The following is a 72,089-nucleotide window of genomic DNA, read 5'->3' as shown; positions in this document are numbered from 1 at the left end:
GAGAAGTGGGAGTAGTGTTAATGGTGGGAGCGGGAAGCAATCATTCGATTGCAATTATAAGAGTATTTGGTAGGTGACTAGAGTGAGAAAGAAAGATGAAGAGAGAATCACAAATATATAGAAGAGATGAAGGTTCGTGACTTGCCATGAGGGAGAAGGAAAGTTTTATTGGAAAAAGGACTAATGATGAGAAGAGAGAGAAATGGATTCTGAATAGTTCTGAAAACGGTGGTAGGTTTGTGAGAAAACGTTACTGTGCAGAGGGGAAGAAGGGATTCCAAAGACAAGACATGACATGAAGATTTTGAAAAGTCGGATGATGTGGCAGTTGAGTTAATTTTGTTAACATTTTTGAGAAGGCATGCAGAACAAGCACATTACTGCTAAACTGTGGTACAGGAACCTGATACCGAACAATTTTTTGAGAATGATTTTAACAGCGTTTCTTTCACAGTTCATAATTGTACCTTTAGCTTCTACGATCATCATGCGTGTTTACTTGCAATGGTATTGATGTGAGTTAGGCTTCGCCAGAAAACACTTTAGCTAATTTTACCTGAAGGTGTTTTCCATAGCCAACTGATGGAGAATCAAGTTCTCTATTAGATTTTAATAACCCCAGCGTCACCTTGTTTCTTCCAAAATATTCCCTACTCAATGCTTTGGTGAAAATATCTTGAATTTGGTCTTCTATGCTGTAGGACTTTTCACAGATCAACCTTTTCTCCATATTGACCCTTATAAGATAATGCTACACCTCAATGTGCTTGGTCCTCTTGTTTTGAACTGGATAGAGAAGGTATACCATCAGAAAATACCCCAAAATCTTCTAGTTGCTGCTTAATTCATAGAGTTTGAGCATAGCAGGATGCTGCCGCTACACATTCTGCTATAGTTGTTGACGAAGCCATTGAGTTTTGCTTCCTTGTGCCCCAAGAGATGAGACATGATCATGGCAAGTGAACCATTCCAGAAGTGCTTTTCCTATTGACAATATAACCTGCATATTTAACATCAGTGTACCCAGTAAGATTAAAATTGTCACCTGAGGGGTAATACAGGACCAGGTCCTGAGTTCCCTTAAGGTATCTCACCTTCTTTTGGCAGCCTTCAAGTAGGATTGGTACTTGACTTTGGATTCTATTATGGAGTGGAAATACAGAAGGGACTAGGGAATTTTTTGAATTTTCGATTATTGTGTAAAACCAGAATGAAGGGGAGTGATAATGTTATCAAGTAGATGGGAGCTTTTGTGTTTCCAGTTTAGGACTGAGGTTTGGTTGGTAGAGGAACTTGGTAGGTTAATTGGATTTCCTTGCACTCCTTGTTTTGTTACTTGTGGAGTGCCTTGCACTGCATCTCCACTCTTTCTTCAGCTTCAGTGGTAGTAATTGAAGTACCAGGTTCCTTGTGAAAAGTGGAAGAGGATGTTGCATTATCTTTTACCTGTCACCTTCATCTTACTCATCATATCAGCCTTCCCATTTGAAACCTCAGATATTTCCCAGGGACCGTAGATGGTTCATTATATTGATCATCAATGTTTCCTCTTTTGTTAGAAGAAGGTGTCTCGTTGAATAGCACATGAACACTTCCTTTCACCCAGTGTGTCCTTTTGTTGTAAACTTTGTGGACTTTGCTTTGTGGGGAGTATCCCAGAAGGATTCCTTCATCCCCTTTTGCATTAAACTTCCCAAGCTGGTCCTTCCTGTTATTGCAAACATGGCATTTTCATTCAAAATGATTCTCAGATGAGTTGTCTTTGGTTTTCTTCCATTTGGCAGGTCATAGTGGGTTTTGTTTAGGAGGGACCTGATCATACAGCTGTTCACTAAGTAGCAAGTAGTGTTTATTTCTTTTGCCCAGAATATTTGGCGATTCCACTATCGATGAACATTGTCTATGCCATATCTTCCAAAGTTTTGTTCTTTCTTTCAGCAACACCATTTGCTGTGGAGTCCTTGGTGTTGAGAAGTTGTGCGTGATTCCATTTTTGTTACAAGATCATCAAATTTGGCGTTGTCAAATTCTGTCCCATGGTCAGATCTGATGCATACTACTTCAATTTTATCTTCACTTGGATCTTCTTTGCAAAGGCCATAAATACCTTGAAATTCTCATCCTTTGTTCTAAGAACCAGTGTCTAGGTGAATCTTGAATTTGGCAAACCACGAACCAAGTCCTTCTTAATTTATTTATTCAAAAGTGAGAAGCTTGCATGCCCCAATCTTCCATGCCAAAGTTCTGTGTCATCATCAACTTACTTCAAGCATCTCATATCAGCAGCTTGTAGAGATTCAAAGTCATCAACGTAGATGTTCTTGTTTCTTTTGGCCACTAAGACCACTTTGCCAGTTACCAGATTGGCAACTGTGCACAGTTTTGATAAGAACTCTACTTTGTTCCCTTTATCACAGATTTGAGTGACACTCAGGAGACTGCACTTCAGGCTATCCATATAGTACACGTTCTCAATTAATTGTCAAAAAGATTTTCCAATTTTTCCAACACTGAGAATGTACCCCTTCCTTTTTCAAGGGATACATTTCCTTCTTGCAGGGATTTCATTGAGAAGAAATCCATGTTGCTTTTGGTCACATTCTTTGGGCATCCACTGTCCATGGTTCTTTTCATTCCGTTTCCTCTCACTCTTCCCTGCACATGCAAATTATGGGTTAGATTTAGAAACCCAAACTTGTTTGGGTCCCTTATTATGATAAAATGGATGGATAAGGGATTTTCTAGTCCATGCAGGTAATATTCGTTTCTTGCGAGCGGTACCTGGTCCCTTGTTAGTAGTCACTTTGTTAGTAAACACTTTGTTTTTCTGAACAGATTGAACCCTGGCCTAGCAGTTTTCTTTGAAGTGCCCATTGTTCCCACAGTGGGTACACAACCAGTTATCAGGAACAGTGACATACTTGCTGTGAGGGTTGTAAGGAATTTTCTCCATTTGGAACCTGATTCCTTGCCTATTTCTGCTATTGTTCAAATACATGGCAGTGACAGCATCTGAGGACCAGGTCCACTTTAGAGATTTCTCAAGATCAATTTTTACTTTCTCCAATTCAGCTTGAGGTTGCCAATTTTTCTCAAGTTCACCACAAAGACTAGTTTTCACATTATCTAATTCCTTTTCAAGCTTGATGTGAGTCTCACTATCTACTTCCTTCCCTTTCCCAAACACACAGTCCTATGTTCTCTATTGAGTCCCTCAATAGTTTCCTCTAGGTCAGTGATTATCACTAAAAAAATCATCCCTCTCTTGATCAGTAGCTGTAATTTTTTCTTCTAGAGTGTGTTTCTCATTGCTAAGACCTTCTATTGTTTCCTTCAAGTCAACAACCACTACCATCAGGTCATCTCTCTCATTTTATACACTAGTTATTTTTTCATTCAGAGCTTCCTTTTCTTTTTCAAGATTAGTTATGGCCTCATTTAGGTCCACTACACAGACCACAAGATCATCTCTAGATTGTTCAACTTCTCCTAGTTCTATGATCAGGATCTCCTTATCATTATTAAGGCTATAATAAGCATCAATTAGAAAATCTACTAATGACCTTAACTTCTTAGAAGATTAGGATTTTAGATTTCTCTGAACATCCCTGCAATTTACCTTATCATCTTCATCTTCTTCATCATCATCATCAGATTGAGCCATTAGTGCGAATAGTGCATCATACTTCGTTGCTTCAGTTTCCACTGCCATTCTGGAGCTATTTTCTGCATCTGGTTCCCTTTCTGATTCACTGGAGGATTCTCCCCAAGTAGCAAGAACCTGCTTCACAATATTGTCAGCTGCACGTTTTTTATTGAATCATTTGTCTAGAACCAGGTTCCTTTTGCTGCTTTGTCAGGGTTTTGTTTGTATTACTTCTGTTTCATGAGTGGACAGTCTTTGATGAAATGCCCTATCTTTCTGCACCTGTGACAGAGATCATTATTCCTTGCCTTACTTGAACTGGCCCTCTTTGGTATACCACCATTTCTTCGAACCATCTTTTGAAATCTTTTAGTAAGATGGCCATATCACTATCTTCTTCACTTGAGTCACTGCTTTCAGCCTTGAGTACCATATTATTTTCCTTCTTTGGCTCTCTCCTTTCATTATCTTTCTTTCTTTTCATCTCGTATGTCTTCATATTACCAATCAGCTCATCCATGGTTAGAGTTTGTAGATCTTTAGCTTCAGTGATAGCATTAACCTTACTTTCCCAAGAACCAGGTAGAACACTGAGGATTTTCCTTACAAGCTTGTTTCTGGGAATAACATCTCCAGGTGAATAAAGCTCATTTATGATGGATGTGAATCTGGTATGCATATACAGAGACTCATCATCCTTCATCCTAAAGAGCTCATACTCTGTGGTGAGCATGTCAATCTTGGAATGCTTAACCTTAGTAGTTCCTTCGTGTGCGGTTTGCAACACTTTCCATATTTCTTTGGTAGTATCACAAGCTGAGACTCTATTGTACTCATCGGGTCCTTTACCACATACTAAGATTTTCTTGGCACGATAGTTCTTTTCTACAGCTTTTATGTCAATATCACTGTACTCTTTTTTGTCTTTCGGCACCATTGGTCTAGTTTCTTCAAGCTTCTTCATAGGAACATGTGGACCATCATAGATGATGTCCCACAGCTCTGAATCTTCGGCCATTATAAAATCATGCATGCAAGTCTTCCACCAGCCGTAGTACTGACCATTGAATCTAGGAGGTCTGTATGATGATTGTCCTTCCTCAAAGTTGGGTGGAGCAGCCATTGAGATCCTTTCTAGGTGTTAATCTTTTAAAAAGAACCTACTCTGATACCAATTGTTAGCTTATATGAGTCCACCAAACTATAGAGCACTTGATCCTTTATGAGCTTCTACTGAGAATACTTAAGAAGCAGTAAGTAAAAGAGACAAGGGATTTTTACGTGGAAAAATACCACACAAGGGGACAAAAATAACGACCTACACTTGTAGGCTTTCAACTTCACTAACTTGTATTACCAGCCACTTTGTAATGACTTTATTACAAAGACTTCAACTTAACTAACTTGTGATACTCTTACCACAAGCCACTTTGTGACTCTCTAGTTACAAAAACTTTAAACTTATGACTAAACCTAGTCACATCATAAACTCATAAAGTTTACGGATTTTGGGTTTACTAAAACATAGCTTTTAAGAAAGCAGGATTGGAGTTACAATGACGAACAAATAACAAGATTTCAACTCAACTATGGATACATATAAACTCATTGTGAAACTGATCCTTTAGTGGAGTTGTCTTCTTGTTCTTGACACACCAATGACTTCAATTCCGGATGAACACTTTGATGCTTGAGAGAATATCACTAAATGTGCAAGTGAATATGTTGTGCCTTGCACCAGGTTGTGATACTACACAAGACATCACAATGGTGATGTCAAATCTTGGTACACGCTTCTTTCCAATGAGAAGTGATTGATGCACTGTCGCGTGTATAGTTGCAGACAGTCACTTTCTACAGTTGCGTTCCAGCTGTATAGTTGACTTGTACTTCTATCAGAGAACCCTACAGAACCAGGTCCCTATTGTGTTCCTCTTTGTAACAGTTGCAGACAGTCACTTTCTGCAGTTGCATTCCAGCTGTATAGTTGACTTGTAATTCTGTAAGAAAACCCTAAGGGACCAGGTCCCCGTTGTGTTCCTCTTTGTAACAGTTGCGGACAGTCACTTTCGAACCCCAAGGGACCAGGTCCCTGTTGTGTTCTTCATTGTGGTTGTTCACTCATTTGCTGGAGATCAGACTGGACATTGTTCATTTGAAGTGTATACCAAGTGTGTTAGGTTCTCTATTTTGTTCTTGACAATAAGTTTGTTAGATCATCAAAACATAAGAAGCATAAGGCAAAGACATTGAAAACCCATCAGACTTTTTGATCAAAAGCGGAATTCGAAAGTTTTAGAGTTTATAGGCTAGAATCTGTGGTTAATTTGATGTTTTGATGTTATTTTAGCTGTTTCAAGATTGGTATAACTTTTGAAGGTGGTATATGACTTGCTCGCACCTTTGGTTGAGGTCCCGGGGGCCTTGGGTTGATTTCGGATGGTTGACGGGAGGTGTTTAGTTGGAATTAGTAGCTGAAGTGCTGAAGTTCCTGTCATAACCGCACCTTCGGCATGGGGACCGCAGGTGCGGGCCCGAAGAAGTGAAAGGGAGATCGCAGATATGGCCAAGTGGATAAATGGATGGAGCTACAGATGTGGAATATTTGGCGCACCTGCGATGGCGCAAGTGCGAGATTTTGATCGCAGGTGCAGTCTTAGTGCGTTAAGTGGTTTTCGCAGATGTGCACTTGGGACAACAGGTGTGAGAATTATGACCGCAAATGCAGGTTTGCTGGATCAGAACATATATATTTTGACCTTCGTGAATTTGGGTTATTTTCCATCACTTTTCAAACGGGAAGAAGCTTGGGAGAGCAAATTTAAGGGAGAATTCAAGAGGGTTTCATAGAGGTAAGTGTTTTGATCCCTAAACTTGTTTTTATGATGATTTTTAATGTTGTAAGCATGAAATCCACGGGAAAATCATTAACAAAAATTAGGTTTTAGAGATTGGAAATTGGAGACCTAAATTTAGGGATTTGAGAGGTCATATGTGGTTAGATTTTGTTACTTTTTGTATGTATGAACTCATGGAGGAATAAGGATTCTATAGACGTAAAGTTTATCGGATTCCGAGACATGGCACTGGGGGTCCGGTTTTGGAAATTTTGGGATTTGTGATGTAACTTGATTAATTTCATATGGGTTTCACTCCTTTAGCGTATATTGATGGTTATAAACTGATTTTGGTTAGATTTGAGGCATTTAGAGGCCGAATCGAGGGGAAAAGGTATCGCGGGCTAGAGTTTGCTTGGCTTGAGGTAAGTAACGCTTCCAAACTTGATTCTGAGGGTTCGAAACCCCAAACTATGTATTTTATGATTACTATTGAGGTGACGCAAATGCCAAGTGACAGGCATATGGGTGTACAGCATGAGAGATGCTACCTGGATCAGTCCAGTGTGTCATTTAGTGACTCTTTCATGCTGAATCTATGTTGTACTTATGTGATTGAATTAATGAGCTGCAAATCATGCTAATTATCCTGTTAAGGCTTCATGCCAATACTGTTGAGACCTGAGAGGTCGTTTCTTGCTATCATATCATTAGCTTTATTGATATTCTGTACTTAGTCCTATTCATGCATATTATATTATGCCTCAGTCTCAATTATTTCTATTTGACATATCATATCATTGTTTAGTCTAGTATCATGACATTTGAGCCTGTGTGTGTGAGAGGTTGGAAAGTAATGACTGAGTGAGGCCGAGAGTCTAATATTGAGTGACAGTATGGGATCGGGCTGCATGCCGCAATGAGATATTGAACATGCCTTCATTGGCTTGTTATAACGCTTAGGCTCATAGAAGCCCCTCCGGAGTCTTTACACCCCCAGTGAGCGCAGATGATGATATTGAGGGATGGATCTTCCCTGGACATGGATCCTATTCGTAAGTATTGGTATGAAGATGGATCTTCTCCAAGAAGCTGGATTGGCCTGTTTCCTCGGTACTGGTTTACGTATAGTCAATGATGTATATGTTCTGGGATGGATCTTCCATGGGCCTAATGGCCATATATAGTACCGAGTGGTTGAGCACTGTGAGTGGAAGTATTATACGTAACATTGATCATGCTATTTGTGCATTGGTACTTAAAGGTTCCTGAATCTTATACTATGTCTTGTTCGTACTGTGTTTACACACTACTGAGGATTTACTTGAACTGTAAGCATGTCTACATTTCTGTATAATTAAATGTTGCTGCCTATTGAGGTTTGGTTCGTCACTACTGTCAGTCTATAGTTTGGAATTGTTACTTACAGAGTTGGTGTACTTATGTTACCCCCTACACCCCTGTGTGCAAATTTAGGTATCTCGCGATACGGTAGAGGTTGCTGATCTTGCCAGTTGGAGACTTTCTGTGGAGATTGCGAGGTAGCTGCTTGGCAACCGCAATTCCGCCTTCTCCTTCCTTATCTTTCTTATAGTACTATTATTGAGACATTCTCAGACTATGTAGTCTTATATATTTCAAACAATTGTAGTATTTTGCTCATGGATTAGTGACACCCGAGGTCGGGCATGTATTTCTTTTCGCTGGATTTGAGCTCTATTTTTATCTTATTAGATTTTGGTTTTAAAATGTGATTTTTTTTAAGTCTTTAATTGGAAAATGGGTAATAATTGGCTGGCCTAGTATTAGGATAGGCTCTATAACGACCGGGTTAGTTTTTGGATCGTGAAATATGGTATACACATGCTACGCTTTCTGCACATTTTTGTGCAGATCCATGTACTTTGGAGTTGGTTGATCACCAGTTAGTTGTCTGCGCTTTGCTGTGGACACTCCAGGTATACCTATTGTTGCGTTCGTAGGGCTTGGAGTCACCTTCTGATCTTGTGCTTGTACTGTTTATTTATATTTCGGAACAATTGTACTTATGGATTTTCCTAGTAAACTCAATAGAGCTTATGACATGTAGTACCGGTTTTGGGATGTTGTATTACACTGAGGATTATTGGTTTACTATAGAAATTTTAGTTTCATCTTAATAGTTGTTTCTGGTTAAATTCTGTCATTTAATTCAGTAAGTGTTAGCCTTACCTAGACTTAGTGACTAGGTGTCATCACTACATCCTACATAGGGAAAATTGGGGTCGTGATCAGTTGGTATCAGATCTCTAGGTTCATAGGTTCTATTAGTCATAAGCGCGTTTAGCAGTGTCTTGTGGATCGGTACGGAGATGTTTGTACTTATTTTCGAGAGGCTATGGAACTATTAGGACAATTTCATTTCTATCATTCCTATCATGCAAATTTGTCGATTTCTAAGTTTGAAACTTTACATCTTTATTCTCTTACATATAGTGAGGACATGCACTGTCGGATCAGCTGAATAGACACCCGCACCCCTTACTAGAGCCGCGAGAGGATAGAGGCTGAGGAAGGGCACGCACCACAGCTAGAGCACCTTTCAAAGCAGTAGTTGAGGATCTACTAGTAGCTATGGTTGGGGGATACGCACTAGAGGGGCTTGTTGTTACCCGTAGACTTTAGGAGACTTTAGCACAGTTCTTAAGCATATTTGTTACATTGTCTCAAGAGGGGTCGATTCTGGTTGCACCAGCTACTTCACAGACAGAGGGAGGAGCTCAGACTCTTTCTACCTATACTCTAGAGTCGTGCGTTTACAATGGTCAGGTTCCAAGTGTCATGCCAGCATACCCTGCTACCCCAGTTCAGTCTACAGTTTGGGCAGCAGCGTTTTTGGAGAAGCAACTCAGGCTTGAGATGTACAAGAAGTAGCACCCTCCTACTTTCAACGGCTTAGCTTCAAAGGATGCACATGGTTTTCTTGAGGAGTGCCACCGTATCCTCCACACTATGGGTATTGGGGAGACGAATGGGGTTATTTTTACTATATTCCAGCTTAAGGGAGCAGCATATCAGTGGTGGCGAGCGTACAAGTTGGGTAGCGCAGCCAATGCAGCTTCACTTTCATGGACTCGGTTTTTAGAGATGATCTTGAGAGAGTTTGTTCCCACAGATCCTTCGGGATGCATGGCCTACGGAGTTTGAGTAGCGATGCCAGATCAGTGTCAGAGTATGTCGTTAGATTCAATGATTTGTCTAGACATGCACCCGCTTTGGTTTCTACAATCAGAGAGAGAGTCTGCAGGATCATTGAAGGGCCAATTATGATATCCGGTTCAGCAAAGCTTGGGAGTTGGAGATGAATGTTTCTTTTTAGTAGGTGATAGAGATCACTCACCGATTAGAGGACATGTAGGACTAAGAGAGAGAGGATATACGGGGTTAGGAGAGATAGGACATGGAGGCTAAGAGGTATCGTAGACCGGGAGGATCTACTGGTCCCTATTTTGGAGGCAAGGTCGACATGGTAGAGGTTTTGTGGACAGCCAATTCATCTTGCACTTCACGCTTCGCGCGGTGTTTTAGATACCATACGGGTCTCAGAGTACCCGCACCAGACAACTTCCACAGCTACGTAAGCGAAAGGGTTGCTTTGAGTGTGGAGATAATAGCCACATGATGAGATATTGTATCAGACTTCGGACAAATGTGTCATAGTGGGGTATTTAGGCTATGAGTTCTGCTATAATTACTACTATTACTGCACCGCCAGCTAGGGGTGTAGGTCAAGTTGGTAGAGGGTGTCCTAGAGGGGGAGGCCCGACCCGTTGATATGCTTTCTATGGTGGGGGTGAGGTTAATGCACCAGATGATGTCCTTACAGGTATGGTTTCAATTTGTTATAGAGGAGCACCATTATTATTTTGATTTGATATTGCTAATCAGGCTAACTCCTCCTATCTTGCTCACATATGGGTGAGTTTCATGATTTTATACTTTGCTTATGTTTTTGCCCTGTTGGGAGATTCTATAGTGGTAGCCCGTGTCTATCATTTTGTTTTGTTCACTCTTGAGAGCTATGAGACTAGAAGTGACTTTTTGTTACTCATTATGGTAGGTTTTGATGTGATTTTTAGGTGGTTGGGTCACGATTTGTTATTTAGATGCTCTACCAGTATGAAAGATCCATTACATGTTGTGATTGTGTTTTGTGGAACTGAGTTAGAGGAAGTTTTCAATTGGTGTGACGTGTATTCTACTTGTGATTTAGAGTTGTGGATGGGATCTTCGCATTTCGTGTAATTTGATATATTTGGACCAGGCCACGTACCACGTTGGGGTTGTATTAGGATGAGGTCCTTCTGATTAACTCATATGTTTAGATTCTCCATTGTGGAATTGATTCCTAGTATGATATTGATAGGGAGTGGTGCCTTTCGGGCTTATTTGATAGTTCAATCATGTGTTTCTCTTTGAATATCCAGTCATATTCGTGTTGTGCTTGTTGGGTTTTAGCTTGCGAGGTGTGTGCTCAAGTGGCATTAGATGTGACTAGCTGATTTGAGTGAATGGATATGGGATCTTTATGTTTCTTGCATCATTATTAGTGTTGTGACTATTTGTAACAGGGTTCTAGCTGAATGAGGTTAATTGTCGGTGCTGGATTTGAGTATGGAAGCTATGGTGGTTATAGTTGTTGTTATGGGCATATGTGTGAGGAGTTACGTCGTGTGGCTATACGTTGTGGGTGTAGGCATTAGTTGTTGCAGCTAGTTGAGACGGATACCGTGTGTTGATGTGGGAATTGGATCTTTGGGGAATGATCAAGTGGTGAAAATTTTGGTTCTAAGGTTTATCAGTGTGGGTGGAAGGAATTACCTTCTGTTGAGATGGTGGTGTCGGGCTTATGTGGGTTGGGGTGACGTGGGATCACCCTCGAGTATATGTATGGTGATTTTATTCAGTGACTTAATGACTTCGGAATGGTTCTAGGCACGTTCGAGGACAAACGTTTGATTAAGAGGGGGAGAATGTAACAACTCAACAAGTAATTTAGAGAATTAGCATCCCATTTTGTGGCTTAAGGTCTCGATTAGCTTCATTTTATGTATTATGACTTGCGTGTGTGGTCAAGCTTGGTTCTTAAATGATTCAGAATTGATTTGGAAGGATGATCCATATTTTAGAAGCTTAAGCGGTAAGAGTTTACTGCAATTTGACTTTTTGTGTAGAAGACTCTAGAATGGTGTTTTGATAAATTCAATAGCTCCGTACGGTGATTTTCAACTTAGGTGTATGCCTGGATTTGGATTTGGAGGCCCGTAGGTTGATTTGATGCATTTTGCTGAAAATTAGAAAAGTAGAAGTTTTGGAAGATTGAGAGGTTTGACCGGGAGTTGACTTTATTTATATCTTGTTCGGATTTCGATTTCGAGAGTTGGAATAGCTCTATTATGTGATTTGGGACTTGTATTCAAAATTTGACATCATTCCGGGTTCATTTGATATGATTCGGCACGAGTTGTTTTACGATTCGTAGTTTTGACATTTTTTGATGTGATTTGAGGCCTCGAGTAGGTTCGTGTTATGTTATGGAACTTGTTGATATGTTCGAACGGGGTTCCGGGGGGCCCGGGTGTGTTTCGGATGGGTTTCAGATCATTTGGATCATGTTGAGAGAATTTGGTTTGGGCAAGGGTCTGGTGTGGTCGCACTTGTGGATCCCTAGACGCAAGTGCGTTGATCGCAAGTGCGGAGGAGAAGGGGCACAGAAGTGGAACAAGACTAGATGGGGTAGACCGCAGAAGCAGATGTCTAGGCGCACATGTGCGTTCGCAGGTGTGGAAGGCTGAGCGCAAAAGCGCATTTCCTTTCATAGAAGCGACTTTGGCCGAGGCGAGGCATTTTCGTAGAAAAGGATAATTTTCCGCAGAAGGGGTCGTCGCAGAAGCGATATTCTTACTGCAAAAGCGGGCTCTCTAGTAATATTGCATTTATGTCGAGGGTTTGGCGATTTTCTTTAAATTTTGAGTTGTAGACCTCAGGGTTGGGCTATTTTGGAGGGGTTCTTCACAGTTTGGATTGGGGTAAGTGTTATTTACCCGAATTTTATTGTATTCCACGAATCTATTGTTATTTTCATCATTTAACTAATGATTTAAGTTGGAAATTTGGGGGGAAATTTTAAAAACTTCTTAGACTAAATTTTGGAGATTTGAAAGGTAGTTTTAATTAGGATTTGATTAATTCTTGTCTGATTGGACTCGTTATCGAATGGGTATTCGAATTTTTGTAGTTTTGGTCGGGTTCCGAGATGCAAGCTTGGGATTGACCTTTTAAGTTGACTTTTAATTTCTCTTTCAAGATCAAAGCTTTATTATCCGAAATTGTTTCCTATAGTTTTTATTTATGATATTAAGTTGTTTTGGCTAGATTTGAGCTGTTCAGAGGTTGTTTCACACTAGAAGGTCATTTTGGAGTAACGGTTTAGCTTTTTTGAGGTAAGTATTTTGCCTAACATTGTGTGGGAGAATTATCCCTAGGATTTGAATTGTTTTTGCTATTTGTGTCATATAAAGGTGGTGTATGCTAGGTAACGAGTAAGTACTCGGGCTTATTTGTGGATATTTGACCATGTTAGACGCTTAGGTTCTTATGTTCGTTAAAAATGAAGTTGTCTTATCATGTTAAATCCTCCATTTGATAAATTCACCCTTATGTGTCTTATTTGGAGTTGACTGATTCACGCTTTACCCTAGTTGCCAAATAAACTCTTATGTGCCTTAATTGAAGTTGTTGCCTCTTTTATTTTCATGCTGTCTCTTTCCGTAATTGATTAACCTTATTTTAAGTTTTTGTTATTCCTTCCATTGTTGACTTATCCTTATTTGGAATCATTGTTACCTATTATCTCTCTTATCGTCGAGTCGTGCTTATTTGGAATCATTGTTACATACTACCTGTCTTCGTCGAGTTGTGGTTATTCGGAAACATTGTTATATGTCATCCCTTCAATTGTTGAGTTATTCTTGTTTGAAACCATTATATTTGTTGTGTCATTCATTGTGAGCTTGTTCTTCCGTTTCTTTGTGTTCTGTAATTCTGGTGGTAATTTACTAGTAATACTCTTGTGTTATTGTTGTTGTTGTTGATATCCATTTTTTCTCATATTTTTAAATTGTATATATATACTTTCAAAATAGTATATTTGCATCATTATTTAATTTACAAATTTTGTGTAAGCATTTTCCATAATTTTTAGAGCTCTAAATCAATTTTCTTGCATTTTAATATCTAGTAATTATCTTTTAAATTATCCTGTGATGACTTGGTTACCTAAAATACTTATTTTGCACCTATAATTCATGTTTCAAAAATTTTATTTCATCACATGTAATTACATTATCATTTTAAGTTATTTTGTGTAATTTTGCAATAATGGCCTATATTCACACAATCGCCCCCTATTTTATATTATTTTGTACCAAAATAGCATATTTATATTTTTATAATTAAAGTTATTATTTTAAACATTTCAAGGTGTAAATAATATTTTATTTTATTTATTAATTATTTTTATAAATCATATTTTGATGAATTTTAGGGTATTTAAATAACAAACCAAATTTTGCTTATTTTCGGACCCAAACTACCCAAATCTCTGGCCCAACCCCCCTAAGCCCAATCCAAATGACCCTAATTCCTAACCCGGTCCAAAAAACCGACCCAACTTCTCTCAAATCTCGGACGTTGATCAAAAGTGATCAACGGCTCATAACATTTCCCCTGTTTCTTCTTATAACCCAACCCCAACCCCTAGAGACATATTGTCTCTGCTCCGCCGCCCTCACACGCTCTCATCTTCTAAAAATCCTAGCTTTATCACCCCCAAATACCCTCTCCTAATCCGGTTGATGATGGGATTTTACCATTATTTGCTTACCATATTTGGGTTCCTTTGGTACTAGTTACTCGATTTTGGTATTACTTAGGTATTTGCCTAATTTTGGAAAATACCACTTCTATATCAGGCAAGAATCGACTCAATATTGAAGATTTGTGTGATATTCCATCCATACATGCGAGATAAACTGGATCCTTCATACCAGTTGTCCGATTTCGAGTTTAAAACTCTAACTAGGGTTTGGAGTTTGATACTTTTCCTTTTCTGTTTGTTTTACTGACTTGCATGCGAGATTCCCCCTTTTCTTCGTTTGTGTTTACTTGTTTTCTTTCCGTACTTGTGTTTAATAAATTGTTTTCCTTGTTTGTGCATATGATTTTACTGCTATATAAATTCATTCCCCTACACATTTTTGAATAGACCTTAATCGATAATCTTACTAAAACCATTGAGGCTTTGCTATGTGAATTCCTTATTATCTTGCTCTTTATTTTGTGGTGGCCGGCTGAAAGCCAGGGCCATAGAGAATCTACTGTTCGAACTCTTCTGGACTCGTGTGGATCTTTTGCTCTTGTTTGTTGTTCGTTTAAATGGTGAGCTACTTGACTCTTGCAGTTTCATCCATATGTTAATTTGCGTACGTTCTCACCTCTAAAAATCTTGGCTTAATATGTTTTCTGGATTAATTTTGTGTATGAGTTTTTTAATTCTACTTTGTTCTAAGTCCGTAAGCATGACTCTCCTGCTAATGCTACAAGTTCTGTGTTTGCTAAGCCTAACTTGGGTAATTTGAGTGCAGGGGTCTAGATGTCTTTAGCCTCTATAGTGAATGCTAGAATGTCTGTATGACATGTTCACTTGCTATTTTGTTACTCAGCGTGCTCACTTGATCCCCATATCCCATTAATTAGTAACTGATTGAGATCTTAACAGTTACCTCAACCTGTTTTTTCATGCCATGCTTGTACTACTTTGTGACATGATTTAGATCCTCTCTAGTTATTTAGTCTATTATGACAATCCTAGAATACCCATATGTGATATCTGGTATGAGTTTGCTATCTTGCACTATTCTAAGTCCTTGCAATGTTTGTTCTGCATATACAATGTGTTGCAATTTGTATTAAAACTATTTTCTATAGACTATGATCTTGTTTCTATGGAAATATGTTTTGTAGTCTGTCCCTTGTTCTTTTGATACCCTATTTTCTCCAGTGTTTATCACAAAATCTGTTTCCCATCATATATAAATCTTGATTAGCATGACCCTAGGATGCATGTTTAGCTTAATTTGAATCTTCTAAGCCTCAATTGGTTTAGTGTCATGACTGATAACCTATGCAAACCTGTTTCTTTCCCCAACTTCCCCCAATATATGGTTGTCTATGTGTTGAAATTCTGCTAAACGTGCTGGCCTGCTTGATTAGTTGCTCTCTATGTCTATGTCTACTTTAGGTTTTAAGTGTGTTCCCCCACTTCTATCCCTCGGCTATTGTCCATTCTCCCTCATTGTCACTTATGTTATTCTGAACTCCTTATTCTTAGACAAAAGAAAGCCAATGTTATCAAGGCTCTTGCTACTGACCTCCGTAGTGTGAGCACTGCTCAGGGTCCATTTGAGGCCCTTGTGAACTTTGACACACTAGGATTTGGCACCTTGATCATTCCCCCTAATACTAAAACCTGCACTATCCCTAACACTCCACTCTTTCTGCGTATGGTTTACTGAATATGTAAATTGGTTGGTCAATCTATGGTTGTGTGATCTAGCCTAAGTTATTCCATGGATTCTAGGTTGTGCTTATGAATATGATTCCTGGGTATGTTGCATGAGAGTTGTTGAAGGCCCAGGCAATGATGGGTGTTTCCTTTTGGGCTTGCTATGAGCCTACTGCCATTATTTGTACAATACTTGTAATTACATTACTATTGGGCCTATAATATATCTGTAATGAACAGTTGGGGTGTTAGTAAAAATGGGAAATGGGTAGATTCTTAATGTTTGCATGAAAAGGGATAGATAATATGCCTATAGGATTTATTGATTTACTTGCTATATGTGCCGCTTGATCTATATGTACGCTATAGAAATCATGTCATTAGGATAAGCATACACATATACACTGCCTGTTAGCAAACGTGAATGCTGCAATTGTTTCTTACTATTATGCATTGTTAGAGAAATAGCCTGTAGGAACAAAATGTCATGAACTATCTTTCAATTCGCCTCAGCATGCTCACTAGAAAGCATGCCTATAGGATTAATCACTTCATTTGCTATTGTCCTACACTGTACACTAGAAAACCATGTCTATAGGATCTGACCACGTCATTTGCTATTGTCTCACATTGTACAATAGGTATCCTGCCTTTAGGATCTTAACTATTTAAATTCGCTATTGCATCATACTGCCCTCTAGAAAGCATGCCTATGGGATAAAGTGTTTAAAATCAAGACCAATTGTCAATTGTTAGAGGATGTTTATTGACGATTTCACTGCCCATTTACACAAACGACTAGATATCATGTTTATAGGACCTATAACATTCTAATACGTCAGAAATTACAACATTACCTTTATAATACTAGAATCCAGAATCACCTAGCAATCATGTATATAGGTTTAATCACTTATAATCTGCAATTGCAATAATCAGCTTGTAATACCAAATACGCCCCTTAAAACTATTAGTTGTCTATAAGTGTAAAATGGCACCTTGCATCTGGAACTGCCCGTACTTTGGTTCAAAGTCATCTAGAAATCATGTCTATAGGTTTAAGGTTCTGAATTCTGAAAGCTCCTAATTTTCATATGTGTTTGTGTGCATTTGCTATCTAAGTGTGGGAGTCAATATGAGCCTTTAGTTGCTTTTATGTGCCTTCATTTATGTGCCTAACACCTTCTCTTCGAGGTAATTTCGAGCCCTTACCCGATCTTTGGTGACACAAACTGGTTAAACCTGAGTTATTTGCAAATAGGTGCCCTAACGCACCTCAAACCCGTTAGGTGGCGACTCTCTCTTTTAACAGCTTCCTTAAAAGAGTTGTCACGTGTTGAAACCCGATTTCCCAAGAAAAAGGGCGTGATAGTTGTTATTATTGTCCCCAGTGTTGTTGAGCCGAGGGTTATGTGTGGTTATGGTATTGGAATTGTTTTCAAGGAATTTTGTGGCATATGGGAACATGTGGTGAAAGTCATTATATTGTGTTGTTATGTTTTTGGCACACGTGGTATTGTTGAGAGGATTGTCAAGTTGTTCGCATGTGAGTTGTCCGCGCTATTATTATTATTATTTTCACATGCGGCGTGTCAAGGCAGGCTATATATGTGGGTTTGCGCATGTGGAGAGACAAGGGGGAATTATGCTACTATGCGTGTGCAGTGAGACAAGGTGGGCTATGTCGGGGATGACTTGTGATGTCCTGGGGGCATTGTTATTTATGATATATGTGTAGTGGTGTGCCTACCTTGTGTGAGTTATACATTTTACATTTTATTGTGTTTTTTCCTATGTTCCGTTAATTGTCTCCACTCTTACTTGTTGACTTTAGTTGTGATAGAACACATGTACAAGCATACACGTAATTAATCACCCATATCAGTTTAAGAAGATGAATTATGATGTTATTGAACATTTACATGTACTCTCGTTTACTTGCCTTCTATGTGAGAGTGGTTCTACTGGCATGTGAGTTGTCCTTATGGTCATGAGTCATTGTTATTGTTGTCATGTAAGTTGTCCGTGTGAATATGAGATATTGTCACTCCCTTAGCACGTGAGTTGTCCGTGCGGATATGAGGTATTAATTGTATTGGCACGTGAGCTGTACGTGCATCACATGTGTTATCCATGTGTTTATGAATTGTAATGTGGGCACAAGATGCCATGTCATTAGGGTTCATGAACTGGGACCCAAGAATTGTTACTATGAGGTGAAGTAACTCGGGGAAATTCTTAAACAAATCTTGTATGAAAGTGATTGCTCTTATTGAGCTTTTACTTGTTTTCCTTACTTGGTTCACCAGACTTAAACTGTGTTCAGCTTACTCTACGACATTTTTACATGTTTGTTCCATGTTACTAATTGTTGTTTCTAGTGTTCTCTTGTGAGTATTATTTTGGTATCTTTATCATGCTTAGCATTATATTGACATAATTTCCCTGTTAGTTTCATGTTGTTAAGTCTAGTAGGTATCATAACTGTCCATCATCACTAACCGAAGTTAGTCTTGATACTTACTGGGCACTGTTGTTGTGTACTCATGCTAGGCTTTCTGCATATTGTTTTGTACATCCAGGTACTTCGGAGTTAGTTGTTCACCAGTTAGTTTTTCGGGCTTTTCTATGGAGACTCAAGGTATACCTGCCATCGCATTCGCATGCTTCGGAGTCACCTTCTAATATTGTACTTGTATTGTTTATTTCTATTCCAGAACAGTTGTACTTAGAGATTTTCCTAGTAAACTCGGTAGAGTTTATGACTTGTACTACCAGTTTTGGGATATTGTATTGCACTCGGGGTTATTGGTTTACTATAAAAAATTCAATTTCATTCTGAATAGTTATTTCTGGTTAAATTATGTTATTTAATTCAGTAAGTGTTAGTTTACCTAGTCTTAGTGACTAGGTGCCACCACGACATCCTATGTAGGGGAAATTAGGGTTCTGACACCTACAAGCTTGTATTGCCACCTAGTCTATTGGGTTTTTACCTAGTGTTTCCTATTTTCATGATCCAAAAGTATTATGGTGATCTGTCTCATGTTCTGGGTTTCAGCACAGTTCGATTAAATGGGGATTTGACTTATGATGTGGAGTAGATAGCCATTTTAGCTCGGTAGAAGGTCAAAGACTATAACTTCAATGAAATCTTGGTGGAGGGTCCAGTCAGTCGAGGAGGCTACTTGGGAGACCGAGTGGGAGATGCAGAGCAGATACCCACACCTATTTGAGACTCCAGGAATGATTCTAGACATGTTTGAGGATGAACGTTTGTTTAAGAGGGGGAGTGTGTAACGACCTAGCCGGTCGTTTTGAGTATTGTAGCCTCGTTCCCCAATTTATTTCTTATTCTATGTTCATTTATGGTTATGTGACTCACTGGGGTATTTGGTTTGATTCTGGGGATGTTTCGGAATGAATTGGGGCACTTAGTCCCTAGGTTGGAAGCTTAAGTTGAAAGAGTTGACCGAATATTGAATTATGATTAACCGAGTTCGTAATGGAGTTTTGATGGTTCTGATAGCTTTAAATGGTGATTTTGGACATAGGAGTATGTTCGGGTATTGATTTGGAGGTCCGTAGATCATTTTGGTTTGAATTGGCAAAAGTTGGAAAGTTGAGAAGTTTGATCGAGAGTTGACTTTATTGATATCGGGTTCAGATTTTGGTTTCAAGAGTTTGAATCGGTCTATCGGAGTTGTTTTAGTATGTCTCGACATTGTAGATCGCTATGGAGACGACTATACATGAAGTCCATGTCTTTATGACTTGTAGATTGCTACGGAAATGTCTATACATATCTTCGAGAGGTAACAGAGTGTTAGGAAATTTCTTGATTCCATATTGTGCGACATTGTCTCGGCTTGAAGTCTATGTCCTCAGTTCCCTCCTACTTGTTCCTACACATTTTTGAGTACTCATTGCCAGTTGTGATCCAGGCAATTGTGGTGATATTGCACTTGTGGTCCTTAGTGAGATAGTGTTTTTGCGACTTTAGGGTCGGAATTATGTTTCTAGTATTAATTGTTCGATAGAGATGATCATTGAGGAGGTTCATAGTTTGTGGTATTTGGTTTCTACGGATGGTGCAGAGATGTATTGTGATTAGAGGCAACATTATGTGTGGTAGAAGATGAAGAAGAACACTATTATGCATGTCTCACGGTGTTGATTATCAGTAGGTCGAGAATGAGCAGCAGGGACTGAGTGGCTTACTTCGGAAGGTAGCTATACCTACATGGAAATGAGGGCATATTTTTGGGCGTTGTGGTAGGTAGCCACGGGATTTGAGAAAGGTTGGTGAGACTTGGGTCCTTGTGGACAAACGATTAATACTATGCATTTCATTTCGATGATGACTACTTACATTTTGGAGGGTTTTGGATTTGGTAATAAGGTTTGCTTGAGCTACAAAGGGTATGAATGCTTGATTATCATCTTGGTATACTATATGGTTTTGAGTTTTGTATATGTTGATGGATCTTTCGGTTATTCATTGGTGGAATAAAACATATTTTTGTGGCCTATGTATGAGTGTAGGCTCAGAAGAATCAACTAATTACATGGTGGCAGTACTCATGGCAAGATCATGGAAAGGATTGAGGATTATACTGCTGAGTTATATCATGTGAGAAGATTCGAGGTGGTATGATTTCTTATGAGGTTGCTATGAAGATTTTTACCTTCTATCCAATACATGAGTCTGGATCGCTTGAGGTAGATGGCCCGACTGTCACGAGGTCGAGTATGCATTTGGGCTGATAATTTGGGATATGTTATGGTTAGTGAAACATGATTTTATGAGAAAGTCAGATAAGTAACAATGTGAGGTCATGGTATTTAAGGAGGAATGGGCATTGTGAGTTCTTAGGTTATGTGATTGTGGATTAAAGCCAAGTGAGGGAGATGTGTTGTTATAGTCCTGGACTTCGGTGCGCTTGTGGATTAGTTATGGCTTGAGGAGGATGACTTCGAGATTGATTCGGGTAAGAAATTTGCTGAAGGCGTGTTATATTTAATTTGATTGTTATACGTAGGTTGTGGAATGGCTCAGGTTGGATAGTCCTTGGTGGATGTGATTTGTAAAGGGAAAGGATTCGCTCAGTTCTGCATACAAATGCGAACATCGCTTTTACGAGTTATGTATTACATTTGCGAAGATGGGTTGGGGGCTAGCACTTTGCATTTGCAAAGTTTGCATCACATTTGTGGACAGGGAGGGCGCCGCATAACGATGGGTATATCGCACTTGCGGCATTGTTTATGAAGGGGAAGCTTCGCATTTGCGATGCACTGTTCACATTTATCGATTGCCTAGGGTTTGCATTTGTGATAAATTCATCGCTTTTGCGGTATCAGAGGGCTTATAAGTTGTTTTATTTTGCGAACATTGCAATTGCGAACAATAAATTGCAACTATGATATTAATAGCTGGGTAAATTATGGGGAATCAGGATTTAGCTCATTTTACACAATTTTTTGAACACTAGACTCCATAGAGGAGATTTTTTAAAGAGCAATTTATTCCCAAATTTATTGGATAGTAACTTTAACTTGTTTTCAATCGATTTGAACTACCTTTTCATGAAATTCATTATCAAGTCTATGAATTTCAAAGTAGAAACTGGAGAGTTTGGTTAGAATTTGGAAAGCTTGTAAAATTGAGATTTAGACCAGAAATGAGGTTGAATTTCGAAACAGATCACATACTGGGCTTGGGGTGAATAGGTAATCAGGATTTGGTCTTAATCTCATATTTCAATCACGTGGGCCCGTATTGACTTTTCCAATTATGTTAAAGATTGAACCTTTTTCATTCGAGGGTAGTTTCTAAAGCTTATTTTGAATTATTTGAACGATATTTGAGTAGATTTGATTGGTTTGGAGACTTACCTTAGACAAAAAGCATCTTGGATTGTTTATTGTGTTCCAGAAAGAGGCAAGTGTCTTGCCTATCTTTGTTGAGAGAAGTTTTCCTAATAAAATGATAATGTTTTTACACGTGGATACTTTATATGCAAGGTGACAGATGTATATGCATGTGTCAGGGTTATCTATGCTCAGGGTAGATTATATGATTCTTAGTGCCTTGTTGGACTTCATGATTTTCCTGCATAATATTTTACTTGACTTTTATAATAGTATGAGTACAATTGTAATGTCAAAGACCATGCTTCAGCTTACTACAACTTGATTGAATTTGATAGACTTTTTGTGCAAATATTGATGTGCTAAATTCAATCATAACTATACCAAAATCACGAATACATGTCTATGTCTGTTATTCTTGAGATAAGTTGAGTTCCATACTTTTGTTGAATATCATGCTTGAGCTTTGTTGAGGTACTTGAAACACGGGGTTCTTGAAGTTTATTGATTTGTTTATTTGTGCAAAAGATATTAGTGTCATTCATATGGTATATTTTGCTTAACCTCTCTTCTTGATGTTATCTATGCTTCTTAACATACTTATTTTGATGTATATGTGCTTGGTGAGAAGAGTGTAAAGCACGAAGGGTGATGTCATGTCATTTGTTTTATAGTATCCATGTGAGGAAGAGAGTAAAAACATGAAGGGTGATGTCGTCTATTGTTTTTACATTCTCGTGTGAGGAAGAGAGTAAAGCACGAAGAGTAAAACCATGCTATTGTTTTTATATTATAATGTGAGGATGAGATTTGATGGCTTGAAGGTTATTCTGTGCAGCCGAAGATGATAGACATGCATTATATTATGTTATATTTCCCTTCCGTATACATTTATACCTTTATCTTGAGTTGTTATTGTTGCACCTATGCTTTTTGTATTGCTTATTATTGTCATGTCTTTGCCTTTAACCTTATTTGTTATTGTTCTATCCATGCCTTCTATCTATTATTTTGTTACATTCATGCATTCCTTCTTATTTCTTATATTTACATCCTTGTCTTCGCTCATTTGTTGTTGCTTTATTTAAACCTTCTACCTTATTTGTTATTGAAATCTATGTTATCCTATCTTATTTTCCATAGTTATTTATGTGCATCCTACCTTGTCTATTACCGTTATTCATACACTTATAACTTATTTGTTATTGTTATTTGTGTACCTTATACATCGTTGTTATTGTTGTTGGTATTCCTTCTATCTGGTTGGTACTATTATACATATGTTTGGCGAGGATGAGATAAATGCACGAACGGTGTTTCCATTCCAATTAATTTGATATACATGCATATATTTCGTGAGGATGAGATAAATGCACGAAGGGTGTTGTCGTGCCATTTGATTGATATCTTGAACATATTCCTCATATTATGATGATTCGTGGGTTTACTATCTTGTTCTAGTTGTTATTGCTTTAACATTATGACTTAAGATGTTAGAAAAGGATTGGTTGTGATATTGAGAAAACTGACCATTATCTCTTTTAATTAATCATTTACTACTTTTCGTAATTGTTTTTGTAATCTACTTTGTTATTTCTAGTGTTGTTTCTATTGCAAATTTAACTAAATAGGTTATATTAGTGAGTATATTTTGACTTAAACACCTCGTCACTACTTTACCGACATTAGTGAAGATACTTACTGAGTATATGGGGTCAGTTGTACTCATACTACACTTCTCCACCTTGCATGCAAATATTTGGAGAAGAGCGGCCATGGAGTTCGAGAGTGTAGAATTAAAGACATACCAGCACTCCCGATACAAGATACTATTTGTTCGTGATAGATTAGAAATTATAACTCTATTTATGAGGGTTTTCTATATGCCTCTCTTTGTGCTTGGATTGGTATCGTCCCTCCGGAGTTAGGTGATTGCCCATGTTACTTTAGGCCATGTAAGTGTGGTCGGTAAATGAATTTTGTACTGGGTTGACATGAATTTGTATTGGGTTATTGTGATACATGGATTGTGTATCGGGATACACTGATCTTGTATCGGGGTGCATGGATCTTATAATGGTTTGAGCTCATTCATATTATGGATTCATTTAGAAGCATCCATTTAAATTCTAACTATTGCATGCCATGTATACATACTAGTTGGGAGCCTCGACTCCGTCGATTGAAGCATGCCAGTTTTACATGCCATAATTGGGCAACGTTATGATTATATGTAAATTGGAAAAGCATGCTTTAGGTCTTTCGAATTTTTTTATATCTTGATTCCTATTAATCATGAGGTTATATATTGTTCCAATTTCAGGATTGTAATGTGTTTGTGTTGTAAATATTCGGATGCATCTAATCTCACCACTTCCTCGAGGTTTGACTTGATACTTACTGGCACCGAGTGTGGTATACTTATAGTAAGTTTCTGTACATATTTGTACAAGTTCTGAGAGTGGCATTGTGATACCTTTTGAGCTGAGTAGGAGCGCGTTATTAGGGCCTTCGTGGTGAGCTGCTACACTGCTTCGACCTGCAGTAGATGAGGTCCTTGTCCTTATTTATCTCCTGTCTATTTTCTTTCCCACAGACAGTTGTGATCATGTATTCAGACTTGTACTTATTATGTAGTTGCTTGTTTACTCGTGTCACCTAGTTCTTGGGGGTAGTACTGTTTTGGACGTGTTTAGACCATGTTATACTTGTATGAGATATTTTATTGCTTGAGATTATTCTAGCTTTTATTTATGATATAACTATGCTAATTAAAGAAAATTGGATTATATTCTATTAGTTGCGAGTTAGCTTGCTTAGGAGTACAGCTAGGGGCCATCACGAACTGAGGTGGGATTTTGGATCATGACAGTAACTGATAAGACAAAATATTGTATTGGGTATGTTTACTTCCCTAAGCTAACTAAAAATAATTAATTGTCCAAGATAATAAAAAATGATGGTTTTTATTAGTCATGTAACGTTAAAACATTCCCTCTAAGGCACCACGAGAGGCGCTTGGAGGCAAGTTGTGCGTTGTACTGTGCTACCAATCGCGACGTGGGAGGCGCCTGGCCCCAAGATGGGTGCCCAAAATTTCCCACTTTTATTCTCTGCTTCCCCTACGTTTGAAAGGGGCTAGGCTCCAACCAGATACCAAAGTCATACTCCTCCAATATTCATCCATTTTGGCTTTAATTTGCTCGCAATATTTTTAAATCACATCAAATTTCCTCCTAAACATATAAGTACCATTATTATGCTCAATTCATAAATATTCAAAACATAGTTAACTAGATCGAGGCATAATGCAAGGCAAATTACATGCAAAAAATAATATGAAATTTATAACCAAACATCGCCACCTCACACTTAAGCTCTTACTTGTCCTCGAGCAATCTAACACTTTGCTAACCCAACAATGCCACACAAGACATCATACAATGGAGGAACATTTAGCAATTCAATGTATTATACCTATGATCATGGTTGATACCAACAATTAAGCCATTGCATATGCATTCATGTACATCCCAACTTTCACATGCTGAAGTATATTCAAATTCAAACAAGCTTCCCATAACCACCCAACCTCAAAGACCGACTCATCGCCAATAAGCACTCTTAACTTGTGCACTCACCCAGCAAGAAAAATTTAATAATGTCATCTATCCATTCCAGTTGGCAAATGATTTCCAAATAGAGTAAGATACTCTAAAGAAAGCAAACTAAATTATAGATACGAAAGTTCCTTAAAAAGGGATGGCTTCACAACCTAGTTGGGATGGCTTGCCAAGATAGCTTCGACAACCCGTAAGGGATGGCTTGCCAAATAGGGGCTGACTTTAACAACACATGAGGAATGGCTTGCTAAGCTACACAAACAGTTAATAATCATGTGCCCTCGCCAAAGAACAAGAGAATATGTTGTACACACTCAAATCAAGAGTTTCAAATGTGAATTCAAGGATATCGTGAATAAAAAAAAGCGCTCACTCTCACAACGAATTTCATGTGCATCCCAAGGTCTTACCATAGGCTTTCCCTTAGTGTATGTCTCTATTAATATAAGCTCGCGAAACCTAGGATTAACGAGGTCTTTACGGGTTGTAGTATTGGCTAAGCGACAGGTAGGATATATTATGGGTATAGGGACTAACCCTCTTATGAACTTTAATCCACTACACTTAACAATCAAGTATCCAATCTTCATACCAAATTAATTCCATGAAATCGTACACAATTTGGCCCTTTTTCATTTTTCTTCTCTTTTGTATTTTCCTTTTCTACATTTTTTCAACACTCTCCATAAATTTATTGTTCCCGGCTAAAGATCTTTCAAAACATACGTGCACTTTTTGGCCTTTCTATGGATCCACTCAAAAGCTACTCTTACCCTACTCTTCTAGCGACTTAAATGCTTTCGAATGCAATGGTTCAACAAGATTCAATTAAAAAAAAATAGAAAATCGTCTTGTAATATGGGTGCCATAGAAAAGGTTTATAGGCTCAAATGGGCTAATAAAGGATAATTTTATATATGGTGGCATAATAGCTCCATGAACAATCAAATAGATACCTATGTTATATCCTAGACTCACAAAACTTATTTATTTTGCTTCGACTAACACACGAAAAAAGTTCCAGACTAACATGGGATAGCAAAAATATAATCAAGACCTTACATCACGCATTGCACATGACTCCCGTCAAGACGACTCCATTCCAATTCTCAAGTTAAAGCAAGTAATCACAAAGTCAAGACATATTAAGCAATAAACCACTACATGAACAACGAGTCAAGAAACATAGAGAAGGCATCACAAACAGGCTATTCGATTTATTCACGACATCAATTTATCTCAAAACATGTCAGAAAGGTAATTTGCGCGCTACGTCCTAACAATGCTAGCATCAAACATGTTAAAAGGCATATAGGAACATTCAAGTTTTTTTCCTCAGTTGGCTCAAGTTACATCCCTTGAAAAAAAAACCGATCCTAATGAAAAACCAAGGGAGATTATTATCTACCTACAACTAGCTAAAAAAAAAGAAAATATTTTTGAATTATTTATTGAACATTAATCCCTCAATTAAGTTGTCCAAGAGATCCATCGTCGGGAAAAGTCCAAAAGTTTTCTAGATTCTTTTGAATTTTGAATTTATTTGACTTTTTCAAATTAAGCTACTTAAACTAATACTAATATACTATACTACTAATTCTACAAACTAAGCAAATAAAAAATAAGAGGCTAATAATTAAAAATAAGAAGTTCATATTACTACTAATTATCAGAGGAAGTCCCCGGCCCCACACTAAAAAAGTGCAGTCTCCCTAATATACATACAAAACAATCATACTAGAGGGTAGAAAGAACGAACTTTTAGGGCTAATCGGACCCGTCCAAGTCGTACTCTAAGCCCTCTTCGTCAGACTCCTCATCAACCAATCCTCGAGCCTGCCTTGATCCATGGGACCTAGATTCGCCTACAGTGACGTCCTCAACAATGACCTTAATGGCTAATGGTCCATCAACCTCTCCGAACGGTGTTTTGGGAAAGACATGGAGATTGAGAGAGAGAAGGCAAAGATAAATAAAAATTAAAGAGAGATAGAGGAGGGGACTTACCTGTACGTTGGAGAGGATGAGGAGAGGTAAGGAGAGACAGATTGGGAAAGGGTTTGTTATGAAGTTATTCTATAGTATTATGTGAGGAAACGGTTTGGGAAATGTGGGTATTTAGGTAAACATGTAAGGGGGGAGACGGGTCGGGGCGGGTCAAACTCAAGTTAAGAGAACTTACCTGGGTGGGCTGACCTTCACCGGCAAAGAGGCACCTAGTGCCAACTAGGGTGCCTAGGGCCGAACAGGATGGCCCCTCATATTATTTCTCGGTTCTTGGCACTTTGATAGGTGCCTTTTGCCCATCGGGGCACTGACCTATTCTTCCCTCTCATTGTTAGGTGATGTTGTTAATCCCAAGCCTTTGTCTACTTTGTTGAAATGTCCATGCCACAACCTACTTACAAATATACGTTACAAAGAACTAAAAGAATTTGTCAAAAATACTATTCTAACAAGAAAAACTAGAAATCTTGCAAAAGCAATAAAAATTGGGTTGCCTCCGAACAAGCGCCAGATTAAACATCGCGGCACGATACAGTCTCAAGCCTAATCATTAGCGAGTATCACCTTTGACTTTTGACGATCAAAGTCACCTCCATAGTAGTGATTTACTCTTTGTCCGTTTACTAAGAATATCATTTCACATTCTAAGACTCGTAACTCAATTCCACCATATGGAGTGAATCTTACTACCATAAACGGGCCTGACCATCTTGATATGAACATCCCCGAAAAGAGACTCAACCTGAGGTGAACAAGAGAACCAATTGACCGAGCACAAACTCATGATTTTGAGTATGCTTATCATGCCATTACTTGGTCTTCTCTATATCCAACTTAGAATTCGCATATGCGTGTAAGCGAAACTCATCAACCTCTTTCAATTGCAGCATTCATTTTGCGCCCTCTAACTCAACAACAAAGTTCAACTTTTTAGTCGCCCAATAGGCCTTGTGCTCAAGTTCCACTAGTAAGTGGCACGTCGTACCATAAATTAGTATGTCATGAGAGCTACCAATTGGAGTTTTGTAAGAAGTCCTGTATGCCCATAGAGCCTCACCAAGCTTAGTAGCCAGTCTTTTCGACTCACACTAACTGTCTTCTCAAGAATTTGCTTTATCTGTCTATTTGACACCTCAATTTGACCACTAGTTTGAGGATGATAGGCGGTCTTAACCTTGTGCTTGATCCCATACTTTATTAAGAGATTATTCAATGGCCTGTCAAAGAAATATGTGCTCCATCACTTATTAACACTCTTGGGGTGCCGAACCTTGTAAAAATGTGCTTTTTCACATAGTTCACCACAATCTTGGCATCATTGGTAGGAAGAACAATGGCTTCTACCCACTTTGACACATAGTCAACGGTCACCAAAATGTACTTTTACCCATTTGAAGAGGGGATCAAACCCATGAAGTCAATTCCCCACGCATCAAAAATTTCAACCTGCATGATAACATGCAATTGAATCTCATGCCTTTTTGTAATCATTCTAGTTCTCTAACACCTATCACACTTTCTCATGAACTCATGGGCATCCTTAGACTCTAGCACACATCTCCTCACCAACTGGTCAGTGTGTAATTTAAACAAGAACGGCTCATCCCACACATAGGATCTCATATCCCATAAGAACTTCTTTTTAGCATGAGGTTCAAGGTTTAGTGGCATCTCTCCACTAGCCAGGTAATTCAGAAAATCTGCATGTCTTTGTATCTCACCGCTAATAATAGCCAACAACTGCTTATCGAGAAAACACTCATTGATCACACCTCCGGCAGCTACATGTGTCACGACCCAAATCACCCTGGTCGTGATGGCGCCTATCACAGTACTAGGCAAGCCAATTCAACATTTACCACTTTGAGTTCTTTTTATAAATTCATTTTTATAGAACAGATTAAGTCTCAAATCTTTCATTTTTAATATATCAAAAGAAATACGCGAAAACAAGTACAAAAATACATCAACATAAGCCAAATTCTGGTGTCACTAGTCATGAGCCACTAAGTACAACTAAAAACTATCTGCTTAATATAAATTAATCCTGAAAAAGTACTAGGATATGAAGGAGAAAGCCAAGGCTGTGAACGTCGTGCAGCTACCTTGCTAACTCCGAAAATACCCAGAAGCTGCTGAAAGCTCTCACTCTGGTGCTTTGACACGTGGATTTGCACACAAGGTGCAGGGAGTAACGTGAGTACGCCAACTCAGTAAGTAACCAAGGTAAATAATGTCTGACTGCAGTGACGAGTATTTAAAAATCATATGCATACTTTATCAAGAATCTCAACAGAAATATTAAAGTCAAAATCTGCAGTTCAATAACCAATTATCTCATAAAAACTCAAGTTTCAATGAAAATCCTTTTAAACATTTATTCAACATTTTTCAGTAGAGGCTTAGTATAAAAGAAGATTTAAAACAGAAAATCTCATAAACAAGCCCCTCGAGCAAAGTATCACTCACAAGTATAGCCCCTCAGGCAAGCCTCTCAGTCACTCGTGACTCAATTCTCGTCAATCAGTACTCACACTCAGCACTCCCGCTCAATAGATATATCATAATACATACCATTGTGGCATGCAGCCTGATCCGCAAAATATATAGTTGACTATGCTCACTGGGGGTATACAGACTCCGGAGGGGCTCCTACAGCTCAAGTGCAATATCATTGTGGCGTGCAGCCCGATCGAATATATCGTTGTGTCATGCAACCCAATCCATATATATAAATATCGCTACGGCATGCGGCCCGATCCATATATATATAATCCTCACCATCAGGTCCTCGACCTCTCTCTCAGTCACTAATCTTACAGCCACTCGGGCATATCAGTGAAAATCAGGGAACTCAGCCCAAACAGTTTTCATATATTTGAAAGTAGAGTAATGAAACTGAATCAACAATAAACAAGTAAAATAATGACTAAGGATATGTTGTCAAATCAAAACAGTGTGAGGAATGTAGTAAAATACCCCTAAGGGTCCAAACAGTTCGGCACAAGGCCCCAAACATGGATTTTAGCCTAAGTTAGCAGATTCATTTCTAAAACACATGGATATAAAATAAATAAATATGCAGCTCTACAATCGCCACAGACAGACCAAGTCACAATCCCTATGGATGCATAGCCATACGCCTGTCACCTAGCATGTGCATCACATCATTTCTCTAAACAGTACAAAATTTCGGGGTTTCATACCCTCAGGTCTAGATTTAGAATCGTTACTTACCTCAAACCGGATGAAATCCTACTCCGCGACACCCTTTCCTCTTGACTCGGCCTCAACTCGCATGGAATCTATCCAATATCAGAATCATAACATCAATATACGCTAAGGGAATAAAGACCAAGCGAAAATAATCAAATTACATCAAAAATCCTGAAATTAGTTAAACCCGACCCCCGGGCCTACGTCTCGGAATCCAAAAAAATTACATCAATAGAATCCTTATCCTCTCACGAGTCCATATATACCAAGGACATCAAAATCAGACCTCAAATGGCCCTCCAAATCCCCAATTTTTACCTCTCCAATTTCAAGCCATAACTTCCCAATTTTTCACCCTTAATCTCATAACTTTCATGCTTAAACAACTGAAAATCAACATAGAATCGAGTTTTAGGTTCAAGAAAATTACCTATTGGAAACCCTCTTGATTCCCTTTTCAAAACCCTCCAAAAAGCTTCAACTCCGGATAGAAATGGTGTAAACAATCGAAATTTCGTGAAGGCAAGAATTTATATGTTCTGCCCAGGGGTTCCGCATCTGCGGTCCAATACCGCACCTACGACAAGAAATCCGCATCTGTGGAATTTCACTTAAAGTCCAAATCTGCACCTGCGATCAAGCCACTGCATCTGCAAGCTCACAGTTGCGACTAACCTTACACATTTGCGATGCATCCCCGGCCAACTCGCCTTCACTCTTGCGATCATAATGTCGCTTCTGCGGCTCTCACCTGCGGTCCCCAATCCACAAGTGCGGTTATGACAGAAACACAATAGCTTTAGCTACAAACTCCATTTTCCAACTCTCCGCTAACAATCTAAAATCATCTCGAGGACTCATCCAAAAATATGAACAAGTCACTATCATCATTACAACTCAAACCAACCCGCGGAACACTCGACACAACATCGAAACACCAAAACACCCTTGGATTCAAGCCTAAATTCCAAAACTTCTGAATTCCGCAATCGATCCAAAAACCTATCAAACCTCATCCGAATGACCTAAAATTTTTCACACACGTCACAAATGACATAACGGACCTACTCCAACCAACACGATACAATGAAATGTAGCTAAACAACATATAAGACATCAAAAATGGGGAGAACAAGACTAAAACTAATGAAACGACTGGTCGGGTCGATATAATATGATTCCAAGTTTCCAACCTAGACAAGTGATCGGCCATTTAATTCTCTGTTCCTCTATGATCTCGGTTCTCTAAGTCAAATTCCTGCAAGATTAAAACCCATCGGATTAGCCTCAGTTTAGCATATTTATTTTTGACTAAATACTTGATGGATGAATGGTCTGTGTAAACAATGACCTTAGTGCGAACCACATAAGCCCAATGTTTATCAAATTCCTAAACTACAACAAGCAACTCCTTTTTGGTCACGGTATAATTTATTTGAGTAGGAGTAAGAATCTTGATTACGTAGTAAATGGAGTGAAACACTTTATTCCTTCTTTGACCCAACACGGCCCCACTTGCACCGTAGCTGGCATCATACATCAGCATGAATGGCTCATTCCAACCGGAGCCACTATAATTGATGTATCTACTAACTTTTATTTCAGCTCCATGAATACCTTAAAACAAGCATTGTCGAGCTTGAATGGCACATCCTTTTCTAACAACCTACACAATGGAGAGGAAAATTTTGAGAAATCCTTAATGAATCAGCGATAGAAACCTGCATGTCCCAGTAAAATTTGGAATCCTTTCACGGAAAATGGTGGTGGAAACTTCTCAATTGCTTTTACTTTAGCCTTGTCAACTTCCAACCCATCTTTGGACACCTTTGTGCCCCAAAACATTCCCTTCGTTCACCATAAAATGGCATTTTTTCTAGTTCAGCACAATATTAGTTTCCTCAAATCTAGCAAGTATTATAGCAAGATTAGTTAAATATTCATCAAAAGAGGGACCAAACACAGAAAAATCATCCATAAAGACCTCAACAAGTCGTTCCACAATATCTCTGAAAAATGCCATCATACACCTTTGAAACGTTTTTAGTGAATTATATAACACAAATGGCATTCTCTTAATTACATAGGTTCAATAAGGGTATGTAAAAGTGGTATTCTCTTACTCTTTCGGGGCAATAGCAATTTGATTATACCCTGAACATCCATTGAGGAAACAGTAGTATTCCTGTCCGGAAAAAATATCAAGCATTTGATAAATAAAGAGGAGGGGAAAGTGATATTTTCGTGTAGCATTATTCAACTTTCTGCAGTCTATGCATATTCGCCAATCATTTACTGCCCTAGTTGGGATTAATTCATTTTGTTCATGCACTGCAACAGTCATACCTCAAGAAATAAAATGAATACATCTATTTTTATGTGAAAAATCACTCGGCTCAAAAGGTGCAAAGACCACGACCTACCACGTAGGATTTTCAACTGCAACTCCACTACAACAATTAGCCAAAATGCAAGAGTATTATATGCAAGAAGAATGCAGGGCTAACGCCCTTTATATCAGACGTCGTCTATTCAATGGCATATTTGTGCTCTTTTAGCACTCTCAACAACTTTTCTTCCTGCAAGTTAGAAAAATAAGAAGAAACAATCACAGGTAAAGTAGTTAGAACTTCCAAATATGCATAATGAAGATTATAAGAAAATGGTTTAAGTTCCAATTTTGGGGTCTTCTTAATAGAAGGCATAGGTTCTTCTCTAATGTATTCACATGATGCATACAAAATGTGCATCATCTCCTCAACCCCTTCTTGAAGTTCCATGTGATTGAGCTGCATCAGTGCCTATTCTTGTGCATCATCTTTAAATGAATGTATCCCTAGGGTTGGTTCGTCTTCTTCCAATACATAAATCAAAGCAAGGTCCTCTTAATGACGAGGCAACTGAATGGCTCGATACACATTGAAGACGGCTTCTTCATTGCCCACTCTCATGATCATCTTACATTCTTAAACTTTGAGAATAGCATCTTTAGGGGCCAAAAGAAGTCTCCCCATGATGATAGGAACTCGTTCAACAGCTTTATAGTCCAAGATGATAAAGTTTGTTGGGATGATAAACTTTCTAATCTATAGCGACACATCCTCAATTACCTCCTCAGGGTATGCAGAAGATCTATTATCCAATTGTAGTATTATCGTGGTAGGTCTCGGGGCTCTTAAGTATAATTTCTTGAATGCTGATAACGACATCAAATTTGTACTTACACCCAAATCATATAGAACTCTACCGATATCAACCTCACCAATCCTCACATGGATGGTAAAGTTACCTGGATCCTTAAGCTTTTGTTGAAGCTTGTGTTGGATCCTAGAAGTACGCTCCTCAGTGAGTGTGATGGTCTCAAACTCGGTTAACTTTATTTTATTTTCCACTATGTCCTTGATATTATTTAGCATATTTTGGCACATCACGGACCATGTCTACCAAAGGAATGTTCAAATGTATCTGCTTCAGCATATCTTGGAATTTGTGAAATGTGTGGTCATAATTCTTCTTTTTCATCATTTAAGGAAAATGATGTGGTACCCTTTCTGCTACATACTCAGATTTGGCTACATTTTTCTTGGCCACCTCCACGGGTTTTGGAACTTTTTCCTCTTCGAGCCCAGATGAATCCTTCTTTTTTTAGGCACTTCTACCAACTCTCTCCCATTTGTCAATGTAACTACATTGACTTGAGGATTCTTCTCTATACCGCTTGGTAGAGCTCCTGCAGGTCTAGTGGTTTAACTATTTACCATATGCCTAAATCGCCTTCTAGATTTTCAAACCTTTTACGCAACTTTTGATTATCATCCATTATCTTCTAGTTATCGAGCAAGAGCTTTTTTATCCTATGTTTTATGGTAGTTTCGGTGGATGATTTTAATTACCTTGAGTCCTGTTGTTGCTCTAGTTTCCAACTTATGAGAATTTAGGATGGTTCCTCCAATTCAAATTGTATGTGTTACCGGACTGAGTGTTCTAATTCATCGGGATTTTACTTTATTGCCCCACATAATAGATGGATTCAGGGTTTGTAGTACATTGTTCACCTGTGTGGGCTTCCCCACAAAACTCATAATAAATTGTCACTTATTGCACATGCACACCGGTTGCAATTGTTCTTAAGGGAGCTTTCTAGCTTGATTGGCTATATTATCCCTCAACTATGTGAGGGCATCTATTTCAATCATACCACCTGTGTTAGGCCTGATTGCTCTACTTGGGTCTCCTTCTCTTTGCTAGTTTTGATCATTTACAGTAAAGTTGTTCAGGTAGGCTTGGATTTTATCATATGGCTTCTCCATACACATACCTCCGCAAGCGAAGTCTACGTACATCTTGGAGGCTTCATCTAAACTTTACACAAAAAGTGTGACCCAAAACTTCATCTGTTTGACCGTAGTGTGGGCAGTCTCTGAATAGCTTCTTAAATCGCTCTGAAGTTTGTTGATGAGTTTTGCCTTCCTTTTGTTGGAATCCACAAATGTGGCTCCTTAGAGATTTTGTTTTTCGACAGAGGAATAAATTATTCAAGAATTTTTGTGCTAGATTATCCTAGGTTCTGATTGAATATGCAGGCTCCTTTTGTAACCATTTCTTTGCTTTCCTAAATAGTGAAAAGGGAAATAATGTCAGTCTGACGTAATTCAAAGAGAAATTTGAAACTTTGTAGGTATATGTGATCTCCAAAATATTCTGAATCTGCCTTTGTGGATCCTTATGTGGCAACTATACATATTGACCTTGGTATTGTAGGAGTTGCACCATGTATTATTTTAGCTCAAAATGGCCGGTGATGGTTGGCTTGATAATGGCTTGTGTCACATTTCCAAGGCTACGCATTGTAGCTGCGATCCCTGGTAGTTCTTGATTGTCTGTCATCCTTTCATATTTTGAAAGTTCCACAATTGCTTATTGATTTTTGGTTTCCTTAACCTATGTTGCCGCTCTTGTTGTGCTTTAGCTTCTTTTGCTTCTTTTGTTGCTTTTTTTATTTAGGTAGAAGAGTGTCTCATGTTTATTCTCAAAGGGTTCAAGTTTATATTTACCCTCATCCTTCTTCTCTGACATTTATTTCACAAGTACGTGAGACAGATCGTGTAAATAAAACAAGTCAAAATATGAACAGGAAACTTATAAAATTAACTCAATTAAACTATCAATTGCTAAGTCCCTGACAACGACACCAAATATTTGTTGGTTACCGTAGTACACGCAAGTATACGTGGCCGCCAAGTAATAAAGTGACTTGAAAGTCCTATGTCGAACCCATAGAGACTCGGAATAATTATTAACTAAGTTAACTAAAATTATTTAACTATTCAATATAATTAAAAGTGATGGTTTTTTCTACTAGGACTACTATTGTGAAATTTAAACAAGTAAACAACTAAATTAATAAGAAGAAAGCTATTGTGGTTGAATTTTAATTAAATGAGATGGATATTCGGGGTTTGTGGTCGGATTATTAATCCTTTTGGGTTCGTAATTGTTACAACCCATATCCACATGTGTTAGTTCATGTCATATATTAGTTAACATAAATCCAAGAAGGAATTATCTTTGAGATGATAAGAAGTCAATCCTATTGGTCTTAAGTGATACAAGAGTGTATAAGGGTGATTAACCAGTATTAGAAGTTAAACGAATCAAGGATGTTGTAACTCGTAATTTCAGGTAATCTAATAGTGCTTAATACAATCAAGAGGTCATTTATTAAGGTATTTTAATCATATAATATCCGTATCATAAGTCTTAAAGTCAAACGAGTTATGAAACAAAAGTCGACAAAAGTTGTCGCAACTTAGGTTCATAATTTTACTTAAACATTAGGTCAAATGTTTCTAATCTTTTCTCATAATTTACAAGGAATTACGGGGTGATCTACCAACCAAATTAAAGATCTATGAGTCTATCTTCCAACACATTAACCCGTTCATCGATACGATCTCGGAGTAGAGAGATATTCGCGTTTTCGCGAGACTGCGCCAAGCACCTCTCTATGGGGCCCACTAAGGCGGTTTAAGATATTTGGACCTATATAGGATGCCTCCAACCCATTTTAAGTCATTCCTTCTCACTATTTTCAGACCTTAGAACCCTAGGAACATCCTCTCAAGGTTCTCTCAAGATTCAAGACCCAAAAAAGGGCAAACAACACAAATCAAGTGTCGGGAATTCCGTGGCGCTAGTAAGTCTCTTGTTCTTCTTGTTGTTGCTCATTTTTGTGTCGTTCCAGCTCATGTGGGAGGTTGTTTTAAAGGGTTTATGTTCTGTAAATACTCCCTCGTGTTCTTAATATCAATCCTAGGTAATTTCAAGCCTTCTAAAGTGATTCTAGTGCCGAAAAACACTAATTGATCGCTAGTTTTGCTTTTTTGTTGTTGTGGCAGCATTGGAGGGATATTTCATGGAAATTTAAGGTCAAATTGGAGTTGTTATTTCTGTATAAAGGTAAGGAACCTCTTACTCTATATGTATTTAAGATTATCCAAGTTGCAGCTAAGCCATTGAAGCTAGAACTTGTGAAATATATATCGAAAGGCTTGGAAGTAATGTTATTGTTTTGTGGACTGTTTTGCGTTGTTGTTGGGCTGCGTATTTTACTACTATCTTGTGGAGTTTTGGAGGAGTAAGGGTGTGGAGAAACACCATATATATGTAGGGCTATGGGCTGATAGTTATTCGTAACATTTCCAGGTTGTTTGACACGACTACGGTGGTCGTCGTATGTATGGAGTGATTAGGCTGTGTGTGGACTATTTTGGGAGGCTCAATATGTTTATTATTGATGTTGTTTGGGCTGTTTGGTGACTGTTTTGAATGGTGTGAGGTCATATATATAAGGGAGGTGCTGTCCGTTTCATCGTAAAATAGGTTGTGGTCGATACATAATAGTTATGACGCTTAAATGATAATGATAGTATCGTTTCTCTTATTGTAGACTAAGGATTTTGACAATTGCATAGCTTGAGATTGGAGCAGTATATACAAGGTATGCGAGGCTATCCCTTTCCTTCTTTTGCACGACCCCGATTGTACATAATGTAATGAACGATCTTCCAAGATACTCTACTCTTAGAAGCTAGCAGTACTTACATTGTTTTCCCTCTTATGGAACAATTGATGTTAATGTTGCTTCTCTTAGTCTTATGTTATCAATGTTGTTGGTACTTCCTGATCTTATAAGGTTCATAGTGAAGAGTTAGTCCTAATAACGTGTACATAGGATACCGACCTTACGTCACTCCGAAAGGTTTAGAATGTGATTCCATGAGTCGAGCATGCATTATATATATGTATCTATTTTACTCTACCGAGCCACGCTATAGTTGGCCGGGTACAGCACCTATTGTGCAACCACTGATCAGTTGGGTTTTACCGAGCTCCACGTGGCCGGGTACGATTCTACCGAGCCTATTATGGCCGGGTACGATATGATGATGATGATGATGCCCATAGAGGCGAATGCTTTAAAGGTTTATGTATTTATACATATGTATCATGCATTTCATGTAAGTAGCCCTCAAAGGTACTAAGATGTTACAGGTTGTATATTCTCTATCCTTGCTTACATTACTGATCGTATTTATGGTTACTTGCCTTACATACTCAGTACTTTATTCGTACTGACGTCCTTTTATTTGTGGACGCTGCATGTCGTGCTGCAGGTCCTGATAGACAGGCAGGTGCAGCTTCCCCACCACAGTAGACTGTCCAGTTCAGCGGTGATTGGCGAGATCCCTTCTCCGGACTTGCCTTGGTCTTGGTATGCAATTTTTGTTATAGACATTATGGGTATGTCGGGGCCCTGTTCCGGCTATGTTGCAACACTTATGTTCTTTTAGAGGCTCATAGACAGGTGTCGGCTCATGTATAGTTTGGTATGCCTTGTCGGCTAGTTTTTGTTGTATAGTCTTTCATAGTAGCGTGGTAGCTCATACCTTATATGTAGTTTCTTGATTGTCTGGTCATCCCCTGCTATGTATGTTCATGCCGTCATATTTTATTGCTGGTTGTCTATGATCTAGGTCTACCATTTATATTGATCTCGTCAGCCCTAAAAGATAATAATGAAGGTTAGATGAAATGTGCATTGGTGCTCGGCAAGTGTGGTCGGGTGCTAGTCATGGCCCTTCAGTTTGGGTCATGACAGTAATTACACCTGTTAATCTGAATTATCTATGATTGATGGTTGACCGAATTGTTTGTAGAAATCGTTTTCATGAATTTCATCATCAAATCTATGAATTTTAAAGTAGAAATTGGAGAGTTTGGGTAGAATTTAGAAAGCTTGTAAAATTGAGATTTAGACCCCGAATTGAGGTTGAATTTCGAAACAAATCACATACATGTGCTTAGGGTGAATATGTAATCAGGATTTGGTCTTAATCTCATATTTCAATCACGTGGACCCATATTGACTTTTCCAATTATGTTAAAGATTTAACCTTTTTCATTCGAGGGTAGTTTCTAAAGCTTGTTTTGAATTATTTGAACGATATTTGAGTAGATTTGATTGGTTTGGAGACTTGCTTTAAAAAAAAGTCATCTTGGATAGTTTATTGTGTTCCAGAAAGAGGTAAGTATCTTGCCTAGCTTTGTTGAGAGATGTTTTCCTAATTAAATGATAATGTTTGCTATATGCGTGGATAATGTATATGCAAGGTGATGGGTGTATATGCATGTGTCAGGGTTATTCATATTTGGGGTAGATTATATGATTCTTAGTGCCTTGTTGGACTTCGTGATTTTCTTGCCTAATGTTTTACTTGACTTTTATAATAGTATGAGTACAATTGTAATGTCAAAGACCATGCTTTAGCTTACTACAACTTGATTGAATTTGATAGACTCTTTGTGAAAATATTGATGTGCTAAATTCGTTCATAACTATACCAAAATTACTAATACATATCTATGTCTGTTATTCTTGAGATACTTGAGTTCCATACTTATATTGAATATCATGCTTGAGCTTTATTGAGGTACTTGAAACACGGGGTTCTTGAAGTTTATTGATTTTTTTACTGGTGCAAAAGACGTGAGTGTCGTTCATATGGTATATTTTGCTTAACCTCTCTTCTTGATGTTATCTATGCTTCCTAACTTACTTGTTTTGATGTATATGTGCTTGGTAAGGAAGAGTATAAAGAACGAAGGGAGATGTCATGTCATTTGTTTTATATTGTCATGTGAGGAAGCGAGTAAACACATGAAGGGTGATGTAGACCATTGTTTTTACATTCTCATATGAGGAAGAGAGTAAAACACGAAGAGTAACACCATGCTATTGTTTTTATATTATAATGTGAGGATGATATTTGATGGCATGAAGGTTATTCCTTGCAGCCGAAGATGAGAGACATGCATTATATTTTATTATTTATCCATAGCGTATACCTTCATACCTTTATCTTGAGTTGTTATTGTTGCACCTATTCTTTTTGTATTGCTTATTGTTATCATGTCTTTGCATTTAACCTTATTTGTTATTGTTCTATCCATGCCTTCTATCTATTATTTTGTTACATTCATGCTTCCTTCTTATTTGTTATATTTACATCCATGTCTTCGCTCATTTATTGTTGTTTTATTTAAACTTGTACCTTGTTTGTTATTGAAATCTATGTTATCCTATCTTATTTTCCATCGTTACTTATGTTCATCCTACCTTGTCGGTTACCGTTATCCATACACTTATGCCTTATTTGTTATTGTTATCTGTGTACCTTCTACTTCGTTGTTACTGTTGTTGGTATTCCTTCTATCTGGTTGGTACTATTATACATATTCTTGGCGAGGATGAGATAAATCCACAAACGGTGTTTCCATTCCAATTAATTTGATATGCATGCATATATTTTGTGAGGATGAGATAAATGCACGAAGAGTGTTGTCGTGCCATTTAATTGATATATTGAGCATATTCCTCATATTATGAAGATTCGTGGGTTTACTATGTTGTTCTAGTGGTTATTGCTTTAAACTTATGAATTGAGATGTTAGAAAAGGATTGGTTGTGATATTGAGAAAACTGACTGTTACCTCTTTTAGTTAATCATTTACTACTTTTCGTAATTGTTTTTGTAATCTACTTTGTTATTTCTAGTGTTGTTTCTATTGCAAATTTAACTAAATAGGTTATATTAGTGAGTATCTTTTGACTTAAACACCTCGTCACTACTTCACCGACGTTAGTGAAGATACTTACTGAGTATATGGGGTCAGTTGTACTCATACTATATTTCTCCACCTTGCATGTAGATATTTGGAAAAGAGCAGTCATGGAGTTCGAGAGTCTAGCATTAAAGACGTACCATCACTCCTGATACAAGCTACTATTTGTTAGCGATAGATTAAAAATTATAACTCTATTTATGAGGGTTTTCTATATGCCTCTCTTTGTGCTTGGATTGGTATCGTCCCTCTGGAGATAGGTGATTGCCCATGTTACTTTAGGCCATGTAAGTGTGGTCGGTACATGAATTTTGTACTGGGTCGACATGAATTTGTATTGGGTTGTTGTGATACATGGATTGTGTATCGGGATACATGGATCTTGTATCGGGGTGCATGGATCTTATAATGGTTTGAGCTCATTCATATTATGGATTCATTTAGAAGCATTCATTTAAATGTTAACTATTGCACGCCATGCATACATACTAGTTGGGAGCCTCGACTCTGTTGATTGAAGCATGCCAGTTTTACATGCCATAGTTGGGCAACATTATGATTATCTGTAAATTGAAAAAGCATGCTTTAGGTCTTTCGAATATTTTTATATCTTTATTCCTATTGATCATGAGGATATATACTGTTCCAATTTCAGGCTTGTATTGTTTTTGTGTTGTAAGTATTCGGATGCATCTAATCTCGCCACTACTTCCTCGAGGTTTGACTTGATACTTACTGGCACCGAGTGTGGTATACTTATAGTAAGTTTTTGTACATATTTGTACAAGTTTTGAGAGTGGCATTATGATACCTTTTGAGCTGAGTAGGAGCGTGTTATTAGGGCTTTCATGGTGAGCTACTACACTGCTTCGATCCGCAGCAGATGGAGTCCTTGTCCTTATTTATCTCCTGTTTATTTTCTTTCTCACAGACAGTTCAAGTATTCAGACTTGTACTTATTATGTAGTTGCTCGTGTACTCGTGTCACTTAGTTCTTGGGGGTAGTATTGTTTTGGACGTGTTTAGACCATGTTTTACTTGTATGAGATATTTTACTGTTTGAGATTATTCTTGCTTTTATTTATTATCTAACTATGTTAAATAAAGAAAATTGGATTATATTCTATTAGTTGCGAGTTATGTTGCTTAGCAAGTACGGCTAGGCGCCATCACGAACTGAGGTGGGATTTTGGATCGTGACAGTAACTGATAAGACAAAATATTGTATTGGGTATGTTTACTTCCCTAAGCTAACTAAAAATAATTAATTGTCCAAGATAATAAAAAATGATGGTTTTTTTTAAATTTCTCTCAGAAACATTACCTCTAAGGCATCATGAGAGGTGTCTGGAGCCAAGTTGTGCGCCAACTTTCTACTATGCTACCAATAGCGACGTGGGAGGCGCCTGGCCCTATGATGGGCGCCCAAAATTTCCCACTTTTGTGCTCTGCTTCCCTACATTTTGAAAGTGGCAAGACTCCAACTTGATACCAAAGTCATACTCCCTCAATTTTCATCCGTTTTGGCTTTAATTTGCTCACAATATTTTTAAATCACTTCCAATTGCCTCCTACACATATAAGCACCATTATTATGCTCAATTCATAAATATTCATTCCATAGTGAACTAGATCGAGGCATAATGCAGGGTAAATTACATGCAAAAAATATGAAATTTTTAACCAAACATTGCCACCTCAGACTTAAGCTCTTGCTTGTCCTCGAGCAAGCTAACACTTTACTAACCCAACAATGCCACACAAGATATCATACAATGGAGGAACATTTAGAAATTCAATGTATTATACCTATGATCATGGTTGATACCAACAATTAAGCCATTGCATATGCATTCAAGTACATCCCAACTTTCACATGCTGAAGTATATTCAAATTCAAACAACATTCCCATAACCACCCAACCTCAAAGACCGACTCATCTCCAATAAGCACTCTTAACTTATGCATTCACCCAGCAAGAGAAATTTAATAATGTCATCTATCCATTCCAGTTGGCAAATAATTTCCAAATAGAGTAAGAGACTCCAAAGAAAACAAACTAAATTATAGATACGAAAGTTCCCTAAAAAGGATGGCTTCACAACCTAGTTGGGATGGCTTGCCAAGATAGCTTCGAGAATCCGTAAGGGATGGCTTGCCAAATAGGGGCTGACTTCAACAACACATGAGGGATGGCTTGCCAAGCTACACAAACAGTTAATAATCATGTTCCCTCGCCAAAGAACAAGAGAATATGTTGTACACACTCAAATCAAGAGTTTCAAATGTGAATTCAAGGATATCATGAATAAAAGAAATCACTCACTCTCACAAAGAATTTCATGTGCATCCCAAGGTCGTACCATAGGCTTGCCCGTAGTGTATGTCTCTATTAATTTAAGCTCGCGAAACCTAGGATCAACTAGGTCATTACGGGTTGTAATATTGGCTAAGGGATAGGTAGGATATATTTTGGGTATAGGGACTAACCCTCCTATGAACTTTAATCCACTACACTTAACTTTCAAGTATCCATTCTTCATACCAAATTTATTCCATGAAATCATACACAATTTGGCCCTTTTTTCTTTAAGCACATCTATACATTCACTAGCCAGAATTAAGGCGAATTAGAGCTGTATTTTCTATTTTTCATTTTTCTTCTCTTTTTGTATTTTCATTTTCTACTTTTTTTCCAACACTCTCCATAAATTTAGTGTTCCCGTCTAATGATCTTTCAAAACATACGTGCAAATTTTGGCCTTTCTATGGATCCACTTAAAAGATACTCTGACCTTGCTCTTCTAGCGACTTAAATGCTTTCGAATGCCATGGTTCAACAAGATTCAATTAAGAAAAAATGGAAACCATCTTGTAATATGGGTGCCAAAGAAAAAGTTTATATGCTCAAATGGCCTAATAAAGGATAATTTTATATATGGTGGCGTAATAGCTCCATGAACAATCAAATAGATACCTATGTTATATCCTAGACTCACAAAACATAATTATTTTGCTTCGACTAACACACGAAAAAAGTTCTAGACTAACATAGGATAGCACAAAATATAATCAAGAGCCCACATCACACATTGCACATGACTGCCGTCGAGGCGATTCCATTTCAACTCTCAAGTTAAAGCAAGTAATCACAAAGTCAAGACATATTAAGCAATAAAGCACTACATGAACAACGAGTCAAGAAACATAGAGAAGGCATCACAAATAGGCTATTCAATTTATTCACGACATCAATTTTATCTCAAAACATGCCATGAAGGTAAATTGCATGCTATGTCCTAACTATGCTAGCATCAAACATGTCAAAAGGCATATAGGAACACTAAGTTTTTTTCCTCAGTTGGCTCAAGTTACATCTCTTGAAAAAAAAACCGATCTTAAAGAAAAACCAAGGGAGTATTATCTACCTACGACTAACTAAAAAAAGAAAATATTTTTGAATTTTTCATTGAACATTAATCCCTCAATAAAGTTGTCCAAAAGATCGATCGTCGGGAAAAGTCCAAAGGTTTTCTAGATTTTTTGAATTTTGAATTTATTTGATTTTTTTCAAATTCATCTACTAAAACTAATACAAATATACTATACTACTAATTCTACTAACTAAGCAAATAAAAAATAAGAAGCTAATAAATAAAATTAGAAGTTCATATTACTACTAATTATCAGAGGAAGTCCCCCGGCCCCATACTTAAAAAATACAGTCTCCCCAATTTACATACAAAACAATCATACCAGAGGGTGGAAAGAAGGAACTCTCAAGGCTAATCGGACCTATTCAATTCGTACTCTGAGCCCTCTTCGTGGGACTCCTCATCAACAAATCCTCGAGCCTGCCTTGATCCATGGTACCTAGATTCACCTACATTGACATCCTCAGCAATGCCCTTAATGGCTAATGGTCTATCAACCTCTCCGAATGGTGGTTTGGGCAAGATAGGGAGATTGAGAGAGAGAATGGGAAGATAAAGAAAAATTAAAGAGAGGTAGAGGAGGGGACTTAATTGTACGCTGGAGAGGATGAGGAGAGGTAAGGAGAGAGAGGGAGATAGAGATAGAAAGAGACGATTGGGAAATGGTTTATTATGAAGTTATTCTATATTATTATGTGAGGAAACTGGGTGGGAAATGTAGGTATTTAGGTAAACATGTAAAGGGGGAGACGGGTCGGGGCGGGTCGAACTCAAGTTAAGAGAACTTACCTGGGTGGGCTGACCTTCACCGGCAAAGAGGCACCTAGTGCCAACTAGGGTGCCTAGGGCCGAACAGGATGGCCCCTCATATTATTTCTCGGTTCTTGGCACTTTGATAGGTGCCTTTTGCCCATCGGGGCACTGACCTATTCTTCCCTCTCATTGTTAGGTGATGTTGTTAATCCCAAGCCTTTGTCTACTTTGTTGAAATGTCCATGCCACAACCTACTTACAAATATACGTTACAAAGAACTAAAAGAATTTGTCAAAAATACTATTCTAACAAGAAAAACTAGAAATCTTGAAAAATCAATAAAAATTGGGTTGCCTACCACCTAGCATCTGATTAAACGTCGCGGCACGATACAGACTCTCGTCTAATCATTAGTGAGTATCAACTTTGACTTTTGATGATCGAAGTCACCTCCATAGTAGTGATTTACTCTTTACCCGTTTACTATGAACATCATTTCACATTCTAAGACTCGTAACTCAATTGCACCATATGGAGTAACTCTTACTACCATAAACGGGCCTGACCATCTTGATATGAACTTCCTCAAAAAGAGCCTCAACCCAAATTGAACAAGAGAACCAATTGATTGAGCTCAAACTCATGATTTTGAGTATGCTTATCATGCCATTACTTGGTCTTCTCTATGTACAACTTAGAATTCGCATATGCATGTAAGCAAAACTCATCCAGCTCTTTCAATTGCAGCATTTGTTTTGCGCCCGCCAACTCAACAACAAAGTTCAACTTTTTAGTCGCCTAATAGGCCTTGTGCACAAGTTCCACTAGCAAGTGGCACGTCATGCCATAAATCAATATGTAATGAGAGCTACCAATTGGAGTTTTGTAAGCAGTCATGTACGCCTATAGAGCCTCACCAAGCTTAGTAGCCAGTCTTTTCGACTCACACTAACTGTCTCTCAAGATTTGCTTTATCTATCTATTTGACACCTCAACTTTACCACTAGTTTGAGGATGATAGGCGGTCTTAACCTTGTGCTTGATCCCATACTTTTCTAAGAGATTATTCAACGGTCTATCAAAGAAATATGTGCTTCATCACTTATTAACACTCTTAGGGTGCTGAACCTTGTAAAAATGTACTTTTTCACATAGTTCACCACAATCTTCGCATCATTGGTAGGAAGAACAATGGCTTCTACCTACTTTGACACATAGTCAATGGTCACCAAAATGTACTTTTACCCATTTGAAGAGGGGATCAAACCCATGAAGTCAATTCCCCACGCATCAAAAATTTCAACCTACATAATACCATGCAATGGAATCTCATGCATTTTTGTAATCATTCTAGTTCTCTAACACCTATCACACTTTCTCACGAACTCATGGGCATCCTTAGACTCTAACACGCATCTCCTCACCAACTGGTCAGTGTGAAATTTGAATAAGAATAGCTCATCCCACACATATGATCTCACATACCACAAGAACTTCTTTTTAGCATGAGTTTCGAGGTTTAGTGGCATCTCTCCACTAGCCAGGTAATTCACAAAATCTGCATGTCGTGGTATCTCATCGCTAGTAATAGCCAATAACTGCTTATCGAGAAAAGTCTCATTGATCACACCTCTTGCAGCCACATGTGTCACGACCCAAATTACCCTGGTTCTGATGGCGCCTATTACAGTACTAGGCAAGCCAATTCAACATTTACCACATCAAGTTCTGTTTATAAATTCATTTTTCTAGAATAGATTAAGTCTCAAATCTTTCATTTTTAATATATCAAAAGAAATACGTGGAAACAAGTACGAAATCTAGTGTCACTAGTCATGAGCCACTAAGTACAACTCAACACTATCTGCTTAATACAAAATAAGTCTAAAATATAACGTACTAGGATAGGAAGGAGAAAGGTAGGGCTGCAAACGTCGTGGAGCTACCTTGCTAACTCCGGAAATACATAGAAGCTGCTGAAAGCTCTCACTCTGGTGCTCTGGCACCTGGATCTGCACACAAGGTCCAGGGAGTAACGTGAGTACGCCAACTCAGTAAGTAACCAAGGTAAATAATGTCTGAGTGAAGTGACGAGCATTTAAAAATTATATGCATACATTATCAAGAATCTCAACAGAAATATTAAAGTCAAAATCTGCAGTTCAATAACCAATTATCTCATAAAAACTCAAGTTTCAATGAAAATCCTTTTAAACATTTATTCAACATTTTTCAGTAGAGACTTACTATAAAAGAAGATTTAAATCAGAAAATCTCATAAACAAGCCCCTCGAGCAAAGTATCACTCACAAGTATAGCCCCCCAGGCAAGCCTCTCAGTCACTCGTGACTCAATTCTCGTCAATCAGTACTCACACTTAGGACTCCTGCTCAATAGATATATCATAATACATACCGATGTGGCGTGTAGCCCGATCCGTAATATATATAGTCGACTACGCTCAATAGGGGTGTACAGACTCCGGAGGGGCTCCTATAACCCAAGCGTTTTATCACTGCGGCGTGCAGCCCGATCCAATATGTCGTTGCGACGTGCAGCCCAATCTATATATATAAATATCGCTACGGCATGCGGCCCGATCCATATATATATAATACTCACCATCAGGTCCTCGACCTCTCTCCCAGTCACTAATCTTACAGCCACTCGGGCATTTCAATAAAAATCAGGGAACTCAGCCCAAACAGTTTTCATATATTTGAAAGTAGAGTAATGAAACTGAATCAACAATAAACAAGTAAAATCATGACTGAGGATATGTTGTCAAATCAAAATAGAGTGAGGAAAGTAGTAAAATACCCCTAAGGGTCCAAACAGTTCGGCACAAGGCCCCAAACAAGGATTTTAGCCCAAGTTAACAGATTCATTTCTAAAACACATGGATATCAAATAAATAAATATGCAACTCTACAATCGCCACAGACGGACCAATTCACAATCCCTATGGATGCACAGCCATACGCCTGTCACCTAGCATGTGCATCACATCATTTCTCTAAACAGTACAAAATTCTGGGGTTTCATACCCTCAGGTCTAGATTTAGAATCGTTACTTACCTCAAACCGGATGAAATCCTACTCCGCGACACCCTTGCCTCTTTACTCGGCCTCAACTCGCCTAGAATCTATCCAATATCAGAATCATAACATCAATATACGCTAAGGGAATAAAGGCCACGCGAAAATAATCAAATTACATCAAAAATCCTGAAATTAGTTAAACCCGACCCCCGGGCCTACGTCTCGGAATCGAAAAAAATGACATCAATAGAATCCTTATCCTCCCACGAGTCCATACATACCAAGGACATCAAAATCAGACCTCAAATGGCCCCCCAAATCCCCAATTTTTACCTCTCCAATTTCAAGCCCTAACTTTCCAATTTTTCACCCTTAATCTCATAATTTTCATGCTTAAACAACTGAAAATCAACATAGAATCGAGTTTTAGGTTTAAGAAAATTACCTCAATAGAAACCCCCTTGATTCCCTTTTCAAAACCCTCCAAAAAGCTTCAACTCCAGATAGAAATGGTGTAAACAACCCAAATTTCGTGAAGGCAAGAATTTATATGTTCTTCCCAAGGGTTCCGCATCTGCGGTCCAATACCGCACCTGCGACAAGAAGTCTGCAACTATGGAATTTCACTTAAAGTCCAAATCTGCACCTGCGATCAAGCCACTGCATCTGCAAGCTCGCAGTTGCGACTAACCTTACACATTTGCGATGCATCCCCAGCCAACTCGCCTTCACTCTTGCGATCATAATGTCGCTTCTGCGGCTCTCAACTGCAGTCCCCAATCCACATGTGCGGTTATGACATAAACACAACAGCTTCAGCTACAAACTCCATTTTCCAACTCTCCGCTAACAATCTAAAATCATCCCGAGGACTCATCCAAAAATAGGAACGAGTCACATATCATCGTTACAACTCAAACCAACCCCCGGAACACTCAACACAATATCAAAACACCAAAACACCCTCGGATTCAAGTCTAAGGATTCCAAAACTTCTGAATTCTGCAATCGATCCAAAAACCTATCAAACCTCATCCGAATGACCTGAAATTTTTCACACACGTCACAAATGACATAATGGACCTACTCCAATTTCCAAAATTCCATTCCTATCCCGATATCAAGATTTTCACTACCAACCGAAAAATGCCAAAATTTCAATTTCGCCAATTCAAGTCTAAATCTACCTCGGTCCTCTAAATTACATTTCGATCACGCTCCTAAGTCCCAAATTACCTCACAAAGCTCTTCGAACCATAAAACATAATTCTGAGATCATTTACTCACAAGTCAACTCCCGAATGACTTTTCCAACTAAATGGCCAACTCAAGAGACTAAGTGTCTTATATCACTCCAAAACTGCTCCAAACCCGAACGAACCAACACGATACGATGAAATGTAACTGAACAACATATAAGACATCAAATGGGGAGAACAAGACTAAAACTAATGAAACGACTGGTCGGGTCGATATAACATGATTCCGAGTTTCCAACCTAGACAAGTGATCGGCAATTTGATTTTCTGTTCCTCTATGATCTCGGTTCTCTAAGTCAAATTCCTACAAGATTAAAACCCAACGGATTAGCCTCGGTTTAGCATCTTTATTTTTGACTAAATACTTGATGGATGAATGGTCTGTGTAGATGATGACTTTAATGCAAACCACGTTAGCCCAAAATTTATCAAATTCCTAAACTACAGCAAGCAACTCCTTTTCGGTCACGATATAATTTATTTGAGTAGGAGTAAGAATCTTGATTACGTAGTAAATGGAGTGAAACACTTTATTCCTTCTTTGACCCAACACGACCCCAATTGCACCTAGCTGACATCATACATCAGCTTGAATGGCTCATTACAGTCCAGAGCCACAATAATTGATGTATCCACTAACTTTTAATTCACCTCCATGAATTCCTTCAAACAAGCATCGTCGAGCATGAACGACACATCCTTTTCTAACAACCTACACAATGGAGAGGAAATTTTTGAGAAATCATTAATGAATCAGCGATAGAAACATGCATGTCTCAGTAAAATGCAGAATCCTTTCAGGGAAAATGGTGGTAGAAAATTCTCAATTGCTTATAATTTAGCCTTGTCAACTTCCAACCCGTCTTTGGAAACCTTTGTGCCCCAAAACTATGCCTTCGTTCACCATAAAATGGCATTTTCTCTAGTTCAACACAAGATTAGTTTCCTCACCTCTAGCATGGACTTTAGCAAGATTGGTTAAATATTCATCAAAAGAGGGACCAAATACAGAAAAATCATCCATAAAGACCTCAACAAGTTTGTTCCACAATATCTCTGAAAAATGCCATCATACACCTTTGAAAAGTTTTTGGTGCATTATATAACCCGAATGGCATTCTCTTAATTATATAGGTTCAATAAGGGTATGTAAAAGTGGTATTCTCTTAATCTTTCGGGGCAATAGCAATTTGATTATTCTTTGAACATCCATTGAGGAAACAGTAGTATTCCTTTCCGGAAAAAAATGTCAAGCATTTGATCAATAAAGAAGAGGGAAAAATGATATTTTCGTGTAACATTATTCAACTTCCTGCATTCTATGCATATTCGCCAACTATTTTCTGCCCTAGTTAGGATTAATTCATTTTGTTCGTGCACTGAAACAACCATACCTCCCTTTTTAGGTACATATTAGATAGGGATTACCTACTTACTATTAGAGATAGGAAATATAACACTTGCGTTAAGCCAATCAATCATTTCTTTTCTTACCACCCCTTTCATGATCAAATTTAGGCGGTGGGATTTTCCATGCTAGGCTTATGTCCTTCCTCCATGAGTATTATGTCCAAGAAGAATGCAGGGCTAATGCCCTTTATGTCAGACGTCGTCCATTCAATGGCACATTTGTGCTCCCTTAGCATTCTCAACAACTTTTCTTCCTGCAAGATAAACAAATAAGAAGAAACAATCATAGGTAAAGTAGTTAGAACATCCAAATATGCATAATGAAGATTATAAGTAAAGGTTTTAAGTTCCAGTTTTGGGGCCTCCTTAATACAAGGCATAGGTTCTTCTCTATGTGATTGAACTGCATCAGTGCTTATTCTAATGCATCATCTTGAAATGAATGTATCCCTATGGTTGGATCGTCTTCATCCAATATATAAATCAAAGCAAGGTCCTCGTAATGACGAGCCAACTGAATGGCTCGATACACATTGAAGACTGCTTCTTCATTGTCCACTCTCATTATCATCTTACATTTTTAAACTTTGACAATTGCATCTTCAGGGGCCAAAATAGGTCACCCCAAGATGATAGGAACTCGTTCATCAGCCTTATAGTCCAAGATGATAAATTTTGTTGGGAAGATAAACTTTCCAAACTATAGCAACACATCCTCAATTACCTCCTCAGGGTATTCATAAGATCTATTAGCCAATTGTAGCATTATCGTGGTAGGTCTCAGGACTCTTAAGTATAGTTTCTTGAACACTAATAATGACATCAAATTTGTACTTACACCCAAATCATATAGAACTCTACCCATATCAACCTCACCAATCCTCACATGGATGGTAAAGTTGCCTGGATCCTTAAGCTTTTGTTGAAGCTTATGTTGGATCCTAGAAGTGCGCTCCTCAGTGAGTGTGATGGTCTCAAACTCGATTAACCTTATTTTAGTTTCCACTATGTCCTTGATATTATTTAGCATATTTTGGTACATCACGGAGCATATCCACCAAAGGAAAGTTCAAATGTGGTCATCATTCTTCTTTTTCATCCTTTGAGGAAAATGATGTGGTACCCTTTCTGCTACATACTCAGATTCTGCTACATTTTTCCCAGCCACCTCCACGGGTTTTGGCACTTTTTCCTCTTCGAGCCCAGATGAATCCTTCTTCTTTTTAGGCACTTCTACCAACTCTCTCCCGTTTGTCAAAGTAACTGTATTGACTTGAGGATTCTTCTCTATACCGCTTGGGAGAGCTCTTGCAGGTCTAGTGGTTTAACTATTTACCATATGCCCGAATTGCCTTCTAGATTTTCAAACCTTTTACGCAACTATTGATTATCATCCATTATCTTCTGCTTATTGAGCAAGAGATATTTTATCATATGTGTTGTGGTAGTTTCGGTGGATGATTGTAATTACCTTGAGTCCTGTTGTTGCTCTGGTTTCCAACCTATGAGAATTTAGGATGGTTCCTCCAATTCGGAGTTTCGATGGATGATTGTAATTACCTTGAGTCCTGTTGTTGCTCTGGTTTCCAACCTATGAGAATTTAGGATGGTTCCTCCAATTCGGATTGTATGTGTTACCAGACTGAGTGTTTTAATTCATCGGGCGTTTACTTTATTGCCCCATATAATAGATGGATTCAGGGTTTGTAGTACATTTTTCACCTTTATGGTCTTCCCCACAAAAAGCATAATAAATTGTCACTTCTTGCACATGCTACACCGGTTGAAGTTATTCTTAAGGGAGCTTTCTAGGCTGGTCGGCTATATTAGCTCTCAACTATGTGAGGGAATCTATTTCAATCATACCACCTATCTTAGGCATGATTGCTCTACTTTGGTCTACTTCTCCTTGCTAGTTCTGATCATTTGCAGTAAAGTTATTCAGCAAGGCTTGGATTTCATCATATGGTTTCTCCATACACATACCTCTGCAAGCAGAGTCTACGTACATCTTGGAGGCTTCATCTAAACCTTCCACAAAAATGCGACCCAAAACTTCATATGTTTGACAGTAGTGTGGGCAGTCTCTGAGTAGCTTCATAAATCGCTCCCAAGCTTGTCGACGAGTTTTGCCTTCCTTTTGTTGGAATCCACAAATGTGTCTCCTTAGAGATTTTGTCTTTCGACAGAGGAATAATTTATTCAAGATTTTTTGTGTTAGATTATCCCAAAAACGTGAATTTGCAGGCTCCTTTTGTAACCATTTCTTTGCTTTCCTAAATAGTGAAAAGGGAAATAATGTCATTCTGACGTAATCCGAAGAGAAATTTGAAAATTTGTAGGTATATTTGATCGCCAAAATATTTTGAATATGCTTCTATGAATCCTCATGTGGCAACTACACATATTGACCTTGGGATAGTAGGAGTTGCACTATGTATTATTTTTCCTCAAAATGGTCGTTGATGGTCAAATCAAATAATTGCACACTGTAGTATTGTACGTTGGATATATCGTAACGTAATTGACATCAGTCCAAGTAAAAGATTATTTGGAGATTATAAGGATTATGCTATTTCAGAAGTGATGAATAAATTCGTAAAGTTGAAAGGGGAAGCAAGTCAAAGAAAATGAATTTTTCGTCCAAGTTTGGTATATTGGGGTAAAATACGGTCCGAGCTAAAATGCCCGGTATTTATGGACTAGTGACATGCAAGGTACTTCATGCCCATGCTAGAAAGGTGTATAAGATATGTGAAAAGTGAGTAATATTTTAAGTAAGTGTGAATAATTCTTAATTTTTTGGGTAATTGGTTAATTACCAAGTAACGGGACATTATCCGATTAACTAATAAGTGGATAAAAATATAATAATTATCCCCCCACCCCACGTGGCAACTAGCCACATTATCAAGAAATGACTAAGTCATTCCTTAATTAGGTGTCAAATGGATAACAAGTTCCTTCCATTCTTTCCAAGACTTTATCCAAATCTTTCCAATCCATTCCATTTTAAAAGACTTTACATTTAAAGTCTTAGGAACAGAATTTTGATTTCAAAAAAATCAAACACCAAAATCACTCTCATTTCAAAGGCATTGCAACAAAACTTTGTTTCTAAAATTCAAACTCCAAATCACTTTCATCTTAAAGGCTTGCAACAAAACATTGCCTTCTGAATGAATTTAGTTCAAGTGTCAAAGGCAGCAACATTTCGTTCATAAGATTTAAAGAAGCAGAAGCTTCATTTCGTGCAAATAAATCAAGGAACAGGTATGTTAAAGCTAAGCTCTTCCTTAATTTTGGCATGATCTCGTCATTATACAAGTTTGATAACGAGGCATAAAGAAAAATTAATATCCCAAAATTTACGTATATTTTGCTAGTCTCACAAATTGCGTATATTTTCCTAGTTTTGTAAGTTATAATATTCTCCTTATCGGGACTTCATATTTATTTATGTATTTTCTTCTTCCAGTCAAGTGAGCAGAGAATTTACATATATACAGTATTAAAAGTATTTTCATTACCATCGAATTATAATCGATGGACAGGCCCCTATTGGGCATCCTCTGATCAGATGGTAAGTTATATACCGAGCCTACTATGGCCGAGCGCCTATGAGCGAGCCCAGTTTGTAGAGATATAGAGTCTAGTATGGCCGAGCGCCTATGAGCAAGCCTACTATGGCAGAACAATTATATGTATACCGATCCTTATAGGGCCGGACAGCTATTTTACTTACTATATTGAGAGAGTTGAGTCAATATCAGCAGGTAAGTATATCTTCAGATTATCTTTGACTTCTAGCTACTTGCAGTTATTATATTATCAATTCAGTTTCAGCTTTCAATATATTGCCTTACATACTCAGTACATTATTTCGTACTAACATCCCTTTTCTGGGGGCGCTGCATTTCATGTGTGCAGGTCAGACAGAACGGGTAGGCCTCCTCAATAAGTGTTGCCCGAGTTCAGCTTGATCGGTAAGCTCCATGCCTTTCGGAGTTTCTGGGTCTAGAGCCTTATGTACATCTTGTATATATATGTATATATGTTATGAGTAGGTCGGGATATATATTTTGACTAGGTCGGAGAGTTGTTCCGATCACAGTATATCAATCAGTAGAGGCTTGTAGACATATCCTGTCAGTCAGTGCAATATGTTGGGCTTATAGGCCTTGTATGTATATTTGGTTGGTTTGATAGCTGTAATAGTTATGACGGCCTTGTCGGCCAAGTTATATATTGACACTTAGGCAGCATTCGTAGTTATCTTGCAATGTGGCCCATGGCCAAAGTATGACATCATATGTTCAGAGTCCCTTAGTTGCAAGTTGGTGTGCAAGGATAGGGGAGGCACTGGGTGCCAGTCTTGCCCCCTAGGTTCGGGGCATGACAAAAGTGGTATCAGAGTAGTTTTGTCCTATGGAGTCGACAAGCCATGTCTAGTAGAGTCTGGTGTATGGGTGTATCATGCACCACACTTATAAGTAGGAGTCTACATGGCATTTAAGACTGTCACTCTTTCTTCATACGCTAGATCATGTGGTAGAGCTATGTTATAAGAATTCAAGTGCCGAACTTCTATTTTTATTCGTAATAAGACGATACATACGTTCAGAAAGATGATCAATAAGAGATATAGCTATGGAAGTGTTGAATTAGAGGAACTCAACTTTGTATCATGATTATGATAAGTAAATGTGAGGTCTTCAGCAGATCATGTACGTACTGAAAGTTGTAACCCTCTTGTTAAGAAGCCTTAAGGCAAGAATGCCTATCAACCTTTATGGTGAAAGACAATAAGAGATTAAGAAGATAAATACATGTTTCAACAAGCAAAAGAAGTAAGATAAAGAAGGGTACGAGGTGCCTAGTTAACAAAGGTTAACAATGTTTATAATTCAGGCAGCATATTTGATGATAATCATATAGCCATAGAAGACTCCGATATAAGTTAAAAGAAAGAATTGAGCCTAGGGCATAAACAAAGGATTGAATTATTAGAAGATTGTATCATGGATATTCCATAACGCCCATAAAAGGCTAAGGTGATAACTGATACCATGAGCCACAGATCGGAAGATAGCTTAAACCTACATAAAGGCTGATCAGAAGGAAGAGGAAACTAAAGAATTATATCACCCAAGTAAATCAGGAGTGTTATTATTGGACCTAGAAAAAATATAAAAGTTGTGCTTGAGAACATGACAGAATCACTCTTAATATCAGATGTTCAAGAGAAATAACACAACAACCAGAATCTATAATGGCCCTACAAGGAAGCCAGTTAGAAAAAGTACCAACCTTATAAGAAGTCAATACGAAGCTCCCATCGGATTGTGTATGTTCCAGAGGTGCCAGTATTATAATAGAGCTTCAATTTATGGATGTGAATTACACCAAGGTGGAAAGGAGGTCACGAAAGAGATAGAAGATATGATGCGAGATTTTAAGGTAAGTAAGGTAAAGGTGAACAATGTATGAGATACTCAAAGGAAGAAGATCGTGAATAGTCTATACTTTGGATAGAAGGCTATAAGCACAGGGATCCAATAACCGGGAATGATAGCGGCATCGTCAGCGGCATGTCTTCCAGCGTATGGTTTCTAAGTATTGAGAGATCTAGTTAACAGAATAGAGAAATGTTGGAGACGATGTGATGTCTCGTTTGACGTTCCAACATAACATAAGAAAATCTTTGGTGCAAGCAAGTTGAAGGAAAGTTTATAAATGGATATGTATAGGTCGCAAGCTAAAGTATGGTAGAGTGATAAAATTTTAAGGAAGTATGAGTAAAGATGAGGAAAGGCAAGTGAAAAGGTGACGAGAATGGATAAGTCTTTAGGATTAAGCCCATGAAAACAAGAAGAGCAGACATTTTCTCTATGTTATACAAAGCTCGCTATAGCTTTAATGAACTCAAAGGAGTCTAAGATTAATAGCATTTAGAAGGAATGAAATGCTGACCTGGTAATAAAATGAGGGTATAATTGTGACAGATACAGGATGACGTTTGGGCCTTCGTTTGAATAATGATTTGAAAAAAAAAGAGAAGGAGAAAAGATTTCGCTAGCAGCACAAAATTAGAATACCCCCATAAGGTGAATCACATTGAGACACTATGAAATACGATTATGGGAATCACTTTAAATATTCCTTGAGGTAACGTAAGCCTTACGGCAAAGTATTACTTAAGAAGTTTTCAAGTTATCAGTGGTATGTTCTAGATCAATATTAATATGAATCAACAATAAATGGACAAAAGACACAAAGTATGAGATGAGATTGGGCCGTCATACTAAAGATAAGTAGTAATGAGGAAGAATTAAAGGACATAAATTTATACATATGTAATAAGCAACAAGAGTAAGATGGGATTTGGTAGCAGACCTCAGCAACGATAAATTAAAGTAAGAGTTATGGCAGTAAATCCATACGGATGGCTAAACGGACCTATGAGATGAGATATAGCAATATTCGTGAATTCAACAAAGTACAGAGCGAAGAACTTCAGTATACTCATAAATGCCCAAAGGGACATCTTATCAAGCTCTACATATGAATCCTAGAGATTGGGCACACTTACAAGGTCAAGATTGTATAGGCTGCATGATGAAAGGTAGTAACAGTTACAAAATTGGAAGGATTCTCACTACAAGTTGTGGTGTGAGAAGGAGGCCTAAGGGGGGAATGTCCTGGACTTTAGACTCATTCACAGAACAGTCACCTAGATGGCAAGGGAAGTTCTAAAGTATTCAGAATATATAAGTTATGAAAATGATAAGTGCATCAGTCGACATTTGAGGACGAATGTTCCAAAGGGGGAATAATGTTACGCCCCGCAGTATTACATCGATGTTATGCTCCGCAGTAATATATTACGATGATGTTACCCTCTGCAGTAGTATATTATGATGATATTACGTCCCGTAGTATTACATTACGGTGATGTTACGCTTTGCAGTATTAAGTTACGACAGTGTTGCACCCAGCAATATTACATTACGGTGATATTATGCTTTGCAGTATTAAGTTACGACGATGTTGCACCATGTAGTATTGTACGTTGGATTTGTCGTAACGTAATTGACATCAGTCCAAGTAAAAGATTATTTGGAGATTATAAGGATTATGCTATTTCACAAGTGATGAATAAATTCGTAAATGTGAAAGAGGAAGCAAGTCAAAGAAAATGGATTTTTCGTCCAAGTTTGGCACATTGGGGTAAAGTATGGTCTGAGCTAAAATACTCGGTATTTATGGACTAGTGACATGCGAAGTACTACATGGCCATGATATAAAGGTGTATAAGGTACGTGAAAAGAGAGTAATATTTTAAGTAAGTGGGAATAATTCTCAATTTCTTGGGTAATTGGTTAATTACCGGGTAACGGGACATTACCCGATTAACTAATAAGTGGATAAAAATATAATAATTATCCCCCACCCCACGTGGCAACTGGACATATTATCAAGAAATGACTAAGTCATTCTCATTTTAAAGGCATTGCAACAGAGCTTTGTTTTCTAAAATTCAAACTCCAAATCACTTTCATCTTAAAGGCTTGCAACAACACTTTGCCTTCTGAATGAATTTAGTTCAAGTGTCAAAGGCAGCAAAAATTCGTTCACAAGATTTAAAGAAGCAGAAGCTTCATTTTGTGCAAATAATTCAAGGATCAGGTATGTTAAGGCTAAGCTATTCCTTCATTTTGGCATGATCTCGTCATTATACAACTTTGATAACGAGGCATAAGGAAAAATTCATATCCCCGAATTTACGTATATTTTGCTAATCTCGCAAATTGCGTATATTTTCTTAGTTTTGCAAATTATAATATTCTCCTTATCGGGACTTCATACTCAGTTGAGTATTTCCTTCTTCCAGTCAAGAGAGCATAGAATTTACATATATACAGTATTAAAAGTATTTTCATTACCATCGAGTTATAATCGATGGGCAGGCACCTATTGGGCAACCTCTGATCAGATGGTAAGTTATATACCGAGCCTACTACGGCCGAGCGCCTATGAGAGAGCCTAGTTGGTCGAGATACAGAGCCTAGTATGGTCGAGCGCCTATGAGCGAGCCTACTACGGCAGAGCAATTATATTTATACCAATCTTTATAGGGCTGGACAACTATTTTACTTACTATATTGAGAGAGTTGAGTTAGTATCAATAGGTAAGCATATCTTCAGATTATCTTTGACTTCCAGCTACTTGCAGTTATTATATTATCAATTTAGTTTCAGCTTTCAGTATAATGCCTTACATACTCAGTGCATTATTTCATACTAACGTCCCTTTTTTGGGGGCGCTGAATTTCATGCGTGCAGATCAGACAGACAAACGGGTGGGCCTCCTCAATAAGTGTTGCCCGAGTTCAGCTTGGTCGGTAAGCTCCATGTCTTTCGGAGTTTCCGGGTCTAGAACCTTATGTACATCTTGTATATATATGTATATATGTTTTGAGTAGGTCGGGGAGCTGTTCCGATCATAGTATATCCATCAGTAGAGGCTTGTAGTCATATCCTGTCAGTTAGTGCAATATGTGGGGCTTGTAAGCCTTGTATGTATATTTTGTTGGTTTGTCAACTGTAATAGCTATGATGGCCTTGTCAGCCCAGTTATATATTTACATTTAGTCAGCATTCGTAGTTTTCTTGCAATGTGGCCCATGGCCAAAGTATGACATCATATGTTCAGAGTCCCTTAGTTGGAAGTTGGTACGCAAGGATAGGTGAGGCACTGGTGCCAGTCTTGCGCCCCAGGTTCGAGGAGTGAAAAAATTGGTATCAAAGCAGTTCTGTCCTAAGGAGTCTACAAGCCGTGTCTAGTAGAGTCTTGTTTATGGGTGTGTTGTGCACTACACTTATAAGTAGGAGGCTACAGGGCATTTAAGACTGTCACTCTTTCTTCTGACTCTAGATCATGTGGTAGGGCTTAGTTATAAGAATTCAAGTGCCGAACTTCTAGTTTTATTCGTAATAAGACGATGCCTACGTTTAAAAAGATGACCAATAAGAGATATAGCTGTGGAAGTGTTGAATTAGAGGAACTCGACTTTGTATCATGCTTATGACAAGTAAATGTGAGTTCTTCAGCAGATCATGTGCGTACTGAAAGTTGTAACCCTCTTGATAATAATCCTTAAGGCAAGAATGCCTATACACCTTTATGGTGAAATACAATGAGAGATTAAGAAGATAAATACAAGTTTCAATAAGCAAAAGAAGCAAGATAAAGAAGGGTACGAGGCGCCCAGTTAACAAAGGTTAACAGTGTTTATAATTCAGGCAGCATATTTGTTGATAATCATATATCCATAGAAGACTCTGATATAAGTTAAAAGAAAGAATTGAGCCCAGGTCATAGACAAAGGATTGAATTGTTAGAAGATTGTATCATGGATATTCCATAACGCCCAAAAAATGCTATGGTGATAACTGGTACCATGAGCCACAGATCGGAAGATAGCTTAAGCCTACGTAAAGGCTGATCAAAAGTAAGAGGAAACTAAAGAATTATATCACCCAAGTAAATCAGGAGTCTTATTATTGGTCCTAGAAAAATCATAAAAGTTGTGCTTGAGAACATGACAGAATCACTCTTAATATTAGATGTTCAAGAGAAATAACACAACAACCATAATGAATAATGGCCCTAGAAGGAAGCCAGTTAGAAGAAGTACCAGCCTCATAAGAAGTCAGTAGGAAGCTCCCACTGGATTGTGTATGTACCATAGGTGCGAGTATTATAATAGAGCTTCAAGGTATGGACATGAATTATACCTAGGTGGAAGGGAGGTCGATGCGAGATTTTAAGGTAAGTAAGGTAAAGGTGAACAACGTATGAGATACTCAAAGGCAGAAGATCGTGAATAGTCCATACTTCGGATAGAAGGCTATAAGCACACGGGGATCCAATAACCGGGAGACAATGTGATGTCTCGCTTGGCGTTCCAAAATAACATAAGAAAATCGTTGGTGCAAGCAAGTTGAAGGAAAGTTTATAAATGGATATGTATAGGTTGCAAGCTAAAGTATGGTAGAGCGATAAAGTTTTAAGGAATCATGAGTAAGGATGAGGAAAGGCAAGTGAAAAGGTGACGACAATGGATAAGTCTTTAGGATTAAGCCCATGAAAACAAGAAGAGCAGACAGTTTCTCTATGTTATACAAAGCTCGCTATAGCTTTAATGAACTCAAAGGAGTCTAAGATCAATAGCATTTAGAAGGAATGAAATGCTGACCAGGTAATAAAATGAAGGGAAAATTTTGACAGATACAGGATGACGTTTGAGCCTTCGTTTGATTAATGATTTGAAAAAAAAAAGAGAAGAGAAGGAGAAAATATTTCGCTGGCGGCACAAAATTAGAATACCCCCATAAGGTGAATAACATTGAGCCACTATGAAATACGATTATGGGAATCACTTTGAATATTCCTTGAGGTAACGTAAGCCTTGGGGGCAAAGTATTACTTAAGAAGTTTCAAGTTATTAATGGTATGTTCTAGATCAATATTGAGGTGAATCAACAATAGATGGACAAAAGTCACAAAGTATGAGATGAATTAAAGGACTTAAATTTATACATATGGAATAAGCAACAAGAGTAAGCTGGGATTTGGTAGCAAACCTCAGCAACGATAAATTAAAGTAAGAGTTATGGCAGTAAATTCATATGGATAGCTAAACGAAACTATAAGATGAGAAATAGCAATATTTGTGAATTCAACAAAGTGTCGAGCGAAGAACTTCAGTATACTCCTATATGTCCAAAGGGACATCGTATCAAGCTCTACATATGAATCCTAGAGATTGGGCACACTTACATGGTCAAAATTGTATAGGCTGCATGATGAAAGGTAGTAACAGTTGCGAGATTGGAAGGATTCCGACTACATGTTGTGGTGTGAGAAGGAGGCCTAAGGGGGAAATGCCCTGGACTTTGGACTCATTCACAGAACAGTCGCCTAGATGGTAAGGGAAGTTATAAAGTATTTGGAAGATATAAGTTATGAAAATGATAAGTGCATCCGTCGACATTTGAGGACGAATGTTCCAAAGGGGGAATAATGTTACGCCCCGCAGTATTATGTTGATGTTATGCTATGCAGTAATATATTACGATTATGTTACTACCCTCTACAGTAGTATATTATGATGATATTACATCCTGCAGTATTATATCGGTGATGTTACGCTTTGCAGTATTAAGTTACGACAGTGTTTCACCCAGTAGTATTACATTACGGTGATATTATGCTTTGCAGTATTAAGTTACGACGATGTTGCACCCTGTAGTATTGTACGTTGGATTTGTCGTAAGGTAATTGACATCAGTCCAAGTAAAAAATTATTTGAAGATTATAAGGATTATGTTATTTCACAAGTGATAAATAAATTCGTAAAGGTGAAAGAGGAAGCAAGTCAAAGAAAATGAATTTTTCGTCCAAGTTTGGCATATTGGGGTAAAATATGGTCCGAGCTAAAATACCCAGTATTTATGGACTAGTGACATGCAAGGTACTACATGGCCACGCTAGAAAGGTGTATAAGGTTTGTGAAAAGTGAGTAATATTTTAAGTAAGTGGGAATAATTCTTAATTTTTTGGGTAATTGGTTAATTACCGGGTAACGGGACATTACCCGATTAACCAATAAGTGGATAAAAATATAATAATTATCCCCCCACCCCACGTGGCAACTAGCCACATTATCAAGAAATGACCAAGTCATTCCTTGATTAGATGTCAAATAGATAACAAGTTCGTTCCATTCTTTCCAAGACTTTATCCAAGCCTTTCCAATCCATTCCATTTTAAAAGACTTTACACTTAAAGTCTTAGCCATGCACGCTCATAGTAAAACTATCCAAGTATTTTGCATAAATAAATTACAAAGAAAATATGAAGTAGTGAAGAACTCTATGATTTTTCTCCTCTGAAAGTTGTTCCACGTGATGTTCTAGCCTCCAAATAATGTCCAACCACCAAAAAGTAAGTTTAAAACCCCTTTTATACAAGTTGGGAGCGTATAGGGTCGAAACCACCAAGTCCCAGATAAATTAGGACAAAATTCCGACTAAGGCACCATGGGAGGTGCCTGGCGCCAAGCTGGGTGCCTAACTTTGTAATGTGCTGCCAATGGCGCCATGGGAGGTGCCTAGCACCAATCTTGGCGCCTAAATTTTTTCTTTTGTGCTCTGCAGCCCTTGGAGTTTTGAAAGGAGCTAGGCTCCAAACTGGATGCCAAAGTCATACTCCCTCCAAATTCTTCCGTTTTGGCTTCAATATTCTCGAAATTTCTTCAAATTGACTATTGATACACAATTTTCCCCTCATATTTTGCAAAATATATATACTTTAAAAATAGTATTTTTTTTATTATTATTTAGTTTACAAACATATACAAGCATTTTCCATAGACTTCCATAATTTGTTAGAGCTTTAAATTATTTGTTTTGCATTTAAATTATATAAGATTTAGTAACTATCCCTTTAAATTATTTTGTGATGACTTCGCTACTTAAAATTATTATTTTGCACCAATAACATATGTTTCAAATATTTTATTTCATTTCATATAATTACATTAGCATTTTAAAGCTATTTATCTAATTTTTCAATAATGGCCAATATTCGTACATAAAGGCTCTTTATTCTATATTATTAGTAAATTTATATTTTATTAATACAAAGTTATTATTCAAAGAATCATACAAGAAGTCGAGCTCAGCGATGCAGAGTGGGTACAAAACCGCTATGAACAAGTGGTCCTCATTGATGGAAAGAGAATGAATGCAGTATGTCACGGTCAACTCTACCAGAACAGAATGACAAGAGCTTTCAACAAAAAGGTTAGATCAAGGAAATTCACACCAGAGCAGTTAGTGCTAAAGCGAATCTTCCCACATCAGGATGAAGCCAAATAGAAGTTTTCACCCAACTGGCAAGGACCTTATATGGTTCATCAAGTACTAACAGGAGGAGCACTCATACGTGCAGAAATGGACGAAGAGATTTCGCCAAAACCTATCAACTCCGATGCAATCAAGAGATACTATGTTTAGGATTTTTTACGTTTCTTCACTTGATGTAACTGAACAACACTTGACCTGATTCCCGTTTAAGAGGGGATACATAGGCAGCCCTGTAGGTTCGGTCACATCTTAATAAAATATTCATTTTGCCATGGTCAGAAACTGGGGCAGATTTTTGAGCGGGGCCCTCAAAATTCTGAAGCGAGTCCAGCAAATTTTGTCATACGCAGAACAGTCAGAAAATTGCTTTCAAACTGGGGCAGAATTTTGAGTAGGACCCTCAAAATTCTAAAGCAAAAGGTCTTGAAGTCTCTAAAATATGTCACAGTCACCGGTTCATCTAACTTACTTGATAACGCATATCACTATGTTTTAAAAGACAATTATATTTATCAAAGGCATGCATATTTTTCGAAAATTTTATTTTTATGGCAGCCAGATGTTATCCAGGATAACTCAAGTAGGATCTCAAGACAGGAGCACATGCAAGGAAGAAGACAAAAGCATGAACGAACCTTCCCCCACATAACTCACAATTTTTCTTTGAATGCAGGTACAATAAGACAACGATACTCACATATAAATCAAGACACTGCCTTCAAGACAACAAATTATCTAGCACGAACATCTTCAGCTAAGAAATACTTTACTTTTTCATTTGTCTCCTATTCTTTGCATGAGGCTAAGCATTACCTCCCCAATTGCATAAGGCTAAGCATTGCCTTACCTTGCATGAGACTAAGCATTGTGTCTTCTTTGCATCGAGACTAAGCATTGTCTCCTCCTTGCATGAGGCTACGCATTGCCTCCCAAATTGCATAAGGCTAAGCACTACATTTTCCCCATATGAGACTAAGCATTGTCTCCTCTTCGCATGAGACTAAGAATTTGTCTCCTCTTTGCATGAAACTGAGCATGAGGCTAATCATTGCCTCCCTAATTGCATAAGGCTAAGCACTACCTTTCCCCGCATGAGACTAAGCAGTGTCTCCTCTTCGCACGAGACTAAGAATTGTCTCCTCCTTGCATGAGGTTAAGTATTGCCTCCCTAATTGCATGGCTAAGCACTGCCTTTCCCAGCATGAGACTAAGAATTGTCTCCTCCTCCATCATGAGGCTAAGCATTGCCTCCCCAATTGCATAAGGCTAAGCACTGCCTTTCCTTGCATCAAGACTAAGCATTGTCTCCTCTTCCCACATAAGGCTAAGAATTGCCTCCCTAATTGCATAAGGCTAAGTACTACCTTTCCTTGCATCGAGACTAAGCATTGTCTCATCTTTCGGCATAAGGCTAAGCACTGCCTCCCTTATTTGCGTGAGACTCAGCACTGTCTCCTCTTCTTACATGAGGCTAAGCACTGCCTTTTCCTGCATAAGGCCAAATGCTATCTCCATTACGCTATTCAAGACTTAGCACTATCCTCTACTCACTTGGGGCTAAACACTCCCCTAATCTTACACAAGAGTAAGCTTTATCTTATTTCTCATAGGACCAAGCATCGTTGTATACGGTAAAAATGATAGGGTCCAATTTTTGGTCATTATGACGCTTTGTAAGCATGTCTCCAAAGGCTCGATACAAGAGCCGAGGTTCAACCCCGAGGGGTTATCAACATTGGACCTCGGGGCAGTGCAGATGGGCAGTTATGATGGAAAAGTGGGAAGTTGCCAAGGCACATGACTAAGACTGACCAAGTCTATTAGGCTAGTACGAGCCCATACCACGGCATTATATGGTTGTACCTGCCAAGTATCTTTGTAATAAATGCATTAGTACTATGTTGGGATTCCTCCTCATATAAAAAGGGGACCCTTATCATTTAGTAAGAAATACATACAACATTGAATACCAGAACATTCTCTGCTCTCTAACTTTAACACATTCTCCCTTAATTCTATTATTTACATTTATTGCTTACATTTATTGTGTTCTATTAATTTTTCTTAATTTATTGCTCATTATTAATCATAAAGAGCCCTCATAAAAGCTTTCAAAACTATTAGTCCTTCATCAATTGTCCATAGCTTAGTATCAAGCTTGACCTCGAGGCCCCGTATAACCTGGCTCGAGGTCCCGATTCTCAGGCACTCGGTTTGCATAAACATCCTGCTTTTAAGCTCTTATCTTATTTCCTAGTCTCATACTTAGCATCTATTGCCTAACAAATAGCATAAAAATAGATCACGTATTTTTAGAACCACAAAATCAAATCTAATTGTAATTACCATTTTCAAGGTAAACAGTTTGGCACCCACCGTGGGGATACAAATAATAGTGATTTGTTTCTTACTGGTTACTACATAAGGCAAGTTATCTTTCACACTTTTTCTTGTCCAAAAATCTTTGATTTCAAGTCAAAATGTCTAACTCAGTGAATGCATATGAAAACAAAGGTCTTGAGGACCATGGAGAGAATGGTGTAGTTATTCCAGGTATCGGTGTACCACCGCGAAGCCTTGAGGATGCACCAGAGCCTATCCTCGCGGATGTGGTCTCACGCGATTCCCAACACATCGATATAAGCTCCCACACTAACATGAGCATACGCCAAGGAGACCAACAAGAAGCTCAGAAAACCCTAACTCGAGAGGAACAGTACGTTAGCCTTCACGTTATTTTTGAGATATTGCAGGCACAACAGCTGGCGATTGCTCAATTGCAAAGCCACCAAAAAACTCCGAGCATTGTAGCTCCGGAAACGGCTCCTCGAGAAGAATAGGTACCGGAAAGTTCGAGCAACAACAGGTCAGTAGCTGACCTCGCTATTATGAAGATGCTCGAGGACCTCACAAAGAGGATTAAGTCGGGAAAAAAGATGATAAAAGCCAACGACAAAAATGTGGAGATCCTACAATTCAAGGGTCGATCAGATTCTGGGCGCACCCCTGATCCTGAAGGGAGTAGATTCAAAGAAGTTCATGCAAAATCCATTCCCACAAAATGCCGCTCCAAAACCCATCCCGAAGAAATTCAAAATGCCCAATCTTCTGAAGTACAACAGAACCTCAGACCTCAACGAACATGTCACTGCCTACACTTGTGCTGTGAAGGGCAACGACCTGAGGGATGACGAGATTGAATCCATCCTGCTCAAAAATATCGGAGAAACACTTTCAAAAGGCGCTATGATGTTGTATTACAACCTCACTCCAAATTCGATAGAATCATTTGCCATGTTGGCAGATTCTTTCATAAAGGCACATATCGGTGCCATTAAGGCGGCAACAAGGAAATCCGACGTTTTCAAAATCAAACAAAGAGAAAATAAGATGCTTCGGGAGTTTGTATCTCGCTTTCAAATGGAGCGAATGGAATTACCACCTGTATCTGATGACTGGGCAGTGCAGGCCTTCACCCAAGGTTTGAATGAACAAAACTCGATGGCTTCGAAGTAGCTGAAGCAAAATGTTGTTGAATATCCTACCGTGACTTGGTCGGATTTTCACAACTGAAACCAATCAAAGATCAGGGTCGAGGACGACCAACTGGGAGCCCCAGCGGGGTCGATATACCCAAGCAGACTCTTGCCAAATGAGTCAAACCCAATTAAAGAAAGGTACCAGCCATACACCGAATATAGAAGAAATGTCCCAATATGTAACATACCCCGAAATGATCGACAAACAGATCGAGGTCAGAATCCTCGGGGACTCATAAGCAGGGTCGGGTTCGATAGACACATAAGACCGACGGAAGCACCCTGCTTGTCGGAATACAACTTCAATGTTGACGTTTCAAACATATTATCTGCCATCGGTAAAATCAATGACACCAGGTGGCCAAGACCTATACTATCAGATCCATCGCAGAGGAAACCTAACTTAGTGTGCGAATTTCACAACACACACGGTCATAGGACAGAAGAATGCAGACAGCTCCAAGAAGAAGTAGCCCGGCTACTCAGCAAAGGGCACCTTTGAGAGTCCCTTAGCAACTGAGCCAAAAACCAGTTCCGGGAAAGAGAGGCGAACAGGAAAAACAAAACAGATGAGTCACAACATGTCATCCACATGATCGTTGGAGAAATCGACATCCCACAGGAACCCATTGTCAAACGAACAAAAATATCCAACACTAGGGAAAAGCGGACTCGAGGTTACATAACCGAGGATGCTCTCACATTCAGTGACGAGGACATTGAGACCCTGTCTCAGCCTCATAACGATGCATTGGTAATTTCTTTTCTTGTGAATATATTTCAAATTAAGCGTGTACTTATTGATCCAAGTAACTCGGCCAACATTATCAGGTCAAGGGTGATGGAGCAGCTCGAACTGCTTGACCAGATCGTGCCTGCCTCTCAAGTCCTCAACGGATTCAACATGGCAAGCGAAACAATGAAATGGGAAATCACACTCCCGGTCAACGTGACCGGCACAACCCAAAATTTCAAATCCCATGTCATCGAATGAGATATGAGGTACAATGCCTTGCTCGGAAGGCCATGGATACACTACATGAGAGCAGTACCATAAACCCTTCATCAAATGATGAAGTTTCCGACGAAGGACAGAATAAAAACTGTGTATGCAGAAGAACATGCAGTGAGGGAGATGTTCGCGGTGCACGATGTGGCACCGGCATAAACGCCTTAAACATCAAAGGAGCGAAAGGATAAGCAAACAGAGGAGCTGCAATCACGAGATACATTATCGGCTACACCCGGCAAAACAAGTAAAGGATCGTACTACATCCCCGGAGAAAATGGTCTAAGCATATCGAGGCTCAAAGCACCATCACCGCTAAGGTATAACTGTCTCCTTTTTATTTTATCTTACACTAACCTTTGTGCAGGTGTCCGATCAGAATAGTCGAAGTGTTGTCCATCTTGAACACCTTAGGTTTCAAAGCATACGTTGCAATATTTTCCTTCGATCGGGTTTTATCCCAAGAAGGGTTTTACCGGCAAGGTTTTTAACAAGGCAACATCTATATGCTACCTAAAGAGAACTTAACAAGTATTCAAGGCTTCTCTTTAATCAACCTCGAACACTGGGGGCATCCCCCCGGAAGATCACCTTCTCCAAGAAGGCAAGATAAGCCAAAAAGGGTCTCGACAGGAAAATGATATATCGAGACAAACGGTCGACTGAACCGTGTCCGTATAGAATAACTGAGCCCTTGATGGCAAAACATGTGTACTTGTACCAAATAATCAAAGGAGTATCTTTTGCCACCAAAAATGCTTTGCGCTTCAAAGAAGTATGCTACTTTTACGAGAAATGGCTCCAGAGCCAAAGAACCTCCCGAACATTCGGGGACTAGCATCATCTCCCGAACACTCAGGGACTGGCATCAAAAACTTAAAGCCATATGACCTCCAGGTCAGAAACTTCGAACTCGTAAGCCCTCAACAAGGCACCATCAAGTTTACAAAGAATGGCTCTAGAGCCAATACACTTTTGACGTCTCGGGGACTGTTGTCGACTTCATCCCATTGAGCTATCAAAAACTCAAGGCCGTAAGACCCCAAGCAGGCAACCTCGAGTCCAAAAGCCCTCCATGCGGCAATACTAGAAAATGTAAGACCTCCATGAGGCATTATCAACAATATAAGACCTCTATAAGGCAACACCAAAACTGTAAGACCTCAAGCAAGGCATGAACCATACTTGTACCAAGAAACCTATCTGTAAGACCTCAAGCAAGGCATGAACCATACTTGTACCAAGTAACTTATCTATAAGACCTCAAGTAAGGCATGTTAAAATTTGTAAGACCTTGCAAAAGGCATAATCCCGATCTTAAAGTTAAGGCAATATATCCGTAATTATAAGACCCCTAAAAAGGCATACCCTCGATATAGATGCCGCAACTACTTCACTCGGGGACTAAAAGGCCCCGGCCAAATATAATGACTACGATCACAAGGTTGTACCATCCAAACTAACACGACTCAAGGATGCCCGACCACCGCTATAAAATTACAGGCCTTCAATTAAAAAAACTTTGAAAAGAACTGGTTAATCAGGCTACCCTAGGTATAAGCAAAAGAGCTTCGATCATATCAGCTTTAAATAAATGGCTTCGAAACAATTCATCCATCGAGCGAAACCTCTCGAGGTGCTCACTTATCGCTACATAACGGCTCACAATCGAGGTTCTTATCGAACCATCAAAGAGTTGAACGAACACAAAAACTTCAAAAAGTCTTATGGATAGGATATATCTCAAAACAACTAATAGATAATAAAATAACAATAGCGGAAACACCAGGATATATAGAAAGAACATTAATAGGAACTGTAAAATTATGGTTACAAAATTTATCAAGTGAAAGCTTAGACACATTAAGGAGTAATAAAAAACTTGACGGTACAACTACAACAACAGTTACAGATATATTAAACAAATATGAAATAGCAATAAGAAATGGTTTAATTCCACAAGGCTGATTTATCACATATTTCTCAGACGAGAAATCCGGATTAGGCCTCCCCCAAAATGGTATCAGAGCTATGAAAAATAAACATTTATATTAAGAAGCAAATCATGAAAAATAACACTGACATTAATAGTACAAACCCGCAAAACAGTGAAACAATCAAAATAACTAAGAAATCGCAGAAAATTAGGAAGAAACTAAAGAAACTATATATAGAATATGAATACTTAAATATCACAAAAATAAACAAAGCTAGGTTGTCTAAATTAATCGATATAATATCTAAAACAGAATATAAATATGTTTGTTATCTAAAGGATAAAAAATGAATAAAGAAGAATTCACACTAGAAGAGAAAACATATGAGAATCCAGAAGGATTAAAAATAACAATAATATTTTCCAACTTAGGAAGAAGATATAAAAAAATAGGAAATAACCTAAACTTAATGTTAGAAAAAGAAACTGTAAAACTAGAGGATAGTTTAACCGCCATGGTTAGAATAACAAAAGAAAACGAAGAAATAGATAGAAAACGAGAGATTAAAGAAATACAACAGCAAGCTAAAGAAAAAATACAGCAGATAGAGGAAGTAAAAAACACTAAAATAACAGAATTAGAAAAAGAATTAGAGATGCTAAAACAGATGTATGCAAATAAACTAAAAGAAAAGGAAAAACGTAAAGAAGAAGAACAAGAACCAAAACTAACAAATGAGATAGAAAAGTTCAAATTACAGTTAGAAGAAGTACAGGAGAGTCCATCAAAAATAAGTATAAACGAAATAAATGACCAAAGTGATAAAGACACAGAACTAGGAGAAAACTATTCAGAAACAAGTGAAACATACACAGAACTTATAGAAAAAACAGAAAAGATAAAAATAAACCCAGAAATAAATACAGGAGATATGAACGAAGATAAACCAAGCATATCATGAATAAAAAATCCAAAACAATTAAACCCAACCTATTACAGAGTAAGTTATGATGCATATGACAGAAACAAAACATTATGGGATAAAAGGTTAAATAAGAAATGGGCACCAAGACAGATAACTGAACAATATAATTTTTTAGATCTAGATTGTGTAGCAGATATAAATAAAACAATACAATTATGGATAGGATATATCTCAAAACAACTAATAGATAATAAAATAACAATAGCGGAAACACCAGGATATATAGAAAGAACATTAATAGGAACTGTAAAATTATGGTTACAAAATTTATCAAGTGAAAGCTTAGACACATTAAGGAGTAATAAAAAACTTGACGGTACAACTACAACAACAGTTACAGATATATTAAATAAATATGAAATAGCAATAAGAAATGAATTTAGTAGTATGACAACAGAAGTGGAAGAACAAAATAAAGAAAAAATTACAAATAGAAATTTAATGACAAAATTAGCAATATGTAATATGTGTTATATAGATGAATATACTTGTGCATTTAGAGACTATTATTATAAAGGAACATATAGTCCAGATGAAAGTAAAGAGATAAGAAAATTATATTTTACAAAATTACCAGAACCCTTTAGCTCAAAAATAATAAAAAATTGGAACAAAGCAGGACTAGCAGATACATTAGGAGCAAGGATAAAATTTCTACAAAACTGGTTTATAGAATTATGTGAAAAATATAAAGAAAACATGAAAATGGAAAAAATATTAGTAAAAAATTTGGCATGTTGCAAAAGTAGAATAGCACCCCAATTTGGATGCACAGATAAATATTACAAAAA

General features: G+C 38.0%; 1 long non-coding RNA gene across 2 annotated transcripts; it reads right to left on the bottom strand.

The window, feature by feature from the left end:
• Positions 1-33,278: 33,278 nt before the first annotated feature.
• LOC142179400 (uncharacterized) lies at positions 33,279-45,436 on the bottom strand. Of its 2 annotated transcripts, none has more exons than XR_012707407.1 (3): positions 44,750-45,436; positions 42,317-42,563; positions 33,279-33,386 (listed from the first exon to the last, which is right to left on the bottom strand). It is a non-coding gene; the product is annotated as an uncharacterized LOC142179400 (long non-coding RNA). The 2 variants fall into 2 exon arrangements; XR_012707406.1 differs by having other exon boundaries at positions 33,285-38,872; positions 44,750-45,435.
• Positions 45,437-72,089: the final 26,653 nt, after the last annotated feature.

This window comes from Nicotiana tabacum, chromosome 3, assembly GCF_000715075.1.
Source record: "Nicotiana tabacum cultivar K326 chromosome 3, ASM71507v2, whole genome shotgun sequence".
Classification (NCBI taxonomy): domain Eukaryota; kingdom Viridiplantae; phylum Streptophyta; class Magnoliopsida; order Solanales; family Solanaceae; genus Nicotiana; species Nicotiana tabacum.
This window is presented reverse-complemented; position numbering and strand designations above follow the sequence as displayed.